Source organism: Eumetopias jubatus, unplaced genomic scaffold (genome assembly GCF_037043125.1).
Source record: "Eumetopias jubatus isolate StellerSeaLion01/CBP00866 unplaced genomic scaffold, mEumJub1_p1.0 scaffold_10, whole genome shotgun sequence".
NCBI lineage: Eukaryota > Metazoa > Chordata > Mammalia > Carnivora > Otariidae > Eumetopias > Eumetopias jubatus.
This window is the reverse complement of record NW_028274816.1, coordinates 56,876,061-56,939,154: the sequence shown is the minus strand read 5'-3', so window position 1 is coordinate 56,939,154 and position 63,094 is coordinate 56,876,061. Positions and strand designations below refer to the sequence as shown.

At 55.6% G+C, this 63,094-nt stretch overlaps 3 protein-coding genes across 12 annotated transcripts in view; 2 read left to right on the top strand and 1 right to left on the bottom strand.

The window, feature by feature from the left end:
- Window positions 1–3,202: 3,202 nt before the first annotated feature.
- Window positions 3,203–22,704, bottom strand: ZSWIM9 (zinc finger SWIM-type containing 9). Of its 2 annotated transcripts, none has more exons than XM_088027692.1 (4): window positions 22,546–22,704; window positions 21,188–21,460; window positions 14,070–14,382; window positions 3,203–5,690 (listed from the first exon to the last, which is right to left on the bottom strand). In XM_088027692.1, the coding sequence occupies exons 2-4, from the start codon at window positions 21,448–21,450 to the stop codon at window positions 3,510–3,512; spliced, it is 2,757 nt and encodes a 918-aa protein (XP_087883818.1). In that variant the 5' UTR covers window positions 21,451–21,460; window positions 22,546–22,704; the 3' UTR covers window positions 3,203–3,509. The 2 variants fall into 2 exon arrangements, with proteins under 2 accessions (XP_087883818.1, XP_087883817.1); XM_088027691.1 differs by having other exon boundaries at window positions 22,550–22,612.
- A 203-nt stretch (window positions 22,705–22,907) lies between these two features.
- Window positions 22,908–58,455, top strand: LIG1 (DNA ligase 1). 8 transcript variants are annotated; one of them, XM_028087946.2, is made up of 29 exons: window positions 22,908–23,023; window positions 24,104–24,205; window positions 29,752–29,824; window positions 31,642–31,731; window positions 32,371–32,506; window positions 34,276–34,402; window positions 36,644–36,739; window positions 37,862–37,966; window positions 39,095–39,214; window positions 39,392–39,467; window positions 40,097–40,177; window positions 40,390–40,446; window positions 41,925–42,097; window positions 42,552–42,718; window positions 43,104–43,180; window positions 43,992–44,083; window positions 44,295–44,394; window positions 45,245–45,330; window positions 46,074–46,189; window positions 47,015–47,110; window positions 49,118–49,228; window positions 49,793–49,864; window positions 51,788–51,932; window positions 52,059–52,141; window positions 53,424–53,576; window positions 55,642–55,695; window positions 56,228–56,371; window positions 57,961–58,053; window positions 58,172–58,455. In XM_028087946.2, exons 3-29 carry the CDS (start codon window positions 29,808–29,810, stop codon window positions 58,253–58,255), a joined length of 2,751 nt encoding a protein of 916 aa, XP_027943747.2. In that variant the 5' UTR covers window positions 22,908–23,023; window positions 24,104–24,205; window positions 29,752–29,807; the 3' UTR covers window positions 58,256–58,455. The 8 variants fall into 8 exon arrangements, with proteins under 8 accessions (XP_027943747.2, XP_027943748.2, XP_027943750.2 ...); XM_028087947.2 differs by lacking the exon at window positions 24,104–24,205 and having other exon boundaries at window positions 22,908–23,019; XM_028087949.2 differs by lacking the exon at window positions 24,104–24,205 and having other exon boundaries at window positions 39,098–39,214.
- Window positions 58,456–61,544: 3,089 nt separating this feature from the next.
- Window positions 61,545–63,094, top strand: part of CABP5 (calcium binding protein 5) — a 6,537-nt gene continuing 4,987 nt past the window's right edge. The window contains exons 1-3 of one of the 2 annotated variants that reach the window (XM_088027195.1): window positions 61,557–61,607; window positions 61,697–61,699; window positions 63,003–63,033. In XM_088027195.1, coding sequence (XP_087883321.1) covers window positions 61,557–61,607; window positions 61,697–61,699; window positions 63,003–63,033 — 85 coding nt within the window. Of the gene's footprint in view, window positions 61,608–61,696; window positions 61,700–63,002; window positions 63,034–63,094 lie in introns of both variants that reach the window. The other variant, XM_028088160.2, reaches the window with a different exon arrangement.

The window sequence follows — 63,094 nt, the reverse complement described above, 5'->3', positions numbered from 1 at the left end:
CACCGCTCATCCCCAAACCCCATCCCTCAACCCCATCTCTCTTGCGTTTTTGTTTTTTTTCTGCCTTGTATCCGCCGCTGTGTCCCCACAGCTCCTGCCCCAACTCAGCTCTCCTCTCCCTCTGGATCTCACCCCAGACCCCTCTCAGGCCTCCTCGCCTCCAGTCTCCCCCCTCTAGTCCATCCCCCACACGGCCCCAGAAGGCTTTCTTCACTCAGGGCTGATCTTGCCCCCTCTCCTAATCAGGGCCGTCCCATGGCTCCCCAGCACCCTGGGACAGCGTCCGCCACCCTTGATACGCCCCTGCACACTCCCCAGCATCATTCTCGATGTCTGTGCCTGGGGTCCTTACATTCCAACGGCGGCCTCTCCTGTAAGTCAGTCCTTAACTCTTCCGCCAAGGAGCACTAGCACCTGTTGTGCCTCCATATCGGATATGCCCTCGGAGCCTCAGAATCCAACTCCTGCTTCAAGGCACAGTTCAAACCTGTTCCCGACGCACACACTCACCCGGACCCTCCCTCCTCGGGCACGCAGAGGTCACCCTCAAGCACTGCCCAAATCTCCCCACACAAGCAATGGTCTCTCCCAACCAATTCCATCCCCCTCACCCGGACACACAGTGAACCCGCCCACCCCTACCTCCCGCGTCCCCACCCGGTGACCTCGCCCATCCATCCAGAGGCCCCGCCTTCTTTTCCTCAGCAGAGGTCTTCCAAGCCCCGCCCCACCTTTCAAACTAGTGTCTCCTGAAGGCCTCCCCTCTTCCAACTGTTCGGATCCCTTTATCCCGCGCCCCCTCCCCCGCAAGCATTTACCCCCGGATCAATGGTCCCGCGCGGCGAAACGTCCCTGCCCTACCCAGGCCCACTCCTCCCACCCCTGTGCTGGGAACTTGGTATGTCCCGGGGTGACAGACGGGAACGGGGGTCGGGCGAGACCATTACCCGAGGAGGGGGTGACGCAGCAAGGGAGTCCCCGTTCAACTACGGACGGTCGCGACCGCTGGCTCCCCTGGTGCCTTTCAGATTCGACCGGTGTCTCCCCAGACTTCGCCACCTCCCTATCGCTGCCCCTACCCCACTTGGTGCTGCGATCGTCACCCTTCCGGCCAGGTACACTGCGGTTCACGGGAGCCTCCGTCCACCGGGGGAACTCCGGGCAGAAGCGCTTCCGGTCGCCCCAATGTGCACGCGTGGCGCATTTCCGGTCGCCTGGCTGATACCTGTTATGATGTTGGTCGGGCTGACAAATAAATGGGAGCCCCTCCCCGTGGAGCGTCACCAAACGTTAACGCACATCTTCAGTCTCTCAAAGAAAACAGGAAGGCTGATATATAATAACAACCGATTACCGATGTGCTTGGCACGTACTAGACAGAATAAGCACATTATTTTCAATTCTCCAGCCAGCTTTGGTGAGTTAGTATTATCCCCATTTTCCACATGAAGACACTAAGGTTCAGAGAGGGGAAGCCTCAGCAAGTGCTGTGATAGAGCAGAATGGGAGCTAGCCCCGCATGACTCCATCCCTACTCGCTGCCTAAATGAGAGCCATTGGAAATGCAGGGACGTATATGGGGCGCCTGGGTGGCTCAGTCGGTTAAGCGCCCAACTCTTGATTTCAGCTCAGGGTATGATCTCAGGGTTGTGAGATCAAGTCCTGTGTAGGGCTCCATGCTGGGTGTGGAGTCTGCTTAAGATTCTCTCTCTCCCTCTCCCTCTGCAGACCCCCCGCCACGCGCTCTCTCAATCTTTTTTTTAAGATTTTATTTATTTATTTGAGAGAGAGGGAGAGAGAGGGAGAATGAGAGACAGAGAGCACGAGAGGGAAGAGGGTCAGAGGGAGAAGCAGACCCCCCGCTGAGCAGGGAGCCCGATGTGGGACTCGATCCCAGGACTCCAGGATCATGACCTGAGCCGAAGGCAGTCGCTTAACCAACTGAGCCACCCAGGCGCCCCTCTCTCAATCTGTCTTGAAAGAGGGAGGGAGGGAGGGAGGGAGGGAGGGAGGGAGGGAGGGAGGGAGGGAGGGAGGAAGGAAGGAAGGAAGGAAGGAAGGAAGGAAGGAAGGAAGGAAGGAAGGAAGGAAGGAAGGAAGGAAGGAAGGAAGAAGGAAGGAAGGAAGGAAGGAAGGAAGGAAGGAAGGAAAACTTAAGTGCAGGGGTGGAGGTTTGAGTTGGGGAGGACTCCCTGTTGTGTGTCCTTTGGCAAGTCACTGAATCTCTCCGACTTAATTTCCATAGCTAGAAAACGGGCGCCATGCCCAGCCTCCCGGGGTGTTCGGGGTGATCATAGAGGGCATCTCTTAGCTCTGCCACCCTCAGCACAGGCTTCAGTCTCACGCTCTGTCAAGATGCTCCCAAGCAGGTCTAGGCCTGACCATCTCCTTCTGGGGCTTCTTAGGACTGAGAGAATGTTTAGAAGCCCCCCACCCTGAGCGGACCCATTGGCCAGGATTGGGTCACACGCCCGTTCTTAAACCATTCACTGGTACACTGGCTGAGATTGGCCCAGACCACTCATTTGCCACGCTGGCATACCGGTCCGGACGAGGGAGGAAGAGGGCTGTTGGGGGGAGATGGATTCATTTTTGGCCCCTCCATTCCATCTGGCCCCAGGAGGTCTTATGGATAGAATGGAAGAAGAAACGCTGGAGCACCCCAGGTTCTCTGCAAGTCTAGGCCTCCCCCTCTCCCTGGAAAGCCAGGAACTCAGTGCAGAAACCAAAATAATACTGGTTTATTCCAATCTTGAAGCACAATAGTCCAGACTGTTCCCCTCTCCCACTGAAGAGCCTCCAGCCCATCCCACCGGACCCCCCTCTCATCCAGTCTCTTCTGGGAATGACCCACCAGAAGGTCAAGGGGATCCAAGCCTCTGGGGCTGTAGAGGCTCTCAAATCCCTCCTGTCTTGTTCCTTCTCTCCCCAGCTCCCATGCCTTTCCTTTCCGTGTGTGCTTTTGTTTCCTCTGTTCCCCACCCTGGCCTCCGTCTCCCCTGCCTCTCCTCTTGTCCTCGCTCCTCTGCTTATCTCCCTGCTAGTTCCTCTCCGCCCCCCCCACCCCCCACTTGTCCTCCTACAGTCCCCCTTGCTTTACTCCTTCACCCCTGCACTCTCTGGAGTGACTATCTGTTCCTGCCTGGGCTCTCCCCATGTCCTGGTGTCTTCCCCTCCCCCAGCTTTGTCCCCTCCTTCCTTCTGCCCCGGTCGGACCCTGTCTGCCCCCGTCTCATCATACATTTCCTCTCCTGAGGGAAGCCCTCAGAAGCCATCCTGGCCACCACCATCTTCCACACGGTGCCTCCAGGACCTCGGAGACCATTGTCAGCGCCCCTCCCCCCCACACACACCCAGAGAGGTAAACGGCCAAGGTGATGTCCCTGGATGACACAGGAGGTAGCCAGAGGGATTGGGGTGGCCTCCTTGGCCTCAGCCCTATTATCTTTGGGATCGAATAATGCCCTCCTGCCCTCGCAGCGGAGGGTGGCAGGCAGGGACCTGAAGGGTCAGGGCTCTGGGGCTCTCCCCCAGCAATCCCTGAGCAGGTCCATGTGGAATAAGGCTGCCCCGGTGAGGAGGCGTGCTGCAAAGAGGTGTCGGCAGGGCAGACGCCGGGCGGCATGGATGGAGCAGCTGCAGCGGGTCAGAGCCCTGTCCAGGAAGAAGTCCGAGGTGCCATCCTTAAGGGCAAACCCAGCTCCCGTCCAGTGGAAACCCCGGGTACCGTGCTGCCTGGCAAAGGCCAGCTCTTCGGCCACCAAGTCTGCCAGCTCTGGCCCGCAGGCTGCTCGGAACTTGGCCAGGGGCTCCCAGTCCACCTCTTCCTCTGCCGAGGGGCAGCAGGGCCTCTTCGGTTCCCTTGGTCCTTCTTCTTCACCTCCTTCCTGCAGGCTCTCCCCGGTGGCCAGGCAGACTCTCCTTGTCCCTGCCCATTCTAGATCACCCTCAAACACCGTCGCCACCGGGGTGCCGCACATGACCCCATTCCCCAGCCCTAGACACCTCCCTCCTGTGCCCCCACACTCCACCCCTTGTCCTCCTCTGCTCTTGGGGCCCACAGATGGGGCTCCCTCTCCATTCTCCGGGCCTGTCATCCTTGTGTCCCCGAGCTGGACCAGAACTACATCCTCCAGGTCCCTTCTTCTTTTGACCCCCAAACTCACTCCTCTCTCTTCTCCAATCTCTGGCCCTCTCTGCCTCTCATCTCCCCACCGGGGCCCCCTTTGGTCTCCATTCTCAGGGACCAACTCCCTGGGCTTCTCCAAATGGCGCCCCCTCCAGCTCCTGACCTCCAACCCCCTTCCCTTCTCGGCTTCCAACTGAGGCCCCTTCCACTCTCTGGTTTTCAGTCCACGTGCCCTCTCATCATGCAGCTGGGCCCCCCTCCAGGTGCTCCCTTCAAGACTCCTGGCCCGCTCGGAATCCAACGGGGTCCCCCTCCGGCCTGTGGTCTCCAGCACCCTAATCCTTCGATCCTCCAGCTGGGCCGTGCTCCAGGTGTACCCTTCCAATCCCCTCGGCCCGTGGTCCTCCAACCGGGCGCCTCTCCGGACATAACCTTCCGGTCCCTTATCCTTCTCACCCTCCAACAGGGCCCCCCTCCAGTCTCTGATCTCTGGTCCTCTCCACTGCTCGTTCTCCAACTGGGACCCTCTCCAAACGCTCTCTTCTAGCCCTCTCTCTTTCTGGTTCTCCAACTGGACCTCTCTCCAGTCTTGGATCTGCAACCCCCTCCCCATCTCACTTTCCAACTGAGCCCCTCCCCGGTCTCTGGCCTCCAAACCTCGGGGCCACTCCTTCTCCAACTGGGCGCCTCTCCAAATACTTCCTTCTTTCGGGGCCCCTCTCCAGTCCCCGCTCTCCAGGACCTTCATCCTCTCCTCCACGTGGGCTCCCCTCCCCGGCTCGCCCTCTGGCCACGGCCCCCCACCGTCCGGGCCGTCGGGCGCCGCCTCCCCGGCCGCGTCGGCCCACTGCATGGCCACCAGGTCGCGGAGGCACTGCGCCACGCTGCGCGAGGGGCTCAGGCGGCGCAGCAGGCGCCGGCGGTGGCCGCGCACCAGGGCGCACGCGTCCAGGTCCCGGGCCGCCTCGAAGGCTCGGAAGCGCACCCACATGTCGCGGCGCGGGGCCCAGTTGCGCTCGAAGTAGTCGACGAAGGCGGCCGGGCCGTGCGCGCGCAGCTCGGCCAGCGCCTCGGCGTAGGCGGCGGGCGACGACGCGCCGGCCAGGCGGCACAGGCGCGGCCACAGGCCCGGGTCCTCGCGGCCGGCGCCGCCCAGCTCCTGCGCCTTGCTGAAGAGCGTCTCGAGGCCCTGCGCGCGGCAGATCTGCACGCGCGCGCCCGGCAGCAGCTGGCGCACGGCGGGCAGCTGCGCCGCCACCTCGGGCCCCGCCGTCAGGCAGCGCACGCGGCCCTTGACGTCGGGCGCGCTCTGCAGCAGCGAGGCCAGCGCGAAGCGCAGCAGGCTCGGCGTGCCCGGGCGCGCCACGCAGCAGGCGGCCTGGCGCGCGCGGCCCGCGCCGTCCACGCACAGCACGGCCAGCAGGTCCAGCGCGCCCTGCAGCCCCGGCAGCCGGTCCACCAGGAGCATGCGCGGGAAGCGCCGCAGCAGCGCCCGCGTGCGCGACGTCAGGAAGAACACCGTCTCCACCACCGCCTGGTCCTCCACGAACACCAGCTTCACCTGCGGGCGGGGGAGGGGGAGGCAGGGAAAGAGGTCAGGGGACGCCGGGGGTCGCCCGGCGGCTCCCGGATCTCGGCCCCCCCGCCCCCCGCCCCGCTACGGTGGGTGGGTGGGGGGGGCAGTGGGAATCCATTCATCCCTGCGTGCAGCCATTCTTCCGGCCGGCAGGAGGCAGTGCCGGGGAATGGTTAAAAACGCGACCTCTGGAGGCCGATGGCCCGCGTGTGAGATCCCCGGCACCACCGTCTAATAGCTGTGTGATTTGTGCACACGGGACAGCCTCTCCGAGCCTCACTGCACCTACTGGGAACTGGGTATTCACTCCTTCATGCGCTGAGAGGCGGTCTGGAACAAAAGTCTCAAAGTGTAGGCCTTGAAGCGGCAGCATCGCCTGCTGAGATCTTGACAGAAATGCATATTCTTAGGCCTTCCCAGACCTGCCGAGTGAGAAACTCTGAGGGCCCTACAGTCGGCGCACTGACAAGCCCTCCAGGGGATTCCCACGCGCGCTCCAGTTGGAGAGCCGCTGGTCTAGCACTAAGGCCGTAGACTTCGAAGCCAGATCGTTTAGGTTTGAGTCCCGTCCCCACCTCTCTCGAACCTTGTGACTTAACCTCTCTGAGCCTCAGTTTCCTCCTTAACCTCCTTGTTCCCCCAATTTCCTCTTCTGGGAACTGAAAATTCATTCCTTCGTGCTCGGAAGGTCAGGTCCAGCTTAGGGTCTAGAGCCAGACTGCCTGGGCTGAGACCCTAGCCGTGTGGCTTCCTGCGACTTCCCTGACCTCCACCCCATCTGTAAAATGAAGAGAGAGTATCTCTGTGACTGGAAGGACGAAATGCATTAAAGCATTTTAATGCCCCCTTTTTGATCTCTCCTGGCTTCTGTCACCCTGGAAACTCCTGGCTGCCTGGCACACATATATTAACGTTCAACCAATAGTAAGTGCTCTCAAAGTGTTCATCATTACTACCATTATCACCCCCGCTCAAAGATCGCGTCCTCATAAAGGTCTGCCCTGACCATCGCTTCCAAGCAAATACCCCAGCTCTCTCTGGCCACTGTTGGCCATGGCACTTAACCACCCTGGAGCATGTCACCTCTTTATTTGCTGATTTGCTTATCATCTGTTTGCCCTTCCTAAGATGGAAGCGCCACAAGGTTAGGGATGTTGTGTTTTGCATTCCCAATGTTTGGAATGGCGCCCACAGTCTCGGCTCGATACATCCCGAATGAATGCATGCATCAGTGTGCGGCCATATCCACTTGCCATGTCTCCGGAGTCCAGGGAAGAGTCTAAATTTTGAATCTTCACTTTGTCTCTTACTAGCTGTGGGGACCCTGGCCTGAGTCTCACTTTCCTTGGCTGCAAAACTGAGGTAATGTCTATCGACCACGGTCATGGAGAGGCTAAAATGAGATCATTTGTGTCCAAAGCTTGGTGCGTATCTAATCCCGCTATTCTTTCTGTCTTACTTGCCTCGCAGCAGCACTGAGGACAGGGAGCCTGCCCCCCTTTTGATCTCTCTTGGCTTCTGTCACCCTGGAAACTCCTGGCTGTCTTCCTTCCTCCCAGGCATCTCCCATGTGGTTTCTTTGCTTCTCCTCTTCCACCCCTGCTCCGCTTCTAAATGTTGCTGAGCCGCAGAGCCCGTCCTGGCTTCTCTTCTCCTCTTTCCTGTCTCTAGGCTCTGCCAAGGTGATCTCATCTGGTCACACGGCCTTCCTCATCTCTCAGCTGATAACTCCCAGTTCTGTATCTCGAGGCTCTAGATCCATCTACTGAACTGCCTCGGCAGGAACATGGCCCGTTGGACGTCTCCCGTGTCCCTGGAGATGGGCAGCCCAGAGCCGCACTTGATTCCCACCGCCCCCCAACTGGCCCCATCTCCATTTCATTTTCAAAACTTCTGATCAGATCACCCCCTCCCGTGCATTGAAAACCTTTCCTCTCCTGGGGCTTCGCATCCCACCTCAAGGACCACCCAGATTTCCCACCACGCTGTGGGCTGGGCGATGAGGCCCTTGGACCTCATATTCTGCCCCTCTCATCCTCCTTGATGTCAGCCACTCTGGCATCATCATGCATGAAAACCACTGAATGGAGCAGGCAGGTGACGACCGGACTCCTTCTGCCCGTCCCTGTCAGGGCTGGCCCCCACCTGCACAACCAGGATCTGAACCATGTAAGCATGGATCTCGCCACAAACCATCCTGCCATCGTCCAACCTCATCCTACCAGATGGTTAAAAAGCACTGCATCGGAGCACCTGGGTGGCTCAGTCGGCTAAGTGCCCGACTCTTGGTTTTGGCTCAGGTCATGATCTCGAGGTTGTGAGATTGAGCCCCGTGTAGGTCTGCCCGCTTAGTGGGGAGTCTGATGGAGATTCTCCCTCTCCCTTTGCCCTTTCCCCTGCTTGCACTCTCTCATGCTCTTTCTCTCTCAAATGAATCAGTAAGTCTTAAGGGGAAAAAAAAAAGTACTGCATCATTCTCAGCTTTCAAGGGGAAAGAAACAAAAAATCCTCTAATTAAGAAAAAAGAAAGGACTAGTAGAGTCCCCCAAAAACAAGGAAATTGCTTTCCCGCCCCAGAAATTCTATATTCAGCATCTTAACTCGTATTAGAACTCACCATATTTTATGAAAAAGCCTAGAAAACCTACCGCGGGATTAGTTACTACCCCACTGCGATTTTTTTCCCAACCATCATGAATTTTTACACCTACGATTACTTGACAGTTTATCTCTGCAAATGTCTCAATCTAGAACTGCTCTGTCCAAACTGGTCGCCTTAGCCCCATGTAGCTATTTACGTTTAAATTTTTAAAAAAGATTTTATTTATTTATTTGTCGGAGAGAGAGAGAGAGCGCACGCACAAGCAGGGGGAGGGGCAGAGGGAGAGGCAGGCTCCCCGCTAAGCAGGGAGCCCGATGCGGGGCTCGATCCCAGGACCCTGGGATCACAACCTGAGCCGAAGGCAGACGGTTAACCAACTGAGCCACCCAGGCGTCCCATCTTTACATTTAAATTAATATTTGACAACCTAGAAAAATTCAGTTCATCGGTCCCACTAGTCCTATTTCACACGGGGCTAGCGACTCCTCTCCTGAATGCCGCAGATACAGGACATTGGCACCATCACAGAAAGTTCCTTCAGACAGCACTAGTGGAGAAATTACCACCAAGATAAAAGTTGTCCTAAGTATAACCAAAAGAGTGACACGTTTCAATAGTCTTGAGTTCGTGTCTGTTTCTCCTGGGGAGTCAGGAGTAGGAAAAGGAAATACAGCAAAATGTATGTGGCTTGAGACTTTTCCAGAGCAGGCAAGCCCTTGATGAGTTAGAAGCCGACTTCCATTCTTTAAGGGATAATTTCGATTTCTGACCTGGGGTTTTCTTTCTCTAAAGAGGGCACGGAAGCTTTTCTTGCCCAGCCATTGGTTCATTAAACAGCGTTGACTGAGAGCCTCTTGTGGGCTGTGCATGACCTTGAAGAGAGAAGAGGGACAGAGGCAGGCCTGAGTCCTGCCCTGTTGGACTGGCTGAGGCTCCAGGAACAGTCCAGTCGCACAACCAGAGGTACGTACCTTCAGCTGAGAGGCGTACCCCCGCAGGCAGTAAGCGGCAGGGCTGGAATTTGAACCCAAGGCCGCTTGGGCCTAGAGCCCGCGCTCCTGACCGCCATACCCCCTTGGCCTTCACGAAAGTGATCCCACAGGCCTGATTCAAGGGCAGGTGGCTGGCAGATATGAGGGCTCGCCTGAGGGCAGGTATCACCTCAGACACACAGATCGGTGACACTGGGGTGCGTCAACCACAGATGGTGGATTCCACAGATGGTGGATTCCACAAACGTGAACATCAGAAACCACGCCACGAAACGCTCTCCACCCACACCCCTGTTTTCATGTAATTGGAACGGTACTATTCTCCAGACTGACCCGAAGAAAAACTTGAGGGAATAAAAATAATACCTAAATAGGGCTTCCTACTTAACTGTTTTTACACAGACACGCACACACACACACACTTAATCCTCACACAACAACCCTATGGAGTAGCACCTATTCTTATCCCCATTCTACGGACAAACAAACTAAGGCTTGGGGAAGTAACTTGTCGCACCTTGCTGGATGTCCCACGGCCAGTAAACGGCACAGCTGGAATGTAGAGAAAGCTCTTAGCACCTCACAAGATAAATAAAACCAGTTTCTAGCTGTTACTCTAGGACCCAGAAAATAGCTGATTAACCTTCTAAGTCACCCGCACCTGTGCGGCATAAATTCCCAGCAGTGGGAGAGGGGCCCAAGTGCTCATTTTGATGGACATTGCCCAGTTGCCCTCCACTGTTTACCTCCACCAGTTTACCTTCCACTATTCATAAAAGTGGCACACTCAGATCAACGGTCCTCCTTCTCAGAAGGCGAAGCACACCCATGACAGAAGGTACAACATCTCTGTGCAAACTCCGTCTCTGCCCAGAAAGCTTGCCGATTACCCTAGAGCCTGCCACAAACGAGGCGATGGAGATGTGACTAACACCGCAGCACATCATCGCAGCCTCGGGGCAGATTATAAAAGGTCTTAACACCTCTCTTGTTGAAACAGCTACTCAGTCTTGCCCACAAACTGTGGCAGTGGCTTTTGGGTACACTAGTCTTATTGGACCCCCTCCCAGGACCAAGTGGGTCACCGCCACTCAGGGGGTCCCAGGCATTCGGTTTTTCAAAGTAACCCCTCCAAAACAGAAACAAACAAAAACAAAACAACTACAAAAAAAAAAAACAACCAAACCAAAACAAAACAAAAACCCAAACCAAACCAAAAAACAAAGTCATCCCTCCTACACAAGACTGCTGGGAAGCAGAGAGCATAATATCTGGTTGTTGCTTAGCCTCGTCTTGGGACCAGATAAAGAATTACTATCTTAACATAGTAATAATACAGAACTCGTTCAATATATCTCATGACTGAAAAGAGCCACCCGAAACTGCCACGTAAAGGTGACAGGTTGGCCAGACTCTAACTTTATCTTCCCTGAACCTCAAGTAGAGGTTTCCATAGAAAAGGACTTTTTTTTTTTTTTTTTTTTTTTTTTTTTTTTTAAGACAGGAGCAATAGGAAAGGAGACAACAGGAACCAAATTTGGGAAGCCGGCAAGCATTTGGACAAGATGGCCACTCTCCACCCCCCACCCCCCGCAAAACAAAAGCCAAACCCTGAGCCCCATGATTCCTGAGCCAGCAACTGCAAAATGCTGAGGACTGATAGTAGCATTTTCAAAAAGGAATTGGCAGCGCTAGGCAGTGCAGGGAGGTTAAAATAGACAAGTCGATGGCTGTTTAAGAAGCAGGTAGACCTCTAAGGTCAAGTTTCCTCTCACTCCCAGGTGGCTGGAGGTTTATTCTGTGAAAAGGGTGGAACAGAAAGGGCCAGTGGCCGGGGAGCCTGGGTAGCTCAGTCGGTTAAGCGTCTGCCTTTGGCTCAGGTCATGATCCCAGAGTCCTGGGATCGAGTCCCGCATTGGGCTCCCTGCTCAGCCGAGAGCCTGGTTCTCCCTCTGCCCCTCCCCAATGCTCATGGGCATGCTCTCTCTCTCTCAAATAAATAAATAAAATCTTAAAAAAAAAAAGGGAAGGGCTGCTGGCCTTGGGGACAACGGGTCCATCTGATGAGGGACAGGGTGTCCATGCATCTTGCTGCCCCAAAGCCAGCTCCCCGGCGCTCTTCCCCCATGTGGCTCCCAGAAGCTGGCAGTCTGGCCCTTACCCCCGCAGGCAAGAAGTTAAAGATGACCAGCCCCAGAGAAAGAAACGAAAGATGCTGACATGTGGCCAGCCCCAACATCTAAAGCAAGATGCAAAAAAAGAGTATGTCTAATATGCTACCTTGCTGGAGGAGGGGAGCAAGTGGAAATAAAATGAAAATGAAAGACAAATTTCCCTGTATACCTATGGGGTGGGGCTGTTCAGTGTGAAGCCAGTGGCTGTTTAAATTGCAATTAATTAAATTAAATTAAAAATCCGGTTCCTCCATCATATTGACCACATTGTGAGTGCTCGATAGCCACATGAGTCCAGGGGACACAGATCATTTCTATCATCATAGAAAGTTCCCCTGGGTAGCCCCGAGCCATAGAATAGAAAGATGTATGAAGAACGGATACTCTGGTGGCCTCTGAGGAGGGGACCTGGGAGACAGGAGGTGACAAGGGGACTTTTCACCTTTTGAACCTTTGTACCTTTTGGATTTAGAAGCATGTGAATATGTTACATATTCAAAAAGTCAATATTTAAATGTTAAAAAAAAAAAGGAATAATCCTTTCACTGATCTCTCTCTTGGTGTTCAAGAATTCCTCCCTCGCTTCCTTTAAGAGGATTGAGGTGGACCAAAAGATGGACCCAGGAGCCAACCTTGGTTTAGCCGGGATTCTACGGCAGCCTCCAAACTGGAAGTTAAAAGGACAATCCCTTGACCTTGAAGGCTTTTGCTTATCGATGAGCGGCTTCTCACGGGGGCAGCCCTACATAGGTGTCTGCAGGGAAGACAGCCAAGGCTTCTTTATTTGACGGTGGACAGTGGAGAACTGAATAGCTCAGCGAAGACCAGTGGCGTGCGGAGTACACGTGTGTACCCCCGCTTTACAGAGCGGTAAACTGACTTGGGTGGGACCCTCAGCTCTCCGGAGGCTAGCCCCGATGGAAGGGGCCCAAGCCTCATTTCTAAACTGGGGAAGAGCCGAGCGGTGAAGAGCATGGCCCTGGATCCAGACTGTGTAAGTCTGAAGTCCAGCTCCATCATTAAGTAGCTGTGTGACCCCGGGCCAATGCCTCGACCTCTCTGTGCTTCAGTTTCCTTGTCTATAAAATGGAAAGGAGAATGGTGGCCTCCTTCCTCAGCATGCTCTGGTGCGATTTAAATGAATTATAACACGCAAAGCACTTAGGGTAGTGCTTGGCACATAGTCAGTGCTTGATAACATGAACTAAAATTATCATCGATATGATGTGTGGATAGAGGGCTGGGTTTGCATTGGTGGCTTGAATCACGGCTGGTTCCTGAGCATGAGATGGAGGTAGGGGGAGTGCTCTGGACCTGATTCTGGAGAGTGGGTTCACACTGCACCACTACCCTGGGTTGGGATTCTTCCATACATAAGGGAAGCAGCACAGCCAGGGGGGAGAACCTAGTTTCCCCCCTCCCTCCTCTTCCTCCCGGCACATCCACCCCGGCTCTGAAGTTGGATGAGAGCAGCAGAAAGAGTCCTCTTGGAGGAACAGCGGGACTGCTCCAGCCTCTGAACCTTTGCATTGGCTATTCCTTCGGCCTGGAACTCCTGTCCCTCTGAAGATAGAATGGGGGTCCCCTGCCTCTATTCTGCCTCCTCTGCTTCACCAGCATTTCCTTGGCGAGACCTTCCCTGACCGCTCAAATTAAAAGAGCACCCTTACAGGGGCACCTGGGTGGCTCAGTCGATTGAGCATCTGCCTCCGGTCAGGTGATGATCCCAGGGTCCTGGGATCGAGTCCCGCATTGGGCCCCCCGCTCAGCAGGGAACCTGCATCTCCCTCTCCCTCTGCCTCTCCCCCCGCCGGCTTGTGCTCTCTCACTCTCTCTCAAATAAATAACATCTTTTAAGAAAATAAATTAAAATAGCATCCTTACAACTAACTGTCCCTCTCCATGTCCTCACCCTATTCTCCTTGACACTACTCCTCACTCCATCTCCTTGACAAAGGTGACCCTCTCTTCTGAGTCTTGATCTGGGTGGTGGGGAAGGGCAGTTTTCACTTTGTGGACATTCCTCCAACTATGCACTTCTCATCTGAGCATTTTCTATGTGTGTGGTTCGGTTTTTCTAAACGGCACTTTCTCTCACCTCTTCTTCCTCGCCCCAACCCTCCTGACATTTTGTCACAGTTGGCTGTCTGTCTCCTGTTGGTTTCCCCCACTACAACCACAAGGTGATTCCAGCGGCTTCCTCTGCAAGGTAGCCAATAGCCAGGAGTGGCTCTTTAAATTTCAATGAGTTAAGGTGAAATGAAATTTAAAATTCGGTTCCTCGGTCCTCCTGGCCACATTGCAAGTGCTCGTGTGGCCAGGGGCTACCCTACCGGGCGGTGCAGCACCCCCCAAGCATTTCCGACGGGGCAGAAAGCTCTTGTGGTCCCTGCGGGCAGGGACCACGGGTGTCTGGCAGGCTGCGGCCTCCCCAAGGCCGCAGTGGGCACTTAGTGAATGACCGAATGGGGGGGAGGGGGAATGGGTGAAAGGAGCGAACGGATGAGTGGGCGGATGAATGAATGAATGAATGAATGACCCGTGAGGCTCGGGCGTGGCTCTCCCCCGCCCCCGCCTGCCTCCCCCGAGACCCCACCTTGGCCTCGGGGTCGGTGCGGAAGAGCCCCTCGAGCACGTGCAGGGCGTCCAGGACGCCGTGGTCGCGGCCCTTGCAGTAGGAGAGCAGGCGGCGCACGTCGGCCGGCGCCACGAACTGCTTGGAGATCTTGTTGGTGGTGCGCACCGGGAGGCAGGCGTTGGCCAGCAGGTGGCCCGGGCGGAAGTAGTAGGCGAACTCGAGCGGGCAGGCGGGGTGCGAGTGGGTCAGCTGGCACTCCGTCACCACGAGGCGGTCCCGCAGCGGGCTCAGCTTGACGATGATGAAGGCCGGGCAGCCGGGCTGGGGGGGCCTGCGGGAGAACGACCACCGCCGCCGTCACATCACCCTCAGCCCTTGTACTCCTTCTCTCTCTCTCTCTCTCTCTCTCCTTTTTAATTATTATTTTCTAAAATTAAGGACTGTTGCAAGCACCGAGAAGAGAGAGGGCCTTCCGAATCTGCCAGCTGCGTGACCTTGGGCAAGTCCCTTCAAGCCTCTGTGCCTCAGTTTCCTCCTAGGTTGAAAGGGAGATCATCAGCACCCAGACCTTTCTCCTGGGGTTGTTGTGAGGATTGAAAGAGTTGATGTATGGACAGCACTTAACTGTGTCTGCAACGTGACCAGCCCCCGTGTTGGCTGCGCCTCTGTGCCTACCACCCCGTCTCTATCAAAAGCGAAGGGATATTTTATTTACCTCAAACAACTGTAAGAAATAAAACTTCAGAGACTCCTGTATCCACTTCACATTTAGCAAGACCAGCATGGCAAGGCAAGTTGAGGGCCTCTGGGGACGCTGTCCCCCAAAAGTCCTCCTCGGTCCCCCAAAGTAGCCACTTCCCAAATTGGGTATCTAGCCTTTCCTGTGTGTTTTTAGGTTCCCATAAACAGTGGAAGGTAGGTTCCCAGGTTTTAAAAGTTCGTATACACAGAAAGGTGCTCAAACTCATCAGTCATCTAGCGAATACCAATGAAAAGCCCCAGGAAATGCCACTACCCACCGCCAGAATGACCAAATAAAAGCACAGACCAGGATGTGGAGAAAGCGCAACACTTAACTTCTCGTCGATCAGAGTTTACTCGTCACTTGTCACCGCGTGACAGTATGTGCTAACGTGGATCACGTGTCACCCCGTGACCCAGTATTTCCACTCAAGACAAATGCCTGAAGATGGGCACCCAAAGATTGTACTAGAATGTTCACAGCAGCCCTGTTCATATCAGTCAGGTATTTGAAACAACCCGACATCCACCAGGAGGGCAGGAAACTAAGTAAGGCTATATCCTCAAATACGACCCTAACCAACAGTAAGAATGGACAAGCCATTCCTATCGCCAGCAACGTGGTCGGATCTTGCAGAGCTGCTGTGTGAAAGATGCCCCACACGAAAGATGACAAGCCATCACGGGTTGGGTTTATCGAAAGTTCCATAAGAGGCAAAGGTAGCCTCTGCTGTTGGGAGACCGGGGAGTGGTTACCCTTGAGTGGTTAACACCATGGGGAGGTTGGCACTGGGCACGTGTATTCCCTTGTTCTGGGTATTGGTTACATGGACATTTTGTTTGGAGGAAATTCGTTGAGTTGCATACATTATGATGCATGTGCTTTTCTTCATGTGTGTTACGCTTTTAAAAAGTTTACTTAGGAAACTTTTTCTTTCTAGCGTATGGTAGGCAGAACAGCCCCTCAAGGATGTTCACGTCCTAGTTGCTGGAGCTGTGCAAACATTACCGTGCACTGCAAAAGGGACTTTGCAGATATGATTAAATTAAGGGTCTTGAGATGGGGAGATGATCCTGGTTTATCCAGGTGGGCTCAGTGTACCTCCAAGCATCCTTTATAAGGGGAAGACAGAAGCAAGAAGCCAGAGAGGCAAGTCAAAGTCAGAGAGAGAGAGAGAGAGAGAGAGAAAGAAAGATGCTTCTCTGCTGGAGGGGCAGCAAGCCTAGGAGAGGCTGCAAGCCAGGAATGCCGGCGCCTCTAGAAGATTCTCCCCTAGAGCCTCCAGAAGGAACCAGCCTTGCAGACACCTCGATTTTAGCCCCGTGAGACCGGTGCTGGACTGATGACCCTCAGAGCTCTAAGATCACCCATTTGCATTGTTTTAAGCCGCCACATTTGTGATACTTTGTTACAATAGCAATGGGAAACTAACCCCACTCTCTCTCTATACTCTTGCAACTTGCTTTCTCACTCATCAGCTTTTCAGCATTGGTTCATTCCTTTTGCTGCCTGATATGCCACTCGCAACTCTGCCAACTGTATGGCGGTTTTTTTTCTTTTTTAAAGATTCTCTTGAAGTCATCTCGATAGCCAAGGTGGAGCTCGAACTCACAACACCGAGATCAAAAGTCGCATGCTCAACCGACTGAGCCAGCCAGGTGCCCCCTCTGCCAACTGCATGTTGTCTCCTCTTTTCCCTTTTTACAAACAACGCTTTGATGACACCCAACTCTTTTATCTGTCTGTGTGTGAGCAAGAGCCTGTCTAGGACAGAGGCCCTGAAGCTGCAGGGCATGGCCCACCCATCAGCTGAAATCGATCAGGGAGCTACAAGCAGCATTGTAAAAAATGAAAGAGAACAGGGGGGAAATCAGGGTGCATTTCCCTGATAATAATACTTATTATTGACATCTGCTTTCTGAAAGGAGGTTCCGTGTTTCTCCATGAGGAATGAGATTGGCATTTTGTGTAGGAGGTTTATGTTTATAGAGCAGGGATTGGCACACTTTTTCTGTAAAGTGACAGACACTAAACAGACTCTGTTGCTATATTGTGAAAACAGCCATAGATGGTATGTCAATGCATGGGCCTGGCTGTGTTCCAATAAAACTTTATTTACAAAACACAGCTGCAGGGGCGCCTGGGTGGCTCAGTCCTTCAGCGTCTGCCTTCGGCTCAGGTCATGATCTCAGGGTCCTGGGATCAAGCCCCGCATCAGGCTCCCTGCTCTGCGGGGAGCCTGCTTCTGCCTCTCCCACTCCCCCCTGCTTGTGTTCCCTCTCTCACTGTGTCTCTCTCTGTCAAATAAATAAAATAAAATCTTAAAACAAACAAAAAAACAAAACACAGCTGCCAGGTGGATTTGGACCAAGGTCCTCACAGCTTGTCAGCCCTTGTAACATAGATTGTCCAGGGCTTGGCAAGTAATTAAGAAGCGTGACTCACAGGCAGCAAATGAGTAGCATGCCCCAAAACGCTCCTAAATTGTTTCCAAATGGCCCCAGAGAAGGGTGAGCCTCCCCAGAACCCACCCCGACACTCTCCAGTACAAAATACTTAAGAACTGTCTTTGTTAAACCAGAACGGGATCCTTGACACGTCCCTTTTCTGCTCCATGCAGGAGGTAAAGGAAAACCAGGAGCCTGCTAGACTTTTTAAATCTACATAAAAAGCTTGAGACTTTTTGCCTCATTTAAAGCACAAAAATAATGCGAAATTAGAAAAAAGTCTAAGTCTCCAAATTGTTATAAATAAAATACAAATATGGAGCCACCCCAGTGGTGTAAGGTGGAACCAAAAGACATTTCCGACATGCAGCCATTTTTGATCTACCAAAACTGTGGCCCGTTCACAGGGCTCTACCTGACGAGTTTCCCCTGGCTAACTCGCGGGCTCTTGTGAAACTCTCTGGTCTGGCCTCTCTTGGCTGACTCTTTTGGTTCAGCCCTTAGAACAAGCCCCCACTCTGGGGAGGCCACACCTCCGGGAAGTTGTGCATCTTGCCAGAGAATAGCACGTCCCCTCTGGGGTCCCCGTACCTCACATAACTATCTACTGTGGCCTCAGCACGCTATTTTTGCAATTTCTCTACACCCAGCTGGGGAGAAGAATGCCACCCACCTCTACATGTGAACTCCATGTAGGCAGGAATCTGTCTGTTTTGCCTCCTGCTATGGTCCCAGCACTGAGAACAGCCCCTGCCCCCTGGGAGGCGCTCAGTAAATAGACGATGAGGAATGACAGAATCTCGCTGTAGGAACCCCAGGCACCCGGGCACTGCGCTCATTACATCAAGCCACTCAGCACCCAGCCTGCCTATCATGCCTTATAAACTCCTCAGACCATCCGCGTTTCCCCCTTCCCACTGCCAGCAACCCTACTCAGTTCTTTCCTTCTTCATGAAACATCCTTCTCCCTTCTTTTCCCCTAGGTAGCTCTTATTCCTCCTTCACAACTCAGAACCAGCGTCACCTCCTCCAGGAAGCCTTCTCTGACCATCCCCAGGCAGATTTCATCACACATTGGGCTGAGGATCTGATGGATGCCCATCTGTAATGTGCTCTTCACTGAATGGGGTGCTCTTCCACTGAAACCCCCACGATCTAAAACACATTCACCCTTGCACGTAGCAGGTGCTTGAAACAAAGCTCTCGGATGGACAAACAGCATGGCACCTAGGACCACATTTGACTCTCATACTAATAATCTATGATTGCAATAAAGACGAGGGGTAGGGGAGGGAAGAGAGGGGGGACCAAAAACATGGGCTTTGTGGTCAAACTGTGTGGGTCCTGATTCTGGTTTCCTCCTCTCGGCAGCTGGGCTATCTTGGGAAATTCCTTTAACCTCTCTGTGCTCGTTTTCTCAGGTAGCAATTGGGGCTAATAAGAATACCACCTCGTACGTAGGTTCATCCAGAGTACAGAAGAGGATTATGTTATGCAAAGTAGTTAGACAAGGGACTGGTGCACAGTAAGCACTTAATAAAAACGAGCCTGCTATTTCCCCCATTTTTCTTCTTCTAAAAAGTACCATTGCTTTGAGCTGTTTTGCTCTCCACGGACCCATTTCTTCTTGATCTTTCAGGTTCTCAAGCTCTTTGTGTTTTCAAAGGCTGGTGTGTGTATTCTAGAGAGGGAAGCGCTGAGAGAGGCTGGGGGTTGTGCGGAGCAGAGGGCTGGGGCTGGAGGGGAAAGAGGCGGGATGGTGATTTGGGGGAGGTTGCAGGGCAACGTCTGGGGGAGGGGGCTGGAGTGGCCAGGGAGAAAGCTCTGCGGTGTGTTCTCAGGCCCCTTGGCCCCAGCCTCCTGGCTGGCCTCCCGTCTCTCTCCTCCAGTCTGTCCCCCACAAGGCCCCAGGAGGGATTATCCTACCTCCAGAGCTGCCCCTGCTCTCAGCCCCTCCTGTCTCCCTCTGATAATTGCAGAGCACTGGGGACAGTGCCTGCCCATAGCAAATGCCATGTGTTTAAGACAGATACATACGTATATAAATGTATAAACAAAGAGAATCCTTCAAGTTTCCATTTACTGGTCACCTCTTCTAGGAAGCCTTCCAGAAGCACCCTGTAAGCTCTCACGTGGAGCTTAGCTGACCAGTCCTCTTTACCCTCCTCCCTCCCACTCTCTAACTTCTTCTCTCTCACAATTGTGAGCCCTGATTTCCAATTTTTTTTTTTTTGTCTTTTTCTCCTCCATTAGGTTCTCAGCTGCTCAAGAGCAGCAGGCTCCAAATGCCTAGCAAAGAGTAGGTGCACACAGTAGGTGCTCAATAAGTGTTTGTTACCTCGAATTGGGTTCTGTTAACAAAGAGAGATTCCAGATTGGGCCTAAGCCGCTCACAAGCTCAAATGTTCTAGATTTCTCTGTGATGATGTGTGCATTCGATCCTGTTCCGCTTCCTGACCTCTGAGTCTCTGTTTCTAGATAAACAGGGAGTAAACTACCAAGAACAGTAATCTCTCAATAAACGTTTCAATGACTACGGTGAGCATCGGTGTTCGAAGGGCGATTTGCATGTATCAGCTCATTTAATCCTCACAAAACCTGGGATTGATCATGACCATCACTTCCTCCATTTTCCAAGTCAGGAAACTGAGACCCAGAAAGGTGATGTCACTTGCTCAGTGTCCCTGGCTAATCCCAGCAGGCCTGGGGTTTGAGGCGAGCCTGCTGGCTCCTGAGTCTGTGCTCTTGACTTGCAGAACAGCTGTCATTTACCCAGCCGCCCCACGCTGCAGGCACCGGGGAAGCACCTCCCCGTGCTTGGTCTCACAGTAACCTTCCAACAGCTCTGCGAGAACCCCATTTCAGAGAGGAGAAACCCGACTCAAGAGATGTGATGTCTGTTGCCCAAAGACACCCACCCCGGAAGTGGTGGGGCTGGTCTCAAGCGGCCTGAAGGCAGAGCCTGATTTTAAGCGCCCCGTTCTTGCCCACGGCTCTCCAACCAAGGGTCTGAAACTCATGCACACCCACAGGGACCAGGGCAGGTGAAACACGGAAGTGGCAGGGCTAAGTGTGAGGTAACAGGGAGCGGTGGGGTCTGGGGCAAACCTGAGCGCCAATGCCCTACCTAACTGCAGTGGCCGTCTGCCACACAAGAACGTGGGCTCAGCCTCTTCCCATGTTTCACAAAAAGCCAGAAACCAAACATTTTATGGAGAGTGCTCTGGTTTCAGACTGGGGGTGGGGGGTGGGGCGTGATTAAAACTTCCTTGGCCAGCTGGGTGTATCTCCTAGCCCTCTCATGGATTTTTCATTTGCCCCTTGTAGTGTTACACTTATAGGGAGCTTATTTGTGAGCTTGTTCATATAATGTCAGCCTTCCTGTTCAGTCTGAACATGCCAGGAGGGCAGGGGACTTGTCTACCCTGCTCAACACCTTCTCACCCCAATGAAGTATCTTTAGCCCCCATGTGGGACCTGGCCCTGTATTTACTGAATCAACAGATGGGTCTTTCTCTCTTTGTCCTGTAGTTTACTCTGGCAGCTCTGTCTCTGACCTCTTTGTAGGTGTCCCAAACCTGGCTCTCACCCATTTTTCTGGTTCTGGCTGGAGTCTCTGGCTCCATGTCTCCATGTTTCTGGAATATTCTGTCTTTTTTTTTTTTTTTTTGGCTTTCTTCAATGTGTCCATCTCACTCTCTGCCTCTAAGTCCCTATTAAAGTCTGTAATTGGAGCCCGCCCTGTCACTCACTGTGCGTGCCTTTGTCCTTGCAGCTCACTGGCTGTCTGCCTTTCTCCAGGACTGTCTTGGCTTCTCTGCAAGGTGTACTTAGTTAGCTGTTTTGGTAGGCATCTCTCTCTCCCCATCTCTTGGTGGGGGGCTCTCTGCCTACTCCTCCCCCTCCCCCCCAACACCCCCCAGCAGGGCACGGCTCAGCTCACGCACCCCACGGTGGGCCGGCTGGGCGCGCGCACGTCCTTGCACACGAGCCGCACGTAGCTGTACTTGAGCACGTCGATGAGCGTGTAGAGCGGGGGTGCGCTGGCCCAGCGGCAGCGCGCCAGGTGCATGGAGCTCTTGACGAAGAAGAGCGCCAGCCGCTGCTGGCACCACGCGTCGAAGAAGCGGCTGAACTCGGCCCATGAGAAGAAGGCGCGCTCCCGCAGCTCCTGCTCCTCCTGCCCCGCCGTGCTGGGTGGGGACTCCATCCTGGGGCGCCTGAGTGGAAGGGAGGGCACGTGGATATCAGACCCATCCCCACCAGGGGTATCCCACTTCCTCCATTTTCCGCCTGCCTCTTTGGTCCTGGTGCCTCTTTCTAGGTGGGGCCCAGGGTGGGATGCACCCCTGTTAATATCTAGATATGAATCTACACTCTATCTTTGGCTTTCTCCCATTTCTGCATTATTCCCGGGACAGCTGGAGCCTGTCATCCTGATCCCTAATTTCAGCTCTGGCCCCCTCTGTAGATGTGCCCGTAGGTACAGTTGGGGTCCCTCTCCCAAAATATAACCCTTAAGTTCAGTGGCGGACACCTCCAATGTATTCCCAACTTCCAGCTAAGACCTCCTCCCCCCTCCGGATATATCTCCTATACCTGGCCATAACCTCTATAGCGCCCCCATTCATATGAAACCCCCCCCTTCTACGTGGGTCTACACTTGGCTGTAACTCACATCCATCTTTGCCCTCTTCTAAAGATGTTCCATGTCTAGATGTGCTCCCGCATCCAGTCATGGACCCCTCATCCCCAGACATATTCTTCACGCACCTGTGGCTCCCTCCTCCCTGGGATGTGTCTCCGATATGCAGCTGTTTCCCCGGATGTGACCCCATGGGTCGCCACATCCAGCTGTAGCCCCTGCCTCCGAGAGGCTCCCATATCCAGATGTCCTTCTCACATCCAGTATGTACTTTTCGCCCACAGGTGTGTGCCTCATTCACTTGTGGCCAATTCTCAGAAGTGTCACCAATACTTGTCTGTGCCCACCTCCTGCCCAGACGCGCCCCCCAGTCCAGCTGTAGCTCCCTCCTCCCATTTGCAGCTATTGTACTCCCCAGATGTGCATTCTGGTCCTAGACATGGCCCCTCGTCCTCCGATGGGCTTCATCACCCCAGATGCTCCCCCACGTCCAGCTGCGCCTCCCCCCACCCCGCCCCCGTGCAGCCCCTCCCAACCCGCTTCCGCCTCCCCAAGCCCTCCCAGCCCCTCCTGCCGCGGGCCCTCCCACCTCCGCTGTCCCACCCAGCTGTGCCTCTCCCCTCCCCCAGATGTGCACCCTTCCCGCCCCTCCCCACTCACCTACCCGCCCCGGAGCGGCGTCCACCTCCCACAATGCTCCGCGCCGAGGCCAGGCCCGGCCCTTGCTCCCGGGATGCCCCGCGCGGCCTCCCGCCTCTCTTCCCGCTGTACTTCGCGCAGCGGCTTCCACCGAATCTCCCTCTTTCCCCGCCAGTCACTTCTCAGACCCGCAGCTACACCCACCCACCCAGAGCGAGGGAAGGCGCGGACCGTTTCCCATCGTGCTCTGCGGGAGGGCTCACCCTACTTCACCCCTTTCCTAGTAGCCTCCCGTCCGGGAGACTACAACTCCCAGCGTCCTCCGGAAGGCAGCGGCGGCGCGGACGACGCCCGGGCCCCGCCCCTCGGCACGGCCCCGCCCCCGCCCGCCAAAGTCTGCGCGCGAATTCCGTGGCGCCAATTGAGGGCTGCGGTCGGGTGCCGAGCGGTTCCGGGTGTGACGCGCAGGACAGTGGCGCGCGGGGCCGGCAAGAGGCAGGTGGGGCCGCCGACGCGGGGCTGGGAAACTGGGGGGTGGCGGGCGTGTCGTACGCTCCGGGCCCACGGCTCCGCCGGGTCGGTCGGCTGCAGAGGAGCGGGCGTCGGGGACGCTCAGGCGGCCAGGAGCGCGGCGGGGAAGGGAGAGCGCCGGCAGCGGGTCCCTACAGGGCACGGGGGGGACGTCCGCCGGAGGGAGAGGGCCAGGTAGAGGGTAGTCGGGGGCCAGAGTCAGTAGGACCCGACAGGGTTTGAGGAGAGGCCCGGGAGGCGGGGCTGCCACGAGGGGGGTGGTCACAGAAGCTCGAGGGGCGGGCCCCTGGGGCCGGTGGGGTAGACTCGGTGGGCTGGGCCATCGGAAATTGCGTGGTGGGGGAGACAGGCCCACCTGGAAGGGGGTGGGGACGGGGCAAAGTTTGTTAGCGGGCGGGGCCCGACGCTAGGAGGCGGGGCCGGGGAAAGGTTCAAGGAGAGGGAGAAGTGGGGTCGGCTTTAGACGGTGTCTAAAGCCAGACGATCCCGCTGGATGGAGGTGGGGCAGAGAGGTCTGTGGTCTGGTCCAGGTCTAGGCCAAGGCCTTAGGAAAGGTCGGGACCCTTCTGTATAAGGAGACGTCTGGCTTTGTGGATGCCGGATGAGGGGGGCGGAGCGGAGGTAGGGTTGGACCACCGGGCTGGGAGGCCAAGGCCTGGGAAGGGAAGGGGCCTTGGAGAGAGTAAAACTCAAAGGTCTCGGCTTATTGTTGCCCTAAGGGGTGGATGGAGGGCCAGAGGAGCTTGGGGAGCGGAGAGAAAAGGATATTGATGTCCTTAGGAGAGGGGGAGGCTTGAAGGATAAGGCAAGGGGGGCGGGGTGCACTTGGCTGGGAGAAGAGATGAGCATTTGGGAAGGGGGGCTGGCATCTGAAAGCTGAGGGGAATCATTGAGGAGAGACAGCAGGACGTGGGATGAAGGACACATCACTTCTTGGCCTCCAACCCCATTTCATCCTGTTTGAATTACTCTGACCTTTTAGCCTCAGGGAGGCATGAGGGAAAGGCCAGGGGGGTCTAAGTAAGACCTTAATTTCGTCTTATCTTAGGATCCCTGGGAGCTTGCTAAGCCTGCAGGTCCCCCTTCGATACCCAGAGCTTCTGATTAGTAGGTCTGGGAGCAGGCTGGAATGTTTTACACGTAATCCCAGGTGAGATTCTTAGAACTGACACTGTGTTTCTGGGATCCACCATTGGCTGGCTGTGTGGCCTTGAACCACTTACTTTCCTTCTCCTGTCCCAGCTTCCTCATTGTCTTTTGGGTGATGCTGAGCTGTTCTGAGCTTCAGAGGATGAGAGTAGCATATTTAGGGGAATGGTATAAAATACTTTCCACGGATGGAGGGTGGTCAGGGGAACAGGCAGGTCAGGAAACGTGAGCCTTTATTAATGAGAAGAAAAAGACTTGAGCCTTTTGGCTGGTCATCCTCAAACTGCTTAAAGACCCTTTGAGGGGCGCCTGGGTGGCTCAGTCAGTTAAGCGTCTGCCTTCGGCTCAGGTCATGATCCCGGGGTCCTGGGATCGAGCCCCGCGTCGGGCTCCCTGCTCCGCGGGAAGCCTGCTTCTCCCTCTCGCACTCCCCCTGCTTGTGTTCCCTCTCTCGCTGTGTCTCTCTCTGTCAAATAAATAAATAAAATCTTAAAAAAAAAAAAAAGACCCTTTGATATCGTGCTCCTTCTCACATGGCCTGTGGGTTTTGAAAGATCCTGCTTATGAAGCCTAAATTCTTTAGTAATGATGTTTTTGTTACCCTGATTTTTTAAAAAATATTTATTTATTTATCTGAGACAGGGGAGGGGTAGAGGGAGAGGGAGAGTCCCAAGCAGGCTCCATGCCCAGTGTGGAGCAGACGTGGGGCTCGATCTCACGACCCTGAGATCATGCTCTGAGCCGAAAACAAAGAGTTGGGAGCTCAACCAACTTCGCCACCTAGGCGCCCCTGTTACCCTGATTTTTAAATAAAGGCATACATATGGACCAATGCATTCAGTGCCAGGCACCGTTTTAGGTCCTGTGGCCATGTCGCTGAACAAAATGGACAAAATCCTTATCTTTGTGCACCTCAACGTTTTAGCCCTGTACTGCTTAATAGAGTAGCAGCTAGCCCCATGTAGAGATTTAGATTTAAGCTCATGAGAAACAGATGAAAATCTCAGCTCCTCAGTGGCACTAGCTGCATTTCAAATACTTGAAGCCACATATGGATAGAGTGACCTCTTTGGACTCTGCAGGTATAGAACGTTTCTATCATGCAGAAAATTGTGTTAGAAGCAGTACTCGAGAGAGTGAGACAAAACCTAATTCAGAAGATCCAGTTGCGTTAACTGCTGGGGAGGAGGAGAGTGAGGGGTTAGTGTAGCAGGCTGGGGCTGGCGGTAGCCGGACCTGCACTCGGAGCAGTGGGATGCTGAGAGGTGGTTGACAGTGGGTGGTCTTTGGGAGGCAGTGCCAGTGGGATTCGTGGGTCCATGAGTTTGGGGTATGAGAAAAGAGGTGAATCTGGTGAATCAACAATCCAAGGGTTGTTTTTGTTTTTGTTTCTTTAAAGATTTTATTTATTTGAGAAGAGAGCACAAGCAGGGGCTAGTGGCAGAGGGAGAGGGAGAAGCAGACACCCCGCTGAGCAGGGAGCCCCATGCAGGGCAGGGCTCGATCCCAGGACTCTGGGATCATGACCTGAGCCAAAGGCAGATGCCTAACTGACTGAGCCACCCAGGCATCCCATTTTGTTTTGTTTTGTTTTGTTTTGTTTTTAATTAAAAAATTACATGTAGCGAACTTACTCTTTTTGGTGTATACTTCTTTTGATTTTGAAATGTGTAGAATTATGTATAAAGACCACCACCATCAAGATACTACAGTTTCATCACTCCAAAAAGTGATTGTGTTCCTCGTCTCTAGGTACCGCCCCCCCTCCCCCCGCCAGCAACTATCGGTCCCTCTCCATCCCTGCAGCGTACCCGAATATTCCTTTTTATTGCCAAGCGAGTGTAAACAAGCTTTAGTACATCCTACGGTGGGATACTGTTCAGTAAGTTGTAGGATGTACCATAGTTTGCTCATCCATTCCCTGTGGGAGGACATTTGGATCATTTTTGGTGACTGTAAACAGATCCGCTGCAGTAGACATTCACTTACGGGGTTTTGTGTGCACATAGGAGTTCTCTGGGTAAATCCCTCGGAGTAGGGTTGCTGGGTCATATGGTAAGCATATGCCTCACCGTTTGAGAAGCTGCCAGGCTTCTCCAAAAGTGACCGAACCATGTTGAATTCCCTCCAGAAAAGTGTGAGACTTCCCATTGTTCCACATCCTCACCAGCACTTGATGTGGTTTGGTGTTTTGTTTTGTTTTGTTTTGTTTGTTTTTAATGGTTAAATAGGCATGCAGTGGACTCCAGGGTTTTTGACTGGAGCAGTTGGGTGACAAAAGCTACCACTGCAGAGATGGGAGAAGGAATATGTGTGTGTGTATGTCATCTGGAGTTTGGTTTTGGTCCCACTGAGGTGGAGGTGTTGGTTGGACATCCAGATGTCAGAGCAGAAAACCAGGATGTGCCCCCTTGAGTTTAGAGGGCTAGTGACAGACGGAGTGAGACATTTGGGGGCCATGATCACATTGCATGAGATCTCTAAGGGAGTGGGTGTAAACGGGACAGAGTGGGGGGCCTAAGGATTGGGCCTCGGGCACTGCAACAGTTAGAAAGCTAGTTGCCATCTTGGGGCGCCATGGCTCAGTCAATTAAGCATCAGCCTTCCGCTCAGATCATGATCCTGGAGTCCCGGGATCGAGCCCCGCATCGGGCTCCCTGCTCAGCAGGGAGTCTGCTTCTTCCTTTGCCCCTCACCTGGCTCGTGCTCTCTCTCTCTCTCAAATAAATAAATAAAATTAAAAAAAAAAAGGTCTTAAAAAAATTAGTTACTATCTTAGTTTTCTGTTGCTATTGTACCAAATCATCCCCTTTGCCACCTAACAAGCCCTGTGATTCCAGGCATCTTTCTGTGCCTCCGTCTCCTCACTGGCGAGATGGGAATAAAAATGGAAAATGTTGGATTGTGTTGTTGGGAAGTATTGGGTAACATCATTTTACCCTGGTTATCTCAATAGCCCCAAGATCTAAGGGCCGCCCGCCACCCCTTCAATCCCAATACAGGGGGACCCTTGTCCTCCTCACTCTCAAGAATAGGTAGTAGTTAAGGACACAGACTTTGGAACCGGACACCTGTCTTCGGATCCTGGCTTCGAAACCCATTAGGCTGTCTGGCCTTGAGCAAATCACTCGACCTCTCTGTTGCCTTTGCCTTGTTTGTAAAATCAGGATAATAACGAATTGTAATAGATTTTGTGTGAATTACTTCATATAAAGCATTTGGAATAGTGCCTGGTCCCTAGTAAGCACCCCAGTTAATAAACTTGATTTTTTTTTTTTTACAGAAAAAGTATTAAGTGAAAAAAAATTCAGGTTTTACATAGATAGTGTTGAAATTTCAAAGGTGGTGTGGAGAATGTCTGAAGTTTGGGAAATAATTTTTGGAGGAGAGGGGAGGGAACCAGGCCCAGCCCCATGGCTCGAGAGCTCCCAGTCTGATTGGAAAGATGAACTGTGACATAATCAGAATACAGGATCAACGCAATATGTGTGAGAAGAGAAGTACCAGTTACCCACCACGGGAGGTCAGGAAATGGAGTGTCTCTCCTAGCAGGTACCCAAGGGAGGCCTCTGGACATCCATCCAGTGCTCAGAGCTGGGCAGGAGGGGACTCCCCAGAGGGAACCTGGAGGAAGGGGGTAGGAGGCTAGATCATAAAATTTGAACAGTTATGTGGGGTCTAGATTTACTTTTTTTTTTTTTTTTAATGAATGGGTAATAAATATGCAGGGTTTAAAATAAAATCGGGATAGAGGTATGCAGGGACAGGTATGGTTCACAGCCTTACTCCCAGTCACCTCGAGTGCCCTCAACCACTTTTGTTGGTTTCTTGATTATCCTTTCACAGTTTCTATTCGGCAAACGAAAGCAGGACCAAAGAATAGATAGGTTCCTATTTTCTCCTGTCTTACGAAATCAGTAGCATATTATGTACACTGTTCTGCCACCTTTTTTATTACTGTTTAAAATGTTACTTAAGATACCTAGAACATCTTTCTATATCAGTATATGGAGAGTGTCTTCATTCTACTTTTTTTCTTTTTTTACTTTTTGTCTTGAAAGGATTATATAGACTTGCCGGAAGTTATAAAAATAGTACAACTGTCTTCCTCCTGGTGGCATCTTATATAATCGTAGTCCAGAATCAAAACCAGGAAGTCGGCGTTGGACAATACCGTGAGCTAGACCACATAGCTGGTTCAGCTGTATGTGTGTGTGCGAAGTTTGAGCCCGTGTACAGATCTGTGTAACCACCACCGCAGTCAGGATATGGAACAGTTCTGTCTTCACAGAGGCTCTCGCTGTGCTCCCCATTTATAGCTGACTGCCCCCCCACCTTTTGTCCCTAAGCTCTGACCACCCCAATCTCTTCCCCATCCTAAGTTTTGTTATTTGGAGAATGTTCCAGAAATGAACTGTACAGTACGTAACTTTCTAAGATTGGTGTTCTCCGCGTGATGTTTTTGCCCCTCATTTCTGTAAAGTATATACCTTAGAAACTGCTCAGCAGGGACGCCTGGGTGGCTCAGTCATAAAGCGTCTGCCTTCGGCTCGGGTCATGATCCCGGGGTCCTGGGATCGAGCCCCCGCATCGGGCTCCCTGCTCAGGGGGAAGCCTGCTTCTCCCTCTCCCGCTCCCCCTGCTTGTGTTCCCTCTCTCTGTGTCAAATAAATAAATAAAATCTTAAAAAAAAAACAACTGCTCAGCAGCAGTGGGTATAATTTAATGGAGTGATGGAGTGCCACGTGTCAGGGTTGTTTCACCTAAAAACAGTTTTTTATTAGTCTTTTTTTTTTTAAAGATTTTTATTTATGTATTTGAGAGAGAGAGGGAGAGAGAGGAGGAGAGGGAGAGGGAGAAGCAGGCTCCCCATTGAGCAGGGAGCCCGATATGGGGCTTGATCCCAGGACCCCCAGGATCATGACCTGAGCTGAAGGCAAACGCTTAAACAACTGAGCCACCCAGGCGCCCCAGTTTTTTGCTGATCTTAAAACTTAAAAAAAAAACAAAACGAGGGGCGCCTGGGTGGCTCAGTCGTTAAGCGTCTGCCTTCGGCTCAGGTCATGATCCCAGGGTCCTGGGATCAAGCCCCATATCGGGCTCCCTGCTCCGCGGGAAACCTGCTGCTCCCTCTCCACTCCCCCTGCTTTTGTTCCCTTTCTCACTGTGTCTCTCTCTGTCAAATAAATAAATAAAATCTTTAAAAAAAAAACCAAAACAGAAACTTAACTCCTCAAAAAACCTCAAACGAAACTGAAAAAAATAAAAAAAAAACCTGTAGGTGTTCCGTGTGCCTTCATGTTAGATGAAAAGCAGGCTCCATACGATCGAGGCTTCTTATCTTGTTCTGACTTGTGACTATTTCTTCACTCATAAATCAGTGTTGGTCCATAAAAACGGGAGTTTCTTGTCGGTGGGGAAACTCATGTTTCTGATTTTGTGGGTTTTTTTTTTTTTCTTCTTCTTTCTGAAAGAAGGAGGGTTACGTGCTTTACTGGTTCTGTGCACAACCAGTGGTCTCACCAAGGATCTGGATTTCTGTTTCAGGAGCATCTGGCTGCAGACGACGAGGAGGAAAGGGGAAGGGAGAATTCTGACCCATCATGCAGCGGAGTATCATGTAAGGACCCGGCCCCCTGTCCTACATGCTCTGAGTTCTCTGCTTCTCTCTTGATTTCTGTGCCTTTTCTTGGAAGAACACAAGGTAGTCTCCTAATTGGAATTTCCAGGAGCCGAGCAGTGCAGAAGATTGGGCGTGGGATCTGGAAGACGGGTAGTGTGGTAACTAGAATTTTTTAGCTGGAGGTTCAGAAATGCTGACCCAGTGGTTTGCAGTTGGTGGTGTGGCCCCCCAGGGGACAGCTGGCCATGTCTGAAGATGTTTTTGGTAGTCACAATTAGGGGGAGAAGGGGGCTTGTGATTGGCATCTACTGGATAGGGGCCAGGCATGGTTGCTGCTTAATACCTGCAATGCACAATGCACGGGACAGCCCCCCACAACGAAGAATGATCTGGCCTGAAATATCAGTAGTGTCCAGGGTGGGGAACCCTGTCCTCATGCAAGCTGGCTTCAGGAAAACGAGACAGGGAATTACATTGCTTGTGTAGTTGAAGCCTTCCGGAATTAATGGCCTTGGGCTTGGTTGGACCCAGTTGCCAAAACCCTTTCATTGGGAATTTGAGGGAGTGTCCTGAGAGGAAAATGGAGGGCCTGCTCCCGGAAGGAGGGGATGGATTCTAGACTGACCCAGACCTGGCCCCCTCTCCCCCCGCCAGAGACCTGGGAGGTCAATCACAGGCTGTATTTTTCTCACATGATGACGAGTCTGGGCATAGTCTGTCTTTGGCTGATAGCACCTCTGAAGTCTTTCTGTCCCTGGCTTGGCTTGGCTTAGCTGGATTGGTTGATTGACTGACTGATCGTCCGTTAAGCGTTAATTTGAGGACGGTTTTAAATGAGCAGAAAAGTTGTACCGATAGTAGAGCCTGTTCCTGGATACCTGGCACCCAGCTTTCACTGTTGATGTCGTGGGGCCCGTTGGTCACAGTAAGGGACCAGCATTGGTACATTCCTGTTAACTACACTCCGATCTCCGTGGTTTATCTACAAATGCTCTTCTCTGTTCCCAGGATTCAGCTCGGAGTACCCTGTTGCATTTAGTTGTCATGCCCCCTCGGTTCCCTCTGGTGTCAGTCCAGGTGACAGTTTCTCAGACTTTGTCAGGGTACCTGCAGACAGTCCCCCAATGTGTCTGATGTTCTCATAACTAGACTGGGGTCACGGGCAGCAAAGCGAGGTAGCCTCTTGTCCCCTCGTAATTGGGGTGCAGACATCCCCAGGACATCACCAGCGATGCTGACCTTCCTGACTCGGTCAGGAGAGTGTGGGCGAGGCCTCTCCGCCTCACTTTTCTGTGGTCCTCCTCGGTACTCACTTCTCTGGAAGCCAGCTACTCAGTCCAGCCAGTCTCAAGTGGAGGGAGGATACCTTGCTTTATTGATCTTTTCCAGAGCACTTCACACTTCCTGACATTTTTTTTTAAAAGATTTTATTTATTTATTTATTTGCGAGAGCGAGAATGAGAGATAGAGAGCACGAGAGGGAAGAGGGTCAGAGGGAGAAGCAGACTCCCTGCCGAGCAGGGAGCCCGAAGCGGGACTCGATCCCGGGACTCCAGGATCATGGCCCGAGCCGAAGGCAGTCGACTGCTCAACCAACTGAGCCACCCAGGCGCCCCCTTCCTGACATTTTTTTTATTTAGTTACTTAACAGTTGCCTCTTCTACTGAGTGTCAACCCGTTGAGGGTGGGGACTTGGTGTCTTTGTCTCCACGGAATTCCTAGGGCCTGGGAGAGGCCCTGGCACATAGGAAGTGCTTGGTTGATTCTTGTGCCATTATCATTCCCATTTTCCCCCTCCTTCTGTGCTCCTCCAGGTCATTTTTCTACCCCAAGAAGGAGGGCAAAGTGAAAAAGCCAGAGAAGGAGACCTCCAACAGCGTCAGAGAGACAGAGCCACTTCCAAAGTAAGTAATGGGGCGAGAACATGGTACATTTGTTCCTTTATAAGTCAGGACTCTCTTGACTGTAAGTGTGGCAAGCCCAGCTCAGAATGTCTGGGAGTCCTAAAGGGAATTTTTTGACTTTGGTAACTGGGAAGTCCAAAGGTATAGGTCCAGCTTCAGGCACAGCCGGATCCCGGGCCTCGGCACTGGCAAAGGGAGTTGGCAAGTCCAGGTTCCAGGAGTAAGACATCTGTGGGCAAGCAGTCAGGAGCAAGTTGCGTGCATCAATCATGCCCCTTCCATCCCCTGGGTCAGGACCTCTCACGTGGCTGTACGCAGCTGCAGGGCAAGCCGGCAAGGGATAGTCTCTAGCCGAGAGCCATGGACCTAGCTAAATCTCAGGGGCTGGTATGACTGAAAAAGAGAGGGTCTCCAAATGGATGTTGGAGGCCATTCCCTGCTCTCAGTAGGGGCTCCATCTGCTCCTTAGCATTGCTCCCGTCACAGAGTAGGTGGGCACATGGGAGGCCTCCAGAAACGTGGATGCAGTGGATGGTCGGATGATTAAGAGTGTATTGCAAGGAGGAGCCTAGAAAAAGCTCATGGAATGCTTGAACGAAAAGGAAGGGAATGAAACACCCTCATTTCCCCACCTTCCAGGGTGGCACTGAAGGAGCGCAATGGAGAGGTGCCTGAGAGCGATTCTCCAGTGAAGAGGCCAGGGCGGAAGGTGGCCCGGGTCCTGGGCAGTGAAGGGGAAGAGGAGGACGAAGCCCTCACGCCCTCCAAAGGCCAGGTAGGTCCCCACCAGCCTGCCCCCCGTTCCTGGAAGAAGCCATCATTCCCAGTAGGCTTTGGCACTGAGTGTAGCACAGCCGCTCAGGGGCGCTCATGCCTCAGGAGGTGGAAGATTTGAGCGGTCATGCCCTGGAGCAGATGGGCGGGTTCTGACTCCACCTGCGCCCGGTGGCCTGGGGCAGGCTCCTGGCCTCGTGCTTTGGCCACCTCACCTGGGACGTACAGCTCCCGGGAGCACCTACCACTCGGGGTGACTGTGAACAGGAAAGGAGTCAGTTCACGTATGGATCTGAGAATAATGCGTGATCCAGAATGAGGGCTCAAAAACACATTGGATCTCTCCTGTTGGCAGAGGGCTTTTTGCCTTTTCCAGAGACGTTGGCTTCCTTTCTTTCCTTGCTCAAAGTCACCCAGTGGGCAGCTGATTGGTGACCTTAATTCCCTCCACAGCCCTAATTGCCCTTTGCCACATAACCGAATATATTCACAGGTTCCAGGGACTAGGAGGGGCCGTCCTTAGGAGCTTGGACTTTGCCCTGTGGCTGCTAGGGATCCGTGGAACGGTTTTGAGCAGGAGAGGGACGGGTGGCTTTGGGTCCTGAGCAGCCTTCACAATGTCCCTCTGGGGCCTGTATCCATCAGGGTCTGAATAGGAGAGAGAAACCACGTGAGCAGAGAGAGTTTAATACAAAGAATTATCAAGTACGTATGTAGTTCTCAACCAGGTCACTGCAGGGGCGAAAAGAGAACTCGAAGACGTGGAGGAAGCATCTCTAGGGGTTATAGCTACCGCCCTGGAGCTGTGGAGCTGACAGTCAGGCCTTTAGGTGCTGGCTGGTGGGCACCGGGGTCTCTGAGCTGACAGGTGGTGCCCTGAGGGCCTGGTCAGATCTTGGAGGCAGGGGCCCTGGGCAGAGAGTGCTCGCATCCGGGGGCATCACGTCGTAGGCCCTGTGAGTGTTGGAAATGCTGTAAGTCGGATCCGGCTGACACAGGCCCCTCTAGTACCCTGTTAGGGCGCTGCCTGCCACAGAGCTTCCTGCCAGACTGGGAAAGGGGTTTTCAGAGTCCAAGCATCATGAGGGAGAGTGGACGGGGTAGGCTTGGAGCTGAGGGGCTGTCACTTAATAACTGGCAGAGGGCCCTGTACGATGAGTTAGGGATTGAAAGCAAGATAACAAATAACGGGCTTAAACAAGGTAGGAATTTATTTCTCTCTCTAATGGGCATAAAAAGTCCAGGATTAATATAGCATTCTGTCAGTGTCAGAGACACAGGCTGCTTCTGTACCATTACTTTTATCCTAGATGCCCTAGTCCAAGCGAATGTCCATTTTCAAGCCAGTGAGAAGAGCAAGACATTCCACGGGAAGTGTACATCATTTTCCTTTATATTGCATTGTGTAGGAGTGAGGCTCCTGGCCACGCCTAGCTGCAAGGGAGGCTGGGAAGTGTAGTTCTCAGGCTCTTGGCTGCACCTAGCTGCAGGGGCGGTGGTGAAATGTGGTTTTTAGTTGGGCCTATGCCTAGCTAAAAATCAAAGGTTCTGTTACATTAGAAAAAAGAGTTGTTGTTATTGTCGTCCACGATGAGGGGGTCTGGTGCCACGAAACTCCACAGGAGGTTAAGGAGGGTAAGGCCCAGGTTAAGAGAGGAGGGGCCCTGAACTGGAACGGAGAACTCTCTACCCCCAGCTGTTTGGAAAACGACAAGGAGGTGGCCCCTTCTTCCTCCTCTCACTCTAGAATTGCTCTTTCTTGCTTTCCAGAAGCCTGCCCCCAGCTCTCCACAAGTCTCCCCTCCCAGCCCTGTCACATTTCCCGAGAGCAGCCCCTCCCCCTCCAGCACCTCTCCTGTGGACATCTCCCCAGCAGGGATCCCAAAGCGGCGCACAGGTGAGGACATACAGGCCCCTGCCCCTTCCCTTGCCTGTCTTTGTCCGCTGGAGGATTTCTGCACCTGGCAGCCATCCTCACAGCAGCTCTAATCTTAGCGTTGTGGTTGAGAGCATGGCTTCACCATCCACTGGCTGTGTGACCTTGGGTAAATGACGTACTTTCTCTGAGCTTTATCTGTAAAACAGAGACGATAATAATGACAGCATTTATCATACAGAGATTAAGAGGAAATAGGCGGAAAAGGCTTGGACCTGGGCCCAGCCCATAGTAAGCGCTCAGGAAGCTTTGGTTATTGTAACCGCGGGTATGTGCTGTCAGGGAGGCAGCGCACCTCACTGTGGGAGCCCAGGAAAGCAGGAGACTTGTAGAAGAGAGATTCACCCAGCCAAGCCTTGAAGGAGAAGGAAGAGTGAGCAGGGAAGAGGGTTAATAGCAGAAGGAAGTAGTCATCGAGAAGGTCCCTCAGGGCACTGATGGCTTGGTGTGTTGGTGTTGGTGCTTAGTGCACAGGGTTGGGGGCCCCAAGCGGGGACACTGGAGAAGGTCCGTGGAAAGCCAGCCTGAGGAGTGGCACCTCTGTCCCCTGGGGGATCGGGAACGTTTTGTACGGGTGGGGAGGCACAGGTGAGGGACCCTCACATGGTGCTGGGGGACAGATGTGGCAGGTGCAACCAAGGGACTGAAATTTCAGTGCTGCATCATTTTTGTTAAATCTAAATGTGCAAGCTGATGCCAGATTGAGTTACCGAAGACTCTCAGGCATGTTTAGAATAACTTGGGTGCACAAATCTTCCTCAACTGTAAACACAGATCAGCTATTTCTGAGGAACACTTAGCAACCAGTTGAGATGTGCTGAAGTACATCGGACTTCGAAGACTCAGCACAGAAAAGAAAATGTTAATTATTTTAACATTGAAAACACAACACATTGGAGTCGTAGTATTTTTGGATACATTGGGTTACATAAACCGTATTATTAAAATGAGGTGTATCTGGATTTTTTTTTCCGTTTCTCAATGTAGCTACTGGCAAGTTTAAGATCAGGTATGTGTCTCACCGTACTTTTCCATCGGGTGGTGCTGGTATAAAAAATAGCACGCCTGGGGACACCTGGCTGGCTCAGTTGGTATAACGTGTGACTCTTGATCTCGGGGTCATGAGTTTGAGCTCCACTTTGGGTATAGAGTTTACTTAAAATCGTAAAAAAAAAAAAAAAGCACAGCCGAAACTAATAGACTGTATGTTAACTACACTTGCATAAAAAACTTAAAAAAATTTTTTTTGATTAAAAAAATAGAAGAAGAAAAGGAGTCGCGGTGGTAACAGGGCTCAGAACTGAGGCAGCGCAGAGGGGGTGACACCCGAGCTGAGTCTTGGAAGATGGGGGAGGGCGCCGGCAAGCGGTGCAGCCACGAGCAGCGTGCAGAGGAGCCACGTGGCACGCGGGGGGTTGCATGCACTGGCATGTTTCTGGAGGATCAGATGTAATTTGGGGAGCAGGGCAAGTTTGAGGACTGTGCGCAGTGAGACAGGAGGGTGGGGCTGGCTCCCACAGGGCCCCGCATGCTGGGCCAGGAGCCCGGGTTTTTTCCTGGGGGGTGCTGGGGCGCCACGGGAGGGCTGCGGGTCGGGGGTGGTGGGGAGGTAGTCATGAAATAGCTGAGTGGCCCGGGGCCTGCCGGAAGCTCAGCGCTGACCCTGAGATGGGCCCTGGGGGGCAGGGGGTGTCAGGGAATTCTTTTTAGAGGAAAGGACCCGTGAACTTTGTCCCTGAGCGGCAAGTGCCCGGGCCCGGAGGTGTGTTTGGGAGGAGCAGGAGTTCAGGGGTGCTGGAGAATGAAGGATGACGTGGCGTGGAAGGAGTTAGAAGGTCAGCTGGAGAGAGATGAGGCACACAGCAGCAGATGCCAGAAGACTTGCTTCTGGAATGGGGCGGAGGAGGCAGGTGCTGGAGTCGGCGCGGCACTGGGCCGAGCGCGTCAGAGCATCTCTTACTCTCAGGGATCGTTTCTATTCTGCATGTGTGGGAGACGGAGGCACAGAGAGATTAAGTAACCTGCTCAGGGTTCACACAGCCAGGAAGCAGCAGAGCTTGAAGAATGAGGCACACCCGGGGCAGAAGGGGAGTGTCCCACAGCCTTCTCAGGGGGCCCCGTCACTGACCGGCCTGAGCTCATGGGGGCGGGGGGGCGGACAGACCCACGAGGTCCACCACGCCAAGCCCTTTGTCTTCCCAGCTCGGAAGCAGCTTCCTAAGCGGACGGTACAGGATGCCCTGCAGGAGCAGGGCAAGGACGAGAGCAGAGAGGCCAAGAGGAGGAAGGAGGGAGACGGTGAGGCGCCAGGGGAAGGGAGGGCGAGAGAGAGTTGGAGGGTGCACCGTGGGGAGTCTGGAAGGGTGGGGGCCTCTCCCAGAGGCTGGACTGTTAGGGTCCCCGATCTAATGCCTGTGTCCCTGAATCTGGGTGTGGCCGTCCGAACCCCACAATCAGCACGGGCATTTGGGTTACGAGAACATTTTGAAATGCATTCATTTGGGCCCCTTTAATTTAGGATTAATTCATATGCCGTTTCCCATTTTTATCCTCTGTTTTTCCGTGTGTGGTGATGGAAAATGTTTTCTTCTCCCTGACTTCTTGTTCCTTAGAAATGTGACCAGAAGGCAGAGATCCCCAGCCTCTCAACAGCACCCTTAGTGTCGTAGTAAATTGTTGATGGCACCCCCCGGGCCGCCACCCCAACAGTTCCGTTTATTAAGTAGTTATGTCCAGACAGCTGTTGATATTCTAGAAACTTGGGTGTTTGAGAAAACGGCGCACGTCCGTGGCAAGGAAAAGTACTGTTTTTTGTTTCATCCTTCAAAGAGTCAGTTAGTTACTAACTAGGATGTGTCCTGCCCTCTGCACAGTTGCCCCAACCTTTGGAATCCCTTGTTCCCCGTTCCGCGTTGTTTTTTGTGCAGTGCGGAGTTTTGGTCACAGCAACCAAGGGAAGCCCAGCTTTGCAGACAGGTAACACCAGGAATTGCGAGGCCCGCAGGCTAAGGATGCTGAAATCTGAAATACCTCGAGCTAGTAGTTCCTGCTGTGACCAGCAGGTGCCCCCAGTTTCCCCTGGAACCGGGAACTATGCGCGGTGTGCCCGAGAGTTCGGCCCACGGGGGAAGTTCTGGTGCAAAGATCTGATCCATTTGGTCATTTGGGACCTGTGTGCAGCCTTTGCCACTGTCAGTGTTTAACGAAAGGTCCTCATTTGGCTCAACTTCCCTGGGGCAGATGTGACTTCCTGTTGGCAATTTTTAGTCAGTATCCAACCTTACTGTAAATTATGCGTTTTTAGCCAGTGTTGGTGTCTGGGGCCGTGCGTGGGAGACCAGGTAGCTGCTTGATTTTTCTCAAGTTCACTCACACAGTTTTCTTTTTTTTTTTGCCATCTGACTTTTCTGTCATCCAAAGCTGAGGCCCCACTGGAAAGCCTCGCGGAGCCTGAAGTGACCCAAAAGAAAGAAGCAGAAGGGGAGGGCCAGCCCGTGACACCCCCTGAGCACCCAGAGACCTCCTGTGAGTTTCCACTCCCCTGGGGGCCCTGGCTGTCTGGTTTTGGGTTGGATGTCTTCTTTTTTTTTTTTTTTATATTTTTTTAAAGATTTTATTTATTTATTTGAGAGAGAGAGAATGAGAGATAGAGAGCACGAGAGGGAAGAGGGTCAGAGGGAGAAGCAGACTCCCCGCTGAGCAGGGAGCCCAATGCGGGACTCGATCCCGGGACTCCAGGACCACGACCTGAGCCGAAGGCAGTCGCCTAACCAACTGAGCCACCCAGGCGCCCTGGGTTGGATGTCTTCTGAGGCCAGTTAATTTAATTTCATTTTTTTAAAGATTTTTATTTGAGAAAGACAAAGAGTGAGAGAGAGAGAGATGAGGTGCAGAGGGAGAAGCAGACTCCCCGCTGAGCAAGGAGCCTGATGCAGGGCTCCATCCCAGGACCCTGGGCTCATGATCTGAGCTGAAGGCAGATGCTTAACCGACTGAGCCACCCAGGCGCCTCTCTGAGGCCAGTTAATTTTAAATAAGACTCAAATGTGTTGTTGAAATGCAAATTCTAGGGGAATCAGAGGTTTTATTGTCATCGTTTTTTATGGTTAAAATCCCCCTCCTGCCACACATGGGAAAGAAGAAAGAGCCAGTCATCCTCCAACAAAATATTTGTATCTTTGAGAAATCACAGGTACTAAATGTTCCTGTTGGGTAGTTTATTAAGCTAGACCACCCGGCTGAGCTGCGGGGTTTTTGAGGTTATAGTTACCCTCACAGGCCCAAGAACAAGCCCCACAGCTGGGTGTCCGTGAGACTCCCGTGTGAGAAACAGCATTGTGGGGACATTTCGAGGATGCAGACCTTACCCGCTTTTCTGCAACTGCCGGGGAAGTGGGAACATTTTATTCTGGTCGTGCTGAGATTTCTTTTTACCGCTGTCTGTAAAGTGTCCGGTCTCAGGCCAGACAGACGCCCGAGGGAATTCTGTTAGTACTGACCGGAAAGCATCAGGCCCGAGAGGCTCAAAAAACTTAACGCACGGAAAGGAAAGGGGCAGAACTGAGGATGTTTTCCGTATGTGGAGTCAGAACCAGTGACGAGTGAAGTCTCGGGTTGGAAATTGGCATCCCCAACCAGTGTCTCTCGCTTTAGCAGCAGAGCCCCTGCCAGACAGCACCTTGGAGCCTGAGGTGGCGGGGAAGCAGGAGGCTCGAGAGGAAGACCCGGCCGAGCCGCCCGCCAGAGCGCCCAAGACGGTCAGCAGCTTCTTCGGTGAGTGTCTCCTGCCCCTCAGCTCCCAGCCTCTTGGGGAGGAGGCGGGCCTTTCCCCAGCGTGCGTCCCTCCCCCCCCCCGACCTTGGTGGAAGGTCTGGCCCCTGTTCTCCTGGCTTCATGGGCCGGTGGGGACTCTCAGGAGGAGGGCCCACAGTTTCCTGACTTCATTCCCAGCCCCCCGGAAACCGGCAACCAAGAAAGAAGGGAGAGAAGAGGGACCTGGCACAGCAAGACAGGAAGAGGCCAAGGGGTGAGTCCGTGTCGGCTGTCGAGTGGAGAGGACAGGGCGCTAAGGGGAGGCCTGCAGTGCGTCCAGATTCTCCTGATTTGATTGCTCTAACGGTGAGACCGATGCCTGCCAAAAATTCTTTCCGCTGCAATCGGTGATTGCAGCTAATTATTCTAATGACAGTGTTTTTGGGATTCTTAATGTCGTTTTTGTGAGACCCCATTTTCCATTCCTCAAACATGTTATGTGCGTCTCTACCTCAGGGCCTTTGCACTTGCTGTTCCCTCTGCCTGGAGTGCTCTTCTCCTGGATACCCGCTCTGCTCACGCCTCATGTCATTCTGCCCAAAGGTCTCCTTCCCCAGCCTTTCCTCGGAAGTGCACCTTCCATCCCGCCTTCCCACAGCATTGTTTGATTTTGGTTTTGGAAATATTTTTTAATACCAAAATTATTAGTTGCTATGTTTGTTTGTTTTTTTTTTTTTTTCTTCCCCTGACTCTCTGGCTAGGATGTGAGCTCTGGGTTCAGCAACTTTGTTTTCATTCCCTTCTGTGCCCTCATGCCTAGAGCAGCGTCTGGCACATAGTAGGTGCTCAGAAAATATTAGCTGGAGGACTGGCCAGGTGTCTATCTCCCTGTTGTCTCCACAGACCCCTGGACCCCCCCAGCTACAATCCTGCCAAGAACAACTACCATCCCATCGACGACGCGTGCTGGAAGCCAGGCCAGAAGTGAGGCTCCCCCCGCCCCCGACTGTCCCTCCGCCTCTCCGTGTCACCGGGCACATCTCCCCAGAGGCCTCCGGTGGAGGAAGCCGTCAGACCTCTCGCGTCCCCATTCTGGGGACACAGGCAGCAGCACCGAAGGTGTGGGGAGGCACGTGGACAGACAGACGGATGGTGTGGGTTATACACACCACCCTGTGTCTCTCTCCTTTCCCCAGGGTCCCTTACCTGGCTGTGGCCCGGACATTTGAGAAGATTGAGGAGGTTTCTGCTCGGTAATTCATCAGGCCCGCCTGGACGGGCAGGGGCAGGTGGGGTGGCGGCTCCGGCTGCCCGGTGCCTTCCGCCTCTGCTTTTTCCACCACTTCACCCGCCTGCATGCGTCCCCGGCCCCTGGAGTAGCTGCAGGGCCTCGTGGGCCCCCGACCCAGAAGGCCCACACCACGCTTCTGTCTCTTTCTGTGGGTCACAATGAACCGTGAGCATAAGCCCAGATTCCCCGGGTGGGGAAGCTGCCTCCTCCCGGTGGCAGGAACTTAATCTACCCTCGGCGGTGAGAAGTAACTACGGCCTCCCTGATTGTCTTGCCCTTTGTGTGAGGAGGTCCAGGTCTGGATTCTAGTGGGAACCCCACTCCCAGCAAGCGCTGGTCGGGCCGCCGGCACACAGGGCTGCCCAGCCCCGGCCCTCGCTCCCGCGTGTTTAGCCAGTGTCGTCAGGGGGCCCACCCCATTCTGCTTCCTACCTGCACGTCAGCCTTGTTTCCAGAAGATCCTGGCGTGCACGGGAAACCTGACCCGTGCCTCTCCCAGCTGATGGTGGCCTTGGGCATCTGTGGCCTATGGCCGCATCACTCCAATCCCTGCCTCCGATTTCGATTCCATGTGCTCTTTTCTCTGTGTGTCTTTTTCTGTATTTTATACAGACACTTTTACTGGATTGAGGGCCCACCCCATCTGCGATGACCTCATCTTGACCCTGACCTGAGTTATACCTGCTAAGACCCTCTTTCTAATTAAGGTCCCATTCTGAGGCTCCAGGCAGGCCTCGGTTTTGGGGGCATGCTCTTGGTCTGCCTGGAAGTCTGTGGCGTCCGCCCCGCGGTACTTTGTGTTTCTCTCTCTCTCTCTCTCTCTCCTGCCTCCTCCGTGTGTTCGTTGGGCTGCTTCTGTAAGAGAGACTTAGCTTCTCTTTCCAGGGAGGCCTTCTCAACAGCAGACGCAGACCTTTGCACAGATCCTGCAAGCCGTGCAGAAACGGGCTTTTACTTTTCGAGCCAGCATGGTGTAGTGGTGGGGAGCCGGGGTCCTCGGGCAGACGGCCTCCGCTCACGTCTCAGCCTGGTTCTCGCTGGTTCTGTGACGTTGGCCAAGTTGCATGATCCCCTCTGGGCCTCTGTTGCCTCCTCTCTAAAGTGGGGGTGATATCAGTATCTCCCTCATGGTGGGGCCTCGAGCAGTCGGTGAGCGGAAACATGGCGGGTTTAGACGCACCCTCTGCCCCCCGGTCCGGCACCTAGAAGATGCTCCGCCCAACAGCCACTGTCCCTCTGTGGGTGGCCGTCCCCGTCTTCGCCGTAAGCGTGCAGCAGGCTCACCCTCCCACCAGCACCTGTGGCTGTGCCTGTGGCTCAGGCCACCACCTGGGCCTGGACTCGAGCTCCTCTACTTCTCCTTTCCCGGGGTCCTTTCCACCCGTCCCCCAACTTTGGCCCCGAAATGCCGGGAGGTCACGCCCCTGCCCCCTCCCGCAGGCTCCGGATGGTGGAGACGCTGAGCAGCTTGCTGCGTTCCGTGGTGGCCCTGTCACCTCCAGACCTCCTCCCCGTCCTCTACCTCAGCCTCAACCGCCTCGGGCCACCGCAGCAGGGCCTGGAGCTTGGCGTCGGTGACGGCGTCCTCCTCAAGGCGGTGGCCCAGGCCACAGGTAAGCAGGGGGTGTGGTGGCAGCTCCAGGGTTGGGGGGCTCCGAGGGAGAAGATGCAGAGGTGGGAACGATGGGAGAGACAGCAGAGGGGGCTCTGAAGGTGGGCAGAGGGGCCAACGGGACAGATGGGTGCGATGGGGGGAGCGTGGGGCGCTGGTTCAGGCGAGGGAGCCCCAGCAGCTTGGGGCAGGGCCGTGGGGGTGGAGGGAGGGGCTGGGAGGATGGGCACGCAGAGGGAGCAGGGCGAGGGGGCCGGGACTGAGGCCCGGGGCCCGGGGAGGTGACAGCCTGGAGGGCCGAGGGGAGATGCGGGGAGACCGTGAGCGGGGCCTCCGGCGCTCGGTGTTCCTGGTAGGAGTGGGGAGGGGAGCTGGGCCGGGTGCGGGCAGAGAGGACCCGAGACAGACACGCAGCCCCCCGTGTTCCCCTCACCACCGGTGCCCTCCACCCCAAGGGCGGCAGCTGGAGTCTGTCAAGGCCGAGGCGGCTGAGAAGGGCGACGTGGGGTTGGTGGCCGAGAACAGCCGCAGCACCCAGAGACTCATGCTGCCCCCACCTGCTCTCACTGCCGCCGGGGTCTTCACCAAGTTCCGGGACATCGCCCGGCTGGCCGGCAGTGCGGTGAGTGGGGTCGGGGTGGGGGGCAGCCCCGTTCCCGGACCCTCTGCCCTTCCCCTCGGGGACCTGGAGCCACCCGTGTGGCAAGGGGGGCTTCTGGACACACTCTCTGGGGCCGGGTCACCTCGGGCCTGCTTGTGGGTCAGGGGGTCTCCTCTTGAGATTCTAGCACCTGCTTTGCTGCTGCCGCATGACAGGACAAGGGACAGAAAATACCTGCTGAATAGAGTGAGGGAGGGAGGCGGGCTGGAGCCACTTTCTTACTGCATCACCGCACAGCAGGAAGTGGGAGTGGGGTGACGGCAGGGGCACGTATCCAGGGGGCCAGCCGGGAGGAGGTGTGGTCCCCTCCCTTCGCCCCAGGCACTGACTGCCTGACCTGCTTCAGTCCACAGCCAGGAAGATGGACATCATCAAAGGCCTCTTTGTTGCCTGCCGCCACTCAGAAGCCCGATACATTGCCAGGTAGCCCTGGGCCCGGGAGGCTGGGAGCGGCGGCGAGAGGGAGGGTGGGGGTCCTGCTGGTGCCCTGACCGCCCGCGCACCGGGCCCTGAGGGGCTGGACTGGGAACACGGGGTCCCTTTCCCTGGGCAGCTCCTCTGCTCACGGCCTGGGGCTTGTGGCTGAGAGCTGCCGGGTGGGATTGGTTAGCGACGTGTGCCTTGGCCTCAGCGGGGGCAGTACGGGCGGGGGGGCCGGGCAGTTGCCGTGAGCGTGGAAATGACATCACCGGCAACCCCCATCACGGAGCGTTTCTTGGGTGCCCGGTGCTGGGTGTGGTATCCTGTTGGTCTGTCCCCCGGTGCCGCCAGGCAGGCCCCTTACCCTCAGGCGGCTCTGTGGAAGGGGAGACGGAGGCCTCTGGCTCAGAGCCAGGCCTGTGCGGGGGGCAGGCTGTTGAGCAGCACGTTCCGTGGCACCTCCGGGGAGGCCGTGTCCCGTTTCCAGGCCCTCTGTGCCCCGGCTCGCCCTCCCCGAGCCTCACCGCTTCCCCAGAGGGCCGCTGAGAAGAGAGGTGAAGACGCTGTGAGGCCCCCAGCTCTGCCCTGGGGAAGGCCAGCGGCCGCGGCTGTTGAAGACTGGCCTCCGTTTCCCTGTCTGTTCAGTGGGGCCGTGTGATGCCTCGGGTCCCTTCCGGCCCTGACGGTGGTTCCGGTGTTGAGGAGAGGGTTCCAGAGGCTCGAGGCAGGGGAAGCAGGGGGCGGGGGGGGTAGAGGGCAAGACGGGGAGGGTGGGTGGCGACCAGCCCGCTCCCCCTGCCCGCTGTCTTCCCAGAGCCCTGAGCGGACGGCTGCGCCTCGGGCTGGCAGAGCAGTCGGTGCTGGCCGCCCTCGCCCAGGCCGTGAGCCTCACGCCCCCAGGCCAAGGTGAGGCCCTGCTGCCGGTCTCTGCGCCCAGCTCTGCAGTCAACCGGGCCGCTCTCCTTTCCCCGAGGTCCTCGCGCCCCCGCTCCCCTCCAGGTTCCTTCCCTGGCAGGCTCGTCCCCCTTCCTTGTTGCCCACATGCCACCCGCTGTGCCCCCGGGTAGCCGAGGGGTCGGGCCCGCCCCAAAGCCTCCGCCGGTGCGTCTGGTCTTAGAGTGGCCCCCGGCCGTCGTGGATGCTGGGAAGGGCAGGACAGCGGAGGCCCGAAAGACGTGGCTAGAGGAGCAAGGCATGATCCTGAAGCAGACGTTCTGGTGAGATCCGGGGCCCTCGGGCAGAGTGGGGGGGCTGGAGGGGCGGTGGGCTCGGCACCGAGGGCCGCGTGCGACGTGGGCGGGGCCGGCGGCCTGCAAGCACTAGTGACCATCGGGGGGCTGCCGGCAGAGCAGGGGTGGTGACCCAGACAAGATTGGTGCCGGGCATGAGGCGGGGGACAGCGGCTAGGACCAGGGACGCGGAGACAGGGAGCAGGGAGGAGCTGCTGGCCGCAGGTGCGAGCGGCGCGACATCTGGGAGTTCCCGGCAGGACCGCGCGTGCACAGAGGCCCGAAGAGAACCAGAGCAGGGCTGGTGACTGAGGCAGAGTGAGGGGTTAGGACATCCATGGGGCGACAGGGAGGGCCACAGCGAGACGGCAAGTGCCCAGAGAGGGTATCAGCGGCAGGAGGGCCCAGGAGCATTTCTGCAAACGCCCTCGGGGCTGCTCGCTGGGTCACAGGGCAGAGACTGACCCTGCAGACCACCCCTGCCCTCCCAGGGCCAGGACAGTGGTCTCCACTCTGACCACGGGGTGCTCCCTGGCCAGCTCCGTCAAGCTCCTGGGAAATTTCTTAATCCATCCTTGAGTGGTTCTAATGTGTAGCTCAGGTAGAGGGTCACTGGTCTCCTGGTGACAGGTAGGGGTGACGGCAGGCCTAGAGTGACATGCAGTGGTGCCGGGGCGGGGAGCGTGACAGAGACAGCCAGAGTCGGGGATGGGTGGGAGCAGACCCCTGGACAAGGTGACAGACTGGCAGAGGTGCATTTTGTAGCCAGAGCACAGGCTTTCCAGGCTGTCAGAGTTCTGGAAAGACACCTGCGAGTGTGTTCTCGCCCCCACCCCAGCGAGGTGCCCGACCTGGACCGGATCATCCCTGTGCTGCTGGAGCACGGCCTGGAGCGCCTCCCGGAGCACTGCAGGCTGAGCCCAGGTACCAGCGCCTTGGGAGTGACTGCAGCCCCACCCTGGGCACAGCCGGCTCCAGGGCCACGGAGCGGGGGATGGCCTTCCTGCAGGCTCCACTCTCTCCTCCTGGCCTGAGCTTCCTCCATCCCTCTAAGAACCTGCAGATTCCTCCTCTTGCCTCCAAAATCGAATCATGCTCCCCGTGTGGAAATCCATCCCTTTTCTGTTTGGAGTCCCCTTCTGGATTAGGTGGGGTGTGGGTGCATGCTGTGACAGAGATACCCCAAAAGCAGTGGTTTGGGCCAGACAGAATCTTCCTCTCACACATAAGAGTCCAGAGGAAGGCAGGTGATCAGGGAGGGTACATGGCTGGGCTCCTGGGACCCCTCTGGGAACTGAGGTTCCGCCCTCCCGTCACTTTATCACCCCGAGGTTTTCACCCTAACGTGCATGATCAGAGGTGGCTCAGGTTTCTAGATCACAGAAGAGGGAGAGAGAGAAGAGGGGTGAGGACGTGACCCACGCCTCGTGCACACCGCCACCCACGCATCCTAATCACGTGGCCTTCCCTCGCTGCAAGGGAGGCTGGGGATGTCCTGAGCTGGGAGGCCAGCTGCCCGCCTGAGCCGGGAGGACGTGGTCGTCTCTTACTCAGAAGGGAGAATGGGTCCTGGGGCACAGCTGGCTGTCTCTGCCACGCCCCCCGATCTGACGTGTCGCTGGCGCCTCCCCCTGTTTACTCTACCTCTCTCGCTCCTCCCCTCCCAGGGGTTCCCCTGAAACCGATGCTGGCGCACCCCACCCGCGGTGTCAGCGAGGTCCTGAAACGCTTTGAGGAGGCCGCTTTCACCTGCGAGTACAAATACGACGGGCAGAGGGCACAGGTGTGGGGGCAGGCGCATCCCTTCGGCAGAAGGGAAGGTGCCTGAGAGCGGGGCCCGGGGGGGTGGGGTGGGGGTCAGACCCGAACTCAGAGTGCCTCGCGCCGCAGACCGCCCGTGTGACCGTATGCATCTCGGGCTTCAGTTTCCACCGTCACGCAGCGGCCGTGGCGTACCTGAAAGTCAATTTTATTTGATAAAATCCGCCAAGTCCCTGGCCCACGGCAGTGGGAGTTGAGGAAAATGTGGGCTCCGCCCGTGCCCTGCTGTAACAGCCGCCGTGGGAGGCGCCTCCTTAATCCGCAGCACGGCTGTGCAAGCACGTGTCTGGCGCCCCTGTGCCAGGGACGTCCTCAGTTGGGTCTGTAAGGATGCTTCTCGTGGCTCTTCCGCCCTGGGGGGGGAGCTGGGGCTGCCCTGTTCATCGCGGGGACGGAGGAGGGAGTGCAGTGGGTGACGCGCGCGTCGGTGCTTTGAGGCCGTTACACGTGCGTGTAAGGCGGCATATTCGTGGTCCTGCTGACGGACTGTGACCAGACGGTATGAAAATTAACGACTAAACGCCCAGGCAAATCCGCTTAGACACAGCAAGGCACTTGAGCATCCGGGGTGGTTGGAGGGGGCTGGATAGGGAGGGTGAGGAAGGAGATGGCAGGGGCTTCCAGGAACGGCTGGGAGGCGCTGTGTGGATGGAGGAGATGGTTTACTCAGGTCTCCGCACTGGTTCCTCCTCCAGAGCTTCTGGAACCGTCTGCTGGTGAAGGTGGGGCTGGGGCCAGCTGGGGTGGGCTGGGCCCTGAGTCCCTCTCCCCTCCCCTACTGCCGCAGATCCACGTCCTGGAAGGCGGGGAGGTGAAGATCTTCAGCAGGAATCAGGAAGACAATACCGGAAAGTACCCGGACATCATCAGCCGCATCCCCAAGGTGGGCGTCTGCCGCCTACTTCCCCTCTTTCGGGGGCTGTAGATATGGGTGCAGAGAACTGCAGCCTGTCCAGGCCAGCTGGGCGCAGGGGGACTGTCCGCAGGAGATCGGAGTGCCTTCGGCCTCAAGTAATGCAACACCCACCTCCCAGAGGCTTAAGCAGATGGTTTTTTTTTTTTTTTCATCAAGGAAATCGGGGTGGGTGGCCCTAGCCTGGCTCAGCTGTGCACCGAAGTCCCCCAGAAGCCGTTCATTTCTGTCTCTATCCTCTGCTGTCCTTGGCTGGTCAGCTTTTCATTCCAACGCTTGTCCCCCGATCGTCCCCAGATAGGTGCCACGCTTCAGACAGAAAGATGGGCAAGCGGTTCCGGCCTCCCGCTCTCCACTCCCCTGAGGAGAGTTAATGCTTTCTGGATCCCTCCCCCAGCCCCACCGCCGGCCGCCTCTGGCTTGGGGTCACCGCCCGGCACTGGGCCCCGTGGTGCAGCACCAGCCGGGAAAGCCAGAATCTTGCTCTGACAGGGAGAGGCGGTTGGGACGTGGGTGGAGGGAGCCGGCCTGCAGATCAGCCCCGCAGCCGGAATAGGCCGGGGCTTCTCTGCTCCCAGACATCTTGGGCCTGTTTTGGGAGTCGTTGGTCAGATAGCTCTCCTTGCCTGCCCCTAGTTGACTAGGAAGTTGGCGCTTTCCCGGAGCCGCAAGGACAGACCTAACGGCAGATCACAGGCGGTAGTGGAGCTCTTGTTAGCCAAGCGCTGGTGTTTCCAGTCCTTTTTACTAGCGGATGGATGAGCGAGTGTGGTGGGTGTAATGTCTATGCAGGGTTCTGATCGTAGCGTGCGTGGTTTGACGAGCTTGGGTGCGTTTACGCACACCCATGTAAACATAAGACGTTTCCGTGTACGTATCACTCTAAATTGTTACTTGGGTCGCATGCCAAGCTGCACCCCCATCCAGCTCCCAGAAGCAACCAGCTTTCCGCAAGCGGTATCCTTCAGTTCGGGGTCTTTTGTATCTGGCTGCTTTTGCTCATTCGTTGGGCAGGTGTTTCCTGGGCATCTGCTCTGGGCTGAGCCCCGTGCAGGAGGCTGGGGACGCAGCTTAGACAGGCTACACCCAGCTCGGGCCTAGCAGGGCAGGCAGATCTTCGTCGGAGCGTCCCGCTGCTGGCTCTGTAGTTGTACATGGAGACCTGGGCTCTGAAGGACCACCATTCTGTGAGCCTCTGTAAGAGTCAGACTTGACCTAGGCCTGATGTCAGCAAGGCAGGCCGCCACCGTGCACGGCCCCAGGATGTAGCATGAAGGATGCCATCTGGTGTTGTGCAGCCATGTTCCTTTGAGGGAAAAGAAGTCCTCCCTGGGGAGGTGAAGAATAAGGACAGGCATTCTAGCGTGATTAGCATGTGCAAGGGCCCTGTGGTTGAAGGGGCCTAGCCAATCCACAAAACAAGAGAGGCTAGCATGCTGGGGTGCAGAGTCTGAAAGGGCCTGGTGAGGTGAGGAAGGACCAGGGGCTGACCGGGGGAAAAGCCCCCACAGCTTTGGGGAGCTGGGGATGGTTTTTAGCAGAGATGCACTGAGATCGGATTTGGGGTTTGCTCAGAGCACTGTGACTGCTGTGAGGAGAGCCGGTCAGACACGGGGTCCGTGCAGGAGCAGGGAGACCAGTAGGATGATGTGGCCTCGGCTGGACTGGGCACAGTAGAAGTTGTGGGCGGCTTAGGGATTTCAGAGGGGAAGCGGACAAGTTCACGGGGAACTGACAGAGGCCACTGGGTTTCCAGCTTACGGGACCAAGTAGTAAGTCTCAGAAAAGTTTGTTTTTCTCCCCCTTGTGGGAAATGAGAAGAGGGTCTATATCCGTATGTGCATCTTTACGTCGGCATCAGTTCGTTGGTGGATTTTGAGAGCTGTGGAAGGAAAAGAACATTTGTTTGTCTGGGCCCGTGTTTTGTCTTCATCCTCTGCCTCTCAGCAGCCCTGGGTCTCCCTCTTCACCTTTCAGATTAAACTCCCGTCAGTCACATCCTTCATCCTGGACGCGGAAGCCGTGGCTTGGGACCAGGAAAAGAAGCAGATCCAGCCATTCCAAGTGCTCACCACCCGCAAACGCAAGGTAGCCTCCGCCCTCCTCCGCTGCCTGCCACAGTCCCACACTTTCTCCTCTTCCTCCCAGCCCTGCCCCATCCCCAGAAGGATAGAGTGTCCGCTGGGATACAGTTCTTGCTGCCTTTTACGGGGTGGCTGCCACAGCTCCAGCCATTGCGTTTTCATCCCAGCATACCAAGTACAAAGGGGGAAAGAGCCCTTTCCCTGTGTGTCTGTCTTGTCATGGAAGATCTGTTCCAGGACCACCCCCCCACCCCACCACCTGTGCCCCAGCAAACTTCTTTACCCTCACGGCCACAGCTGTGTCCTGTCGGCACCATTAGCTACAAGGGAGGCTAGGAGAGCAAATACTTGACAAAGGGGAGTGAGGTTGTTGGGATTAGCTGAGAGCCATCACCACGCAGAGCCCGGAGCTAGGAGCATTGTCACCCTCATGGGTGTGTGGCCTATTGGCTGGAGAGAAGGGGAGAGGGGTAGGTGACAGGTGTCTGCCTGGGGCATGATGGGAGGCACACCAACCACGCCTCATATCACCATCCCCCACCCCTGCTCTCCCTTCTGCCCAACCCAGGAGGTGGATGCGGCAGAGATCCAGGTGCAGGTGTGTCTGTATGCCTTCGACCTCATCTACCTCAATGGAGAGGTGAGTTCCGGCTGCATGTCTGGGGGCAGATGGGGGCGGTGTGCGAGCTCGGGAGCCGGCGGTCTGAGTGGCCACGCTCGGGCAGCGGTTCTCAAAGTGTGGCCCGAGGACCCCTGCGGACGTCTCCAGGACCCTCTCGGGGGAGTCTGTGAGGCCCTGCCTGCCTTTCCCAGCTCCGCAGCCGTGCAGGCAGATTCTCCGGTATGGCAGCCGGGGCAACACACAGCAGCCGTCTGAATGCGGACGGCCGCACACGGGAGGGCCCAGCTCCGTGAAAAGCCAGACGTGGAAAAGTTTGCAAAAATGTAAACTGATGCCCCCACTTCTCACTGATTTTTTCCTAACATAGGCACATTTCATGAAAATACGTTGTTGGGTTAACATATTAGAGTTGTTATTTTTAGATTTTTTTTTTTTTTTTTGACAGAGAGAGTACAAGCGGGGGGGGGGCGGCAGGCAGAGGGAGAGGGAGAAGCAGGCTCCCCGCTCAGCAGGGAGCCCGATGTGGGGCTCCCTCCTAGGACCCCGACATCATGACCCGAGCCGAAGGCAGACACCCAACCGTCTGAGCCACCCAGGCGCCCCTTGGAGGTGTTATTTTTAAACGAATTAATACATGTCTAGATTTCTCACTTCTACTCTAGCAAATATTAACATGTGATTTAGTAGCTAATAACATCGTCATTACTGTGGTAAATATCCAGAGTTGTAACCCACATACACAGAAGCTGTCTGGAGTGAGTCCTCGGCAGGTTTCAAGACTGTGAGGGGGTCCCGAGACTGGAGAGTTTGAGAACTGCTGCTCCAGGGCATGGGTTAAGAATCTGGAGCCAGACCACCTGCTTTCACATCCCAGCTCTCCCCTCCTGGCTGTGTGGCTGCAGATAAGTGACTCAGCCTCTCTGAGTCGCCACTTCCTTATCACTACTAGGATCAATCACCACCTTTATTCTAGAGTCTCCCCTTAGGAGAGTCTCAGAGTGAATCTAGACTCAGAATGAATGAGTTTGGGGCTGTTGAGACAAGTTCCATCCCCTTGCAGAGATGGAACGGAACAGAAGGAGTGAGCTCCCCATCTGAGGAAGCATCCCACCTCAGCCTGGTGGAGGAGAGCCACACCTCCCTTGGGGATGGATGAGCGAGAGAGAGCTAGGGGACTTCTTCCCCTAGCCTGCCTGATAGTTTGTAAGAACAAGGCTCCCTGCCAAATTCAGCTTTGAATCGGCCTGCGTGATGTCCAGCAGGGCTTGCCTGGCCATCAGGAGCGTGTACAGAACATGAAAGGGTGTGGTTAAGAAGATCACAGGGAGTAGATTAACTTCCAGAAGGTTGCGAGCCTGTTTTACAGTATAAAGCAAGCAGTGTTTTCCCATGAGTGGATTTGGTCTCACTCAGGGCTCGGTAGATGAAGGCCTCCGGGCCTTTCTTGTCCGTAAAGGAGGTTTTGTGGGAACGTAACCACGCACCCGTCCACTTACTTCTGCCCGGTAGCCCAAGGGTGAGCGGTTGCGACAGAGGCCAAGTAGCCCACGGAGCCCAGAATGTTTACCGTCTGGTTCTTTGTGGGACAGGGTTGCCAAGCCCTGGATTAAAATGGAAACGCGTTTATGTTACACCCCTGTAGTTGTCGGCTTCTTTTTGGCTCAGTTCAACCTGTGTTGAACAAGGAACCGTAGCCACGATAACAGGAGCCCGCTCCAGCCTCCAGCGTCCTTGCTGCCCTTGACCTGCCCTTGAAATCGGTCGTTTTCGTTCTCGAAATCCTCGTGCGGGCGTGGTTCCTCCTGGCGGGGCCTTCCGCCGGGAGCGGCGTGGTGGCTGCAGACGCACGGGCGTCCCGTCTCTCCCAGGCTCGGGCTTCGTCTCCTCCGCAGTGATGCCCCTTCCTCTCTCTCTTCCCGCTCCCTTCCCCCGCTCCCCCAGTCCCTGGTGCGTGAGCCGCTTTCCCGACGCCGGCAGCTTCTCCGGGAGAACTTCGTGCCGACGGAGGGCGAGTTTGTCTTCGCCACCTCCCTGGACACCAAGGACACAGAGCAGATCGCCGAGTTCCTGGAGCAGTCTGTGAAAGGTGAGGGGGTCTGGGGCTGGCCGCCGCGTGCACCCCAGCCCACAAGATTTCACTGGAAGCCGGCGGCTCCGGCCGGCTGTCCCAGGCCAGGGCTTCACGAAGGCCACCCGTCCGTGTGTCCTTCAGACTCCTGCGAGGGGCTGATGGTGAAAACCCTGGACGTCGATGCCACCTACGAGATCGCCAAGAGATCCCACAACTGGCTGAAGGTGAGTCGCCCCGGCTGCCTTTCCCGCATCCGGCTGTCTCTCCATCTGGGTTTCTAGTCCCCACCTCAGCCTGTGTGAGTGCAGGAGCCTTTTCTCGGCCCGTGCTGCCTCGCAGTCCAGCCAGCCTGAGACCACCCCCCTGCACGCCCTCACGGATGGATTCACCAGGAATCAGTTGAGAGCTGCCCCGGCTAGATGAGGTTTCTGTTCTCTGAGCTTGCCCTCTGTGTCGAGTGGGGCCGGCGAGAAGGGTGTCAGCCACGACGTAAATGAGATGACGTCGGGGGTGATGAGCATTGTGGAGAAAACAAGTCAAGGTCAGGGGCCAGTGAGGATCTTGCAGTGCTCTGGTCGTGGGGAGAGGCCTCTCCAGAGCGGAACCTTGGGTCGAGACACAGATAGGAAAGGGTCAGCCACGTGGAGCTCTGGGACAGAGCACCTAGGAGAAGGGTGGGGGCAGCAAGTGCAAAGGCCCTGAGGTAGGAACGAGCTCTGCGTGTGCAGGGAGCAAGGCGATTGAGGTGCGAGGTGAGGTTGGGGTGGAGGGCGGGTATCAGATCACACAGTGCCTCGGGGGTCGTTGTAAAATATTCTGGGTTTTGAGAAGCCAGTGGAGGTTTTGGGCAGGAAGTCCCATGGTCCTGTTGTCTTTTTGCACAAGACATCTGTCTGGCTGTGAATGGTGGATGGACGGTTGGGGGTGGGCGGTGCTGGGCAGAGCGGGAGCCCATGAGCAGGAGGCCTGCCTGGAGAGGAGCAGGACGACTGCCGCGGGAGATGAGCTGGGGCGGAGTTGACTGGGTTCCCCGGGTGTGTGAGCGGCCTGTGGTCTTTCTCCCCGCCCCCCCCAAATTGCCAACAGCTGGGAGGGTGTGAGCGTTTCCTGTCTTAGGACACTTTCCCTGCCGCATCCCCAAGGCTGAGTCCTGCCTGGCACTTAGTGTTTCCGGAACACGTGATGAATGTTCTCCGTGTGGAGGAGTGAGTGGAGTGGCTCTCTGTCCTGAGGGAGAGGGGGGCCCAAAGGGGACCCCCCAGGGTCTCCATCTGACTTGTCCCCTCAGTCCTGCTGGCTCTTCCTACTCGGGTCGCCTCTTTCCCACGCACCCTGGAAGTCCAGAAGCTCCTCCCGGGTCCAGCCTCAGCCCGGTGGCCATCCTCGGTCTTCTCTACGGGAGCTCTCCTTAGGCTCACCCCAACCCTGCTCCACCCACCAGTGAGCCTCCAGCAGGGAGGTCCACGCCTCAGCAGCGCCCCCTCACCCCCTGCCTTCCCTCCCCAGCTGAAGAAGGACTACCTCGATGGTGTGGGCGACACCCTGGACCTCGTGGTGATCGGCGCCTACCTGGGCCGTGGCAAGCGGGCCGGCCGCTATGGGGGCTTCCTGCTGGCTGCCTACGACGAGGAGAGTGAGGAGCTCCAGGCCATATGCAAGGTGCCGGGAGGCAGGAGGGAAATAGATTCCACTCCATCGCGGGGTGGGGAGGGCTGGGGTGCGGAACTAAGACGCTCTCATGTCCTGTGTAAGATAATTTTTTTTTTTTCTAGTTTTTATTTGCTTTTTCTGATCCTGTAAGTAACTCTTGCTTCACATAGAGAAATGCGCTATCATAAAAAGTTGTAAGGAAGCTATGTCAGAAATTGAGTTCAGCTGCAGATGAGGATGGCTTGTGAGGGATTTATTTTTCTCTCATGTAATGAGAAGTCTGAAGAGGGGGCCGGTGGCTGGCTCTCTGATGTCACTGGGGACCCAGGCTTCTCTCCCCGCACATTGTCATGCGCTTCCGACCTCATCTTCATAATGTGGCTGCAGGAGCTCCAGCCATCCTGACCATGCATGCTCCAAGCAGCAGGAAGGAGGAAGGCCCCGAGCAGAGGGATATGTCACCCGCATCAGCCTCAGCCAGGAAGCACCTTCCGTGGCGTGGGTCAGAATTTTGCTCCATGGCCCACTCCCATCCACGGGGAGCTTGAAAGATGTAGTGGTTTTGGTTTTTGTTTAAAGCTGTATACATTAAAGCTCTATATACATTTGATCCAACAAATGTGAGGCTTTTGCCCCAGAAACAGAATAAACAATTACCTACAATTCCTGTGTCTAGAGCTAACCACTAGTAAAAGTTGAGGGAACGTCTTATTTATACTTTTACAAAGCTACGATCTTTGTATGTCAGGATTTTTTTTCCCCTGCTTTTTGTCTTATGAATACCGTGTTTTAAATACCGTCAGATACGTTTAAGTAACATAGTGTTAAAAAACATTAGAGTGTTTGCCCTTGTCTTCAGGACTTCTAGAAGCACAATTTGAATGTGTTAAGCTTAAAAATAAAACGGTCCGTTATTTTATCAGGAAAAATGAGTTTATTCAGAAATAGCAGAGAATTGCAGTTTGGGACGCACAAGCTGTGGCGAAACCATAGGCCCATCCCACGAAGGAGAGGAATGTTATTTTATGGAGAAGGAGGAGGCAGTAGGAGGGGTTGTTTCTTCCATTGGGGGAAAAAAAAGCATCGGTCCAGGGAGAGGATGGTTTCTGGGGGGCTGAGTTGCTGGGGTGGTCGCTTTCTCATAGGAGATCAGAGTCCGTCTTTCCCTGTGGGGGCCTCTGTTGTGGGAGCCCACCACGGAGGCTTGGGGTGGCCTCTGAAATGGCCGGTTCTTCCTGTAACTGACGGTCAGGGGGCCTCCCTCAACTAGCCCCTGACTCTGCGTTAGCGAAGTGGCCCAGAATTTTTCACAAACGCTTGTGGGAGAGTTTTCAAAAAGATGTGTGCGCCCCGCGTCCTGGACCAGCTCCCTGCGGCTGGCTGGTTCCCTTGTGGCCGGCGTTGTTCTCACGAGTAAATCTGCGCTGCACACAGTACTTATTAGCCCAGGTGACCCATGACGGAGGTCGTCTTAACCATTCACAAGTACCTCAGGGCACCAACCCGGCACCATCTACACTGTTTACCCAGAACGGCTTTCTGAGAGAGCTACCTGCCCGAGACACTCTTTAAGGCTCTCGATGCAAAAAGGGCTTTCCGGTTGGCATTTTATATCCGTGGTTTGAAGACGTGCGTCTCGCTGCATTTGCCGGCAGCGAGTTCTTGTTAGGCTTGGCGATGTGGGTAGGTGAGGGAAAATGTTCGGCGGCGTGGAGATCGGAGAGGACACCCTGTTCTGGGGCAGGTGGGCTGCGGGGGAGCCCAGTGGAGCAGCACCTGGGCCGGGGGCAGAGTGGACGGAGTGAGGGCTGTTCTGGCAAGTGAAGGGCAGTGGGTGGGCAGGGGAGGGGGGATGCCGCTGGGAGAGGTGTTCCCCGTCTGTGCTCTGCGCCCAGCGTGCCCCCCGCCCCCCGCCCCACTTCCACTGTGTTTTCTGTGGGTTCTGGTTAGGCCGGGGCGGGGGGGCGGTGAGGGCCTCTGGTATGCACAGATCCGGGTCTGCGGGGGCGGGGGGGGGACATGCCCGGCCACGGGCCACACCCCGAACCTCTGACATCCCCTGTCCTCCCCGCAGCTCGGAACTGGCTTCAGTGACGAGGAGCTGGAGGAGCATTACCAGAGGCTCCAGGTGAGCGGCGCGGCCTCTGCACCCTCTCAGGGGCAGCGGGCGCTGGAGCTGGCCCGGGAGCCCCATGTGGCCGGGGTCAAGTCCCAGGTCTGGCAGCTGCTAGCCCAGGACGTGGGTCAGGGAGCCTCCACCGCCGGAGGGCGAGTCGCGGGGAGAGCACTATCGCAGGGGCCCCTGCGGCAGCCCTGAGTGAATCCCGACAGGGCTGGGGACGCCCCTGGTAATTGGGAGTGTTTGTGGCATGGTCACGGGCGTTTTGGGGGTACGACTCCCTTTCCTGTGTGTTGGTGCCTCCGTCTCTGTGACATTCTTTGGTTCTCTCTCTGGCTCTCTGGCTCGTTTCTTCCCCTCATCCCCCTCCACCCCCGCCCAGGCTCTCACCTTCAGGCATGTCTCTGTCACCGTCTGCCCCGTTCCCCATTTTCCTCCTCCTTTCCTCTCTCCCCAACCGCCCAACCCCCGGCCTTGACTTTGAGACCGGAGACCCTGTCCTCCTCACGCCATTGCTGTTCCCCACCGCTGTTCCCCGCAGGCCCTGGTGCTGCCCACCCCACGCTCTTACGTCCGGGCGGACGGCGCCGTGGCCCCCGACCACTGGCTGGACCCCAGTGCCGTGTGGGAGGTGAAATGTGCCGATCTGTCCCTGTCCCCCATCTACCCTGCTGCCCGGGGCCTGGTGAGTAGCCGGGGGACCACGGGCTGCAGGCAGGAGGGACCCGGGGTCGACCTTCCAGACGGGAGATGGGGAGCAGGGGGTCATGGAGCCCACGCCTGTGCTCCGGGCTGACAGTAACTAGGAAAGCTTGAGCTCGCATTTTATTTGGGTGTCAGGTAACGGGGTCAAAGTCTCCATTTAAAAAAAAAAAAAATTCCCCACATGTAGAAAGTAAACAGTGAAATTGTTTCCTTTGGTACCATAACCTCACCTTCGGCTCCTCAGTGATTTTTTGAAAACACAGTTCTCCTGCATAAAAAGCTTTAGGACACTTCCTGCTGGGCAGTGACCTCAGCTGCGGCACGTCTTTCTCAACCGTAATTCATTTTCACGCTACCAAGTTTTTAAATTCCCGGGTTGATCTCTCTGACTGGTGGCTCAGCCCTCAGGGCCAGCTAGAGGGTCAGCCTGGCGCTAGGGCAGCTCTTCACCTTCTCCTCCGGAATAGAAACCTTGAATTAAGAATGTGCATCCTTTGTGATTCCTTCTGACCCTTCAAAATCTAGCTAGCATATGCTTTTCTGAGTAGGAGTGGACTTCCATTTAAAGCCAGAACTCGTTTTTATTTACTTTTTTTTAAGATTTACTTATTTTATTTTATATTTTTTAGAGATTTTATTTATTTGACAGAGAGAGACACAGCGAGGGAGGGAACACAAGCAGGGGGAGTGGGGGAGGGAGAAGCAGGCTTCCCGCGGAGCAGGGAGCCCGATGCGGGGCTCGATCCCAGGACCCTGGGATCATGACCTGGGCCGAAGGCAGACGCTTAACCACTGAGCCACCCAGGCGCCCCCAAGATTTACTTATTTTAGAGAGAGCACAGGGTTGGGGGGTGCAGAGGGCGAGAATCTCAAGCAGACTCACTGCCGAGTGCAGAGCCCAGCGTGGGGCTCAACCTCACGACTCCGAGATCATGACCTGAGCCAAACTGAGCCGTCCAGGCGCCCCAGAATTCACATTCTTAAATTGAATTTCTGTCTTAAAATTTCTCACTTAGGCTCCATGGTAAGCAGTCAGGGTCCCCCGGTGACAAGTGGCAGGGCCAGCATTACGGAGCTTCCGTGCGAAGCGGGCGCCGTGCTCACAGGCCCCACACTTGGCTTGCACCATGCCGTCCTCACGAAGTACTGAGTGTCCCCGGTGTACAGCTGGGGAAGTAGAGCCCGGGAGCCGAGGTCACTGGGCCGGGGTCACATAGCCCCTGATTTGGGGGCTGGGATTTGAACCTTGCCATCTGGTACTCGAATCTGCACCCCGGCTCTGCTGCCCTGCCTCTTGGGCCTGAGGGTAAGAACAGAACAACAGCCTAGACCACAGCTACTGGACTGGCGTTCCTTAAGCACTTAGTATGCTCCAGGTACAGGCCTAAGTGCTCTATTCCCTTATTTAATCTTTATACTTAGCCCCATTGAATGGATCAGGGAAACGAGGCAGGAGGGGCGGGCACGGGGAGGAGACCTGGGCCAGGGACCTGCTGCTGTGAGTGGCCTGGGGGCTAGACCCCCGCACGAGGGTCTCCATCCGCGCTCCATCCGCGCCCCCTCCCCCAGGTGGATGGTGAGAAGGGGGTCTCCCTTCGCTTCCCTCGCTTTATCCGCGTCCGTGAAGACAAGAATCCCGAGGAGGCCACCACCAGTGCCCAGGTGAGCCTGCAGCCAGGGTGGGCCTGCCTGGCTGGACCAGCTTCTCGGTGGCGGATTCTGGAAGGGGGTGGGGGAACCCTGGGCCTTCTGACCGCTGCCTCCCGCCTGCTCTCCTCAGGTGGCCTCCCTGTACAGGAAGCAGAGTCAGATTCAGAACCAGCAGGGCGCGGACGTGGACTCCGACCCAGAAGATTTCTACTAGGCTCCCCCACCCAGGGGCTGGGGGCAGGGGGCGCGGAGGTGGGGACACAGCGGTGTCCTGTTGCTTGGCAGACCTGGTGTTGCGGTCGTGTGGGTTTGGAGTGTCGCGGGGGTGTGTGTGTGTGTGTGTGAGGGGTTGGCTTAAGCAGAGCCTGGGATTTATTTGTTCATTTCTTTCAATAAATAATTATTGAACACCCATTGTCATGTCAGGGTGTGTGCTGGGCTCTGGGGGTACAGTTCCAGGAGCTCCCGCGTGGGTGGTGTGCGGCAGACAGGGTGCTAGCACCTTCCTGTAGAATGCTCCGCGGCGCTGGAAACATCCTGCATCCACGCTGGGAAGCAGGACGGCCACCAGCCGCAGGCGGCCGTGAGCACCGGAAATGCGGCCAGTGCACCTGACAACTGGGCCATTACGTATTTTACTTCATTTTCATGAATTTTCCTATAGGCAGCCACAGGCAGTGAGTGGCTCTCATAGGGGACTGTGGCGGCCTAGACCGCGAACGTTAACTTGAGTAACCTGCAGCACTCCTGCCAGGCAGGCAGTGTGGGGGCCCCTGCTCCACGGATGGGGGGGGCAGCACAGAGCAGGGAAGTGGCACCCAGGCCCGCACCGGGGTTCTGACCCGGCAGCCTGGCACTGGGCCCCATCCTCGTGGGAGCCAGTGCAGTGACTGTGTGAGGCCCCCCCCAGCTCTGCCGCCCACTGACTGGGGACTGCTGGTTCTGGGGCCTGAGCCGTGAGGTTTGCTCATCCATAGGTCCCCAGGCCCGGCACAATGCCCAGCATGTAGTCGGTGCTGGTTTTCCTGATCAAAAAGGAGACCGGGTTGAGCAGCCCTGCCTGCCTGCCTCACCTACTGTGGATGTGATGGTTGGAGCCTGGGCCACCACCTTGTGATCATGAGGAACAAGCCAGGAGTCTCAGGGACCGGTGACCCAAGGGCAGCAGCGGGCTTCTGGTTGGGGGGGCGGGGTAAAGGAATAGTTACGATGTGCAATCCAGTGTGACTACCCCACTGTGAAATGGCTTTTGCTTCTCAGGGCCAGAAGGGTTCCTGACTGATACAGCTCTCCCTCAAAGGACTAGCAAATTAATGTGCATCCGTATTTATCAAACTCCACATGTTTAAGGCAAAATAATTGGTGTTGAGTGCTACGTGTCTGGGGATGCCCACGTCTGTCTGGCTCTGTGTACAGCCCCGTGGTTCCCTGAGGCATGGAACCCAGTCATCCTGAGGAAAGGGGGCCGGGGACATGCTCTTCCTCCCCACGCCCCTGCAGACCCCTGTGAACACAGCGCCCTGAGCAGCCATGGCTGCCCGGCCCTCCACCAGGGCTGGGCAGGGACGTCCTCACTCACCAAAGACACTCTCGACAATCCCACTGGATAGGAATTTTTATTACCCCCATTTGACGGATGGGGACACTGAGGCACAGGGATTTTTTTTTTTTAAGATTTTATTTATTCACAAGAGACAGAGGCAGAGGGAGAAGCAGGCTCCCAAGGAGCAGGGAGCCCGATGCGGGACTCGATCCCAGGACCCTGGGATCATGACCTGAGCCGAAGGCAGACGCTTAACCATCTGAGCCACTCAGGCGCCCGAGGCACAGGGATGTTAAGTTACTGTCCCTAGGTCCACAATCTAGGAGATGGAGGGCCAGGATTTGGTCCGAGTGGTTCGCAGGAGGCCCTGTGCCCGGAGTGCCACTTGTGGGGAGCCTCGCGTGCCCCCTCGAGGGTGTGGAACCTAATCCTGCAGGCAGTGAAGGTCTGGGAGTGACGACATCCTGCTGATGGCTGGAGAGGCAGATGGTGAAGGCATGAGGCTGGGGCGAGCGGGCCGGGATGGGGGGGGGCAGCTAGAACATCTTCCCCTGGTGAAATGCTTCTGGAACTTGTCGAAACCATCAAGGGCAGACGGCGCTCGGAGCTGAGTCCTGGGGGAGCGTGTGCAGAGCAGGGCAGCAGGGGAGGGGGGCAGGGGTGCTCACTCATAATTGCGCATGAATCGAATTTGTAATTTCGATTTGTCACATTACCGATGATGTTCATTTGAATCATTTCATTAAGATACTCTCTGCTCGGTGCCCCTATAAAGTGACCCTCCTTTGCAATTAGCATATTGTAAGGGGATACCTTGTGCGATGTAAATAAACATTGTCAAGCTTGGCACTTTTTTATTGCTGTCTGTACGGATTCCTGGTTTCCTGTGTTACCCTATATACTCTGTTGGGATTTATTTGGATTTTCAAATTGCCCCTGATACGGTCACTGGAGCTTCTTCAGGCTGACCTCTGTGTTCCTTGCCGTGACCCCACAGCTGTGTCCTTGCTTTACGGCACGAGAGATTTTAGGCTCATGCTTGTCCTGCTCCAGACGTGGGAGCAGCCCTGTCTCCCAGGACTCGGCTCCTTTTCGTGGAGAACGGGATTTAGAAGTCAAGCCCTGGTAGCCAGAGGCGTCCCTGCTTCCGTGTCCTCTTAGCTCGACGACATTCGCACCAACATGCCCGTGCACGCCGTGATGTCTGTTTACTGTTATACCCCTCTCGGTACAGAGACCCGCCGGTACAAACCAGTGCCTCCACCCAACACCACAGACTCCTCCTTCCGCACCGCCACCCCGCTCAGCGGGGCCGCCCTTCTCGCCCCGACCCCGTGTGCACGCCCGGCACGGTGCTGCCCCCGCGAGCGGACATCCTCGGCACCTGCGTTAGACGCCTCCTCCTCTGCTCCTGCTCTCGCAGGGCCCGCCGGGCTCCCCTCCCACGGCGCGTCCTCACCTCCCCAGGCCCCAACACCCTGGGGCCCCGCTGCCCCTCGGTGGGCACCCCTTCCCCCCCTATTTGAACTCTGGCTCCCTGTCCGGATCCCCTCCCAACCCCCGGGGCTTGGAGTGAGCACCCCGCAGGCTTGCTGGAACGCGAATGAATGGGTGCCCTCTGCTCTAATCCCCGGTTTCAAAACCATCCAGTTCTATTCTGGGGATAAAAGGTCAGAGGCTGAGACTGGTGTCCCCTCCACCTCACTCAGGCCAGATGGGGAGGCAGGAACAGCTCTGATCCCTCCCCAACCCCGGGAGAGATTTCTGATCCAGCTGTCACAGCTCTCGGGCCCCAGGACCGAGGGAGAGGCCCAGAGAGGCAGGAAGACTTGGCACAGGAGTGCCAGGGAAGATAAGGAGGCCGAGCCGCCGAGGTGGACGGGAAGGAGGGGGCCAGGGAGGAGGGGGAGCCGACCGGAGCCTGGTGCCTGGTGCCTGGTGCACCCTGCCCTGCCCCTCCATGCAGTTTCCCATGGGCCCTGCCTGCATCTTCTTGAGGAAAGGCATCGCTGAGAAACAGCGGGTGAGGTGGCGGACAAGGCGGAAGGGCAAGGCGAAGGGAGCTGGGGGGGGGAGGGGAGAAGGGGCGTGACAGGCGCAAGGGACCAGGAGCCGGTGAGGGGGGCACAGGCAGGGGCGCGTGACTGAGAAAGTAGAATTCGGGGAGCTCGGTGGGCCGGTGAGGTGGGTGAGGGTGAAATCAGACGTCAGCAGCAAAAAGGAGAGAGGGAGAAGACCCACCAATAAAAGGGGAACTGGGATGTCCCTGTCCGTCACCACCCGTTTCTGGGGACACCCAGAGAGAGCGAGGACGACGATGACATTAGCTGCCACCTAACCAAGGCACTGCCGTGTGCGCGGCCCTGCGCAACGGGCTGTGCTTTCCTGCTGTCATCTCATCCTCAGGACCACCTTGTAAGGTTGGCCACCCTTGCGTTCCCATTTCACAGATGCAGGCACTGAGGCTGAGAGGCACAAAGCCCCTTGCCTTACACAGTTACTGAGTGGCAGGGTCCAGTCAGGTTGCTTGGATTCCAAGGGGCTTACATTTCCTTGTTAGGCTTTCAGATGACCAGAGAGAGGGAGGGAGGGAGGGAGACGGGGGAGGGGATAAGAAAGAGAAGCTGGGGGGGAAAGCTCCAAGGATAAAGGCAGAGCCCAGAGGCTGGTGGGGCTCCCCAAGTGGCGTGCCCCGTACCCAATGATCATCCTGCCTGGATGCCACTGAACACTGGTCCCACGCAAATGGCTTCTGACCCTTGGGAGAAAGAATGGGGTGGGTGGGGCAAGAATCAAGGGGGTGTAGTGGAAGGCATTTTGACTCAGAACTCAAATCTCAGCACTCGCTGCACCTGACGTCGAGGGAGTGATTTAATGTCTCCCTGCCCTGGGAGGGGCTCTGCCACTTAGGAGCTGTGTGACCTCAGGCTGTTTCCTTAACCTCTCTGTTCCTCAGTTTCCTCTCAAGTAAGATGGGAATGCTGTTTGGTCCCACCTCCCCGACCTACCTCTGGGGTTTAAATGAAATTGGCACTCTGAGCACGTTAGCTGTGATTCCAAGCCTCGCTTTCTTGTCCCGGAGAAAGGAGGGGATTGGATGCCCTGGCATCGAAGGCCTCTTGCAGCACAATGGGATGGATGTCTGTTCAGGAAAGACAGAGGGAGAGAGATCAAGATTCCGGGATGGGAGAGAGGAAATGGGAAGTGATGAGGAAGAGGGCGAGAAGCAGTCAGGGGTGGGAGTCGGGGGCGGGGGGGGGGGGCCTGGCGGGGGGGAGAAGAAAGAGGTTGGGGAGGTGGAGGAGAAACAGGAAAGGGGAGGGGTCGCTCGGAGGAGGGAGGGGACGATGCATTTGGAGAAGGGGCTACTGGATCCCTGACCTTCTCCAAATTCCCTCTCCCCCGCATTCCTTTCCAGGAAAGACCCCTGGGACAAGATGAGATCGAAGGTAACCTCTGTCCCCAAATGCCGCCTCACTGTCATCCGCCACTAGGCTGCTCTCTGTGCGT

What these genes read in the sequence shown, in the direction of transcription:
- ZSWIM9 (XM_088027692.1), bottom strand. Translation starts at nt 21,450, where the DNA reads ATGGAGTCCCCACCCAGCACGGCGGGGCAGGAGGAGCAGGAGCTGCGG. An exon ending in CCCAGCCGGCCCACCGTGGG is followed by an intron (nt 14,383 to 21,187) that starts GTGCGTGAGCTG and finishes GTTCTCCCGCAG; the next exon opens with GCCCCCCCAGCCCGGCTGCC. An exon ending in GCACCGACCCCGAGGCCAAG is followed by an intron (nt 5,691 to 14,069) that starts GTGGGGTCTCGG and finishes CCCCGCCCGCAG; the next exon opens with GTGAAGCTGGTGTTCGTGGA.
- LIG1 (XM_028087947.2), top strand. An exon ending in GAGGAGGAAGGAGGGAGACG is followed by an intron (nt 36,740 to 37,861) that starts GTGAGGCGCCAG and finishes TGTCATCCAAAG; the next exon opens with CTGAGGCCCCACTGGAAAGC. An exon ending in CCTGGAGCAGTCTGTGAAAG is followed by an intron (nt 51,933 to 52,058) that starts GTGAGGGGGTCT and finishes TGTGTCCTTCAG; the next exon opens with ACTCCTGCGAGGGGCTGATG.